Source organism: Ichthyophthirius multifiliis (genome assembly GCF_000220395.1).
Source record: "Ichthyophthirius multifiliis unplaced genomic scaffold scaff_1120509251417, whole genome shotgun sequence".
Classification (NCBI taxonomy): Eukaryota; Ciliophora; class Oligohymenophorea; order Hymenostomatida; genus Ichthyophthirius; species Ichthyophthirius multifiliis.
In genome coordinates, this window is record NW_004085894.1 from 1 (window position 1) to 70,664 (window position 70,664).

Consider the following 70,664-nt stretch of genomic DNA (forward strand, 5'->3'; position numbering starts at 1 on the left):
TTTATATATATTTACATATTTATATGTATATACATTTATATATATATATNTTTTTTTTTTTAAAAAAAAAAATCTTATAGTTTTTTTTTTAATATTTTAATAAAATATAAAAATATTTTGTATTTGCTATTTTTTTTAATCTTTATTAAAACTAGAACAAGAATTGCTATTTTATAAAAAAATAAATAAATATATAATATTCATTATATATATATATATATATATTTATATATATATTAATATTAATTTATTATATTTTATTTTTTCTCATTCATTTTAATTGTAATATTATTTTAAATTCTCTTTAATTTATAAATTATTTTAAATCTTTTATATTTTTTATTTATTTATTAAATATTTCAATTTTAAGAAGAAAACTAACTAACTTTTTTGCATAAAAAACTTATTTTATGGATTTTTAAAAAGTTTATTCAATTTTAATACAGTTAATTATAAAATAAATATTTATATTAAATTTTTTTGATTTTCGTTCTTTATTTATATTATATACAATAATATTTTTTATTTTTTGTTCTTTTTTATTTAATTCCAAATAGATTAAAAATTAAATAGAATTTTTTTTGATGAAATTTTCGTAATCAATTAAAATTTATTATATATTATATTACTTTAGCAAATAATATTAAAAGCTATCATAATTATTTTAGCAATCTAATAATTATTCTATTAAATACATTTTAAAATTTATAACAATAAAGAATTTCTTTTAAATTAAGTTTACAAAATTTAATTTATTTTATGTAAAAACGTAAAAAATAATACTAAATATATTATTAATAAAAAATACTAAAATATGATATTTAAATGCTGAGATATTTAAAGTTATTGTAATAAATTTTAGAAAAATAATTAACCATAAATACGAGAAATAAACAAAATAATTAATTAGCTATATAAATGAAGAATATAAAATAGCTTTAAATTTTAAATATTAAATTAATAACAAATTATTCATTATATAAAAATTAATTAATTTAAATATTTTAAATAAAATACATAATTTATCTTTGTGTTTAATATATCTTCAATAAAATAATATGTTTTGGGTTTTATAATAATTTTTCTTTTGATATTTATATTATATAATAAATTCTAATAATTAATAGATTATCCAATCAAAAAATAGATCTTTTGATAAAATATTAAATTTTTCTTTATTAATTAATAAAATACTAATTTAAATTATAATAAATATATTAATACTTTCTATAAATTATAAAGAAAAAAATTAATTAAATAAAATAAAGAAAAAAAGTAAAGTAATTAACAATGGGAAAATAATAGACATAAAAGACGATAAAGTAAAAATTAATTTAATTTTATTATATTAAAATTAATTTTTTTTATTAATTTTTTATAATCTAAAATAAAATGAAAATAGCCTGCTCCTCCAAAGAGACCTTTATCCAGCTTCTTCCTCTTCAAACAAGATAACTATGAAAAATTTAAGAAATCCAATCCAGATTCAAAGATTACTGTATTAACCTCCATGATTGCTGACTAATGGAGATAAGTTGGTGAAAAAGAAAAATAAAGATATGAAAAGCTCTAAGCTGAAGCTAAATCTAAATACGAAAAGGAAATGTAAGCTTATGAAAAGAAATATGGTAAACCTGAAAAATAAAAGAAGATTAAGAAAAATAAAAAATCTGAATGAGATGCTTAAAGAATGTGCCTTATAAAAAATAATAATTATTTTTTAATTTTTAAACTAAAAAAGGAGGTTTTAAATAAATGTTAGAAAATAAATAAAGATAAATTTTATGTTTAATTTATGTATTTTTTTAAATCCTTTTTTACTTTTTATAATTAATTTCAAAAAAAAAAAAAAAAAATATGCATATAATAAATAGTTTTCTTTTATTTTTAATTCATTAAAGAAATAACTTTTTTTTAATTTCATTTTATTATCATAATAAAAATTTTTATATTTTTATTTTATTTCGTTGAAACTTTTATATTTTTAGTTAAATTTTTTCATTTAAGGCTAAATTATTTAAAAATGTTATTTTTACTTTAAATATTCATTTATAAATCTTTATACAATCTAATTTTTTATATTCTTTTCATACATTTTTACATAATAAACATTCATATTATATACTTTTTAATAAATAGTTTCTCAAGCATTTTTTTTTATAATATAATATATTCAGCTAGAGGTTTAAATAAAACAATTATATAAAAGCTAATATTTATAAATAGATTATAAAAATACGAAAAAGCATATTAAAAGGTGATAAAATTATTCTTTTTTAGTTCAGATTGTGGTGTAAAAAAAAATTATACTCACCTTCTAAACTAAAAGAATATTTAAAAGATTAAGTTTTATTTTATAATCAAAATATGGTATATTTATTATAAATATTGATTTAATAATTTATAAGAACCAAAATAAAAAAAATAATTTAAAAAAATAAAATAAAAGATATTTTACAATATGATTTTTTAAATTTTTTTTTTTTTTTTTAAATTATTGTTTTGAACATCAATGTTTTTAGTTTAATTATATGAAAAAGTTCAATCAATTTATATTTTATTAAATATATATAACTTTTATTAAAAATTTGAAATAATTAAACAATTAAATATTTAGTTAATAGAAATAAATAAATATTAAATAGATATATAAAAAAAAATTATTATATAATAAGTATTTCATATATTAATTAATAAACTATAAATATAATTTAAATATGAAAATATTATATAAAGCATGTAAATATATTAAATGTAAAAACAAATATATATAAAAATTATATATTATATATTATATTAAATAAAAAAAAAAATTAAAATATATAAATAAAAAAATAAACAAGAAAATATTTAATATTAAATATATTAATTTAAGATATAAATATAAATATATAAATATAAATATATATATATATATATATATATACATATATATATTAAATAAATTGTATTTTTTTTTTAATTAACAAAAATCCATATTATGAAATTATATAATATTTTCTTAATTATTTTTAGAAAAAAAAATATATTATTTAAAGATTTTTTTTTTTCAAAAAACTTATAATTTAAAATGTTTAATATATATAATAATTTAGATGAGTTTTATGGATAATTTAATGAATAAGAAAAGTAACTTATTGAAGTATAAACAATACAAAGTAAAATAAAAATAAAGCAATTAATAACAATTATAAACAAACGTAAGCTTGAAAATTTATTTCCAATACGAGTAAAATTAGAGATAATAAAATTTTACTAAAAAAAAATATAAATATAGAAATAATACTTCATTTGTTAATAATAATGTTATAAGGATATAAATAAAATAGAAGAAGATTAAATTTTTTAATTAAAAGAATGTAAATAAAAATGTAAAGTCCCTTATTTAGATTTGATTAACTTTTTAGATAACATAAATTATTTATCTGAAAATAAAATGAGGATGTGTACTAAAAGTTGCAAAAAAACAAACGAAAAAGAAGGTATTGAAATTTTTAAAAGTAGAGGATATAATGAATGTTTATGGGTTTGTTATAACAAATTAGATAGAAGATATAGGGAATATTGGAAAAAATAAAAGGAAGATATAATTTATAGGCATTATCAAATTCAATATAGATGAAAATGAATCAAATTAATGATATTAATTAAAAATGAATTTTTATATTATTTCTTTTAGTAGTTTATTTAATTTTATTTTATTTTTTATTACTAAAATGATTAATAAAAACAAACACATGTAAATATATTTTTTTATTTGTAACTATTTTTTCAGTATTTTCCACATTCTTCAGCTTCTTTATGCGTATAAGGATCTTCATTTGCTTTTTTAACTTATTTTTTATGTAATTTAGTATCTAAATGGCTTTATAAACCCTTATCATCATTAAAATATCTTGCACAATAAATGCAATAATGCTATCCTAAACCTGGTAAATCTTCATCAATTTATTAATTAAACCATTTATCTCTGTTTTCTTCTTTTATATCCTCGTGTATTTAATCGACATCCCTTTTATAATGCTTTGTTTTGAATGTTCTATGATTAACTTTGTTTTTTCCTTTTGTTCCTTTTCTTCTTGAAGGTCCAGTCCATTTTTATTTTCTTTCTTTTTTTAAATTTATTAATTTTTTTTTGATAATTAATATATATAAAAAAAATAAGATTTAATTTATACTTTTTATACTTTTAAAAATAAATTATTTTAATTTTATATACTTAATAATAAAAATAAAATTATATCTTAAAAGCATTTAAATATAATTTTTTATTAAATATTAAAAATGAAAAAACACACAAATAAAATATTTGATAGGTTAAAACTAATAAAAAACAAAGAAAAAAGCATAAATTTTGGTCCTAACAGGCTTAAACCTTTGTATGATTTTTCAGTCGAAAGCATATGTGAAAATATATCAGCAATAAAAAGGAATTATTAGGATATTGCCTATTTAGGTCCATCAGTAAATTCATTTATAGAGCATATTCCTCATAGTATTTTTTTATATATATTAATATATTATATAAAAAAAAGATGTTTAATTAAAAAAAATATTTATATGTGATATTTCTAGTTAATTATTATAAGAGAGTATTTAAGAAATAGAAAATAACAATAAATTAAAAAAAAATTTTCCTGATGTAGAAATATATCCAATAATAATTGAAGAGGAGTTGTTTCCATTTAAATCTGAAAGTTTAGATTTAGTTGTATCCAATTTGAATTTACATTATGTAAATGATTTAGCTGTTGCATTTTCTAGAATTCTTGATTGTTTGAAGCCTGATGGAACGCATGTTGGTATTATTTTATTAAAAAATAAATAAATAAATTAAATAATAGGAGCTATTTTAGGCGAAGAAACACTTCAAGAATTAAGAATCGCATTTACTTTAGCAGAAAGTGAAAGATGTGGAGGCGTTAGTTAACATGTAAGCCCGTTTGTAAGTATAACTGAAGTAGGTAATTTAATTACGAGATTGAAATATAATTTGCCCACTGTTTTTTCTGAAAAAAGAATTCTTTATTTTGATACTTGTTTAGACTTGATGCAATACTTGTATATTTAATTATTAATATTATTTAAAAAATATAATGATTTTAAAAAAGATAAAGGAATGGTGATAATTCTTGTTTGTTAGATTAACGAAACGGCATTTATAAAGACACTTTGTATGCTACCATTGCTATTTATGAAAGTTTATTTAGAGAAAAAGATAAGAATTTATAAGAGTACTAAAATTAAATATTTTCTACTTTTGAAATTATTAATTTCGCAGGGTGGAAATATCATGAAAGTTAACCAAAACCAAAAAAGCGAGGAAGTGCAGAATTTAATTTAAAAGATTTAAGCAAATAAATTTAAGATATTGATCCTGAGTCAGCAAAAATAATGAAAAGTGGAGAAATTGGGGAAGATGATGATGAAAATAAATGAAATTTTTAATTTTACTAATATTGTTCATAAGTATTTATATATGAATTAAATTATATAATATTACTTATTCATTTTTTTATTTTTACTGTAATTTCTTTTTAAAAATTTAACAAAAAAAATAAAAAAAGTTTATTCTTCATTTTATATCTAATTTTAAGATTTAAAATTTTATATTTATAAACAGGTTTATTTTATAGTTTTGTAAATATTTTAATTCTTCGTAAAAATTTAAAAAATATAATTATAATATTAATTTATCAATCATTAAATTTATTAATTTAAATGATTTAAAATGTTTTTTTAAAACAAAAATAATCAATCAGAATCTTGATAATATGCTAAATCTTCCTAAGAAATTTCTTCAACATTATCTTCCTTATTATTTATTAATTTTTTTTGTTTTTTTCTTTTTAATTTATTTTCATGTTTTTTTTTAATATCTCCTGAAGAACTTACATCATCAGAAGAATACAAAAATTTACAATTAGGGTCTTATTCTTCAAGTAATTCTTTTTTTTTTTATTACAGTTCATTATAAACTTTAATCAAATACTTATATCTATTTTGTTCTGATTTATAATTAATAGTCCTTTATTTATAAAATTCCTCAGAATTGTTAAAATATTTATTTGTTTTTGGATCTTTATATTTGAATTAATTTTTCTCTTCGTTATACCTCTTTATTTAAGCTCTTTTTAAATAATTCCCTATTGTTTATGAATAAACATCTCTATTCGGAAATATAATGACGTTTTCATCTTCTTAGTTTTTCTTACAAGAATTTTTATATATTATTTTAGGTCCTTAATCTTGATTTTTCTTGCTTATTTAATATTTTTTTTTTTCTTCTTCTAATTTTAATAAATTTTGTAGATGTAAAATATTCGAAAATTCTGTTTAAACAGCTTCTTTAAAAAGCTCTTCTTAAGAAATAAAATTATGAATATATTTCTTCTTACTTTTTTAACCAATTTATTGATCCTATTCTTTTGCTACACTTTCTTCTTATTTTTGTTCAAGTGATATTTGTTTTTATTCATTATTAATAATAGTTTCATCATTTGTTTTTTATTTATTTTTAATTTTCTCAATTTAAAAACTTTAACAATTTATCGACTTTTCGTTTGTACTTTATCTTAAAGTTCTTTTTTCTTTAAAATCTTCTTAAATTACTTGAGCTTGCTATTATTAATCTTTATATTTTTAAACATTCTATTGCTTACTTTCTTAAATGTTTCTATTTTTTTGTAAATAAAAAGGGATTTTTTTTTTTTTTTTATCTTCTTATTAACTAAAGCTTTCTGCAAAATCATCATCTTCTTCTTCACTTGTATCTATAAAATCACTATCGAAAATATCCTTTACATTTTTATATTCTTTCTCGTCAAATTCTTCATCATCAGAGCTTTCTTTACCCATTATATCTTGTTATAAAACTTCCACATTTCCAAAATATTTATTATAAATTTAAAAATCATCTTAGTTTTCATTCTCTTTTTATTTTTATTAATTGATTAATTTTTTCATTCCCTCTCCTCTTCTTGATCTAAAAGTCATTTATTTTACTGCATTTTAGACTGGTTTTTCTTCTTCTTTTATTTCTTCATCATCATCTTCTTCTTCGTCGCCTTCTTCCGCCTCTTCTTCCTCTTCTTCAACTTCATATTCATTTTCATCTTCTTTTTCTTAAGAGTTTTATGAATTTGATGATTCTTCTTATTCTTATTCTGATTTTTTTAACTACTTTTATTTTGGATACGATTGTGAAATTTCTTCGCCATTTTGAAAATTTTCATCTTCTATTTCTTTATTTTCATCAGATTCTTCTTTTTATTTTTTTTAAGGTTTTTTTTTTTTTTTCATAACTAGATTTTTCTTTTTTTATTATTTAAATTTTGCTTGCATTTTATTGTTGAAGTTTTTCTTTTTGCCTATTTTTTTATTTTACTTTGGTATTTATTCCTATACTTCTGTAATTTTCAATGCTGATCTAGTTTTTCGAACACCTTCATTTGCTTTATATGTTTAAAAAAATGCTAACTATTTTTTTTAAATAGGTGCTTTTTAGTAATTTTTTTTTTTCTTATTTTTTTTTTATGTTTTTTTTTTATTCTTTTTTTTATTCAATTTTTATTGGATTTCTTCTTCTTCTTCCTCATCTTCTTGCTATTATTCATCGTTATCATCTTCTTCTTCATAAAAAACCTTTTCTTTTTTAACCATTTTTTAATTTATTTTTTATTTTTTTATTTTTTAGCTTTTTTAAAGAAATAAAATATTTGAATTACCCACTAAATTAATATATATTTTCTTTTGAAATTCAGAAATAAAAAATATTTTTTTATATATATAAATAAATAGAAGAGTATAATATTTTATTTTTAATAATATAATTTATTATTTATTTTATTAATATATGTATATTTTGATTTTATTTATATATTCTTATAATATTTTATCATTATTAATATTATTGTTATCAAATATAAAATTTAACTATTATTTTTAAAAAATCATATATATCAAATTTAAAGTATTCCGAAATATTATTAATTTTCCTTACTCTATTCTCAAATGTAATAAAAAAAATAAGTACTAAATGAAATTCTAAACAAGTTTATAAGACTTTTGTAATTAGCAAACGCTGCAACAATTAATAGATTTTTATTTTTTTTACAATAAATAAAATTAATTTTTTTTATATATTATTCTGCTAAGATTTAATTTTATAAAGAAAATTCATTAATTGTTCTTAATTTTTATTTATTTTTTTCGCTATTTTTTTTAAAAGCTAAATCAAAAAAATGAAGAGAAAAACAATAGATAATGGCTTTTTTTCTTCATTAAGTTTTAAAAATGTTTATAAACTTTTTTTATTATATACTCAATCAACAAAAAGGCCCTGCCCTGTTAAATTGATTTAGCTTTTAAAAAAAATTAAATAATCATTAAGCAAGATTTATATGTAATATTTATTAAATAATAATTAGTAAATTTGTAATAGCATTTAAAAATTTATTATAAATTATTTACAATTAATTGTAAAATTGAAAAATTTTTAGATATAAAAATAAATAAATACATATATATGTTATATCAATAAATTAATAAAATAGTAATAATTATGAAGCACATATATTAATTTATATAAAGTAAAAAATGAAAAGACTAATTGAAAAATTTAATTTAATTAATAAAATTTATATTTGAAATTAAATAATAAAAGAGTATAGTTAAAAAAAAAGTAATGAATAAAAGTATTTTATAAAATAATATTATATATTTTTAAAAAATATAATAATGATTATATTTATTTATTATATAATTTTATTTCTTAAACTTATAAAATAATTTTAATTTTACATAGATTTAAATTAAAAATAGAAATTTTATTATATAATATCAATAATATACTATATTGAAAAAAACATTGTTAAAATATTCATCAAAATAAAATAAAATAAAAAAAAAAAAAAGCATAAGATAAAATAAAGTAAAATAAAATATGTATATATATATATATATATATATATATATATATATATATTTAGCATCTATTTGAAAAATAAATCATAATTTGCCTTAGATATAATATAATTCCCTAAAAAGCATTTTCTGATTAATTCGGATATGAAAAAAATTATAAGATTTTTTGAATATTTTTGAAAAATTAATTTTAAAAAATTGATGTTAAGTGAAGGAGAAATTAATAAACAATATTATAATAAATTAATTCTTTTCTTTTTAATAAGCCTTCAGTAATTTTTTATATAAAAATTCTATTACTATATATGTTTATTTTATTATAAGAAAGGAGAAGAAAAATTAAAATATAATATGTGTAGTATTTCTTTGTGTTAGAAGATATGATAATATTAATGGAATTTTTTTTAAGAGCAAAGAAATTAAAAAGGAGGAAAATTTTCAATATAAATCAAGTAGTTTAATTTCTTGAAAAAAATATACAGAGAGTTTCGATCTTCTTTGATATAACTCTTGCTGACATTAAATGTATTAGTACATTAATAGGCCGAAGAAATAAATTTTAGAATCATTTTATTCTTACGATATTGTGAGAATCGAATTCTTATAAATATAATTTTTCTCTCTGACGTAAAGATATGCTAATTTATGTATCATATATCTGTTTACCATTAATTTTGAAGCAAAAATATTAATATTCTCGTATATTATTATTCATAAGTTTTTTATTTTATCTATAATTTTTTAAATACTCAATAAAAAAAAGACGATAAAAAATGGATAATCATTTAAGTTTAAAAAAAAAAATCTTTTATTTTTGGGGTTTGAAGTAAAAAATAAATTAAAAAGAATTTTATATAATAATTATTTAGATTATTTATATAATTAAAAAATATAGATATTTAATAAATTTTAAATATAATTAAAGATATTTTATTAATATTAATTATTTTTGATTCAATTTAAATATTATTTTTAATTTTATTGTTTTTAAAATAATTAGATAGAATTATTATTGAGAAATAATAAGTACTATATATAGAAATTTTTAAAAATATGAATATATAATAATACGACAAAAAACATCTTTGGTTATCAGCATATTTAAATAATAATTATTAAATTTCACATAATTTTATAAAATTACTAAAAAAGATATAGATAAATTGCAATTTATAAGAATGAAATTTAAAATAAACCTAAGTAGCGAAAATTCAATTTAAAATAATATAAATAAAATTTTAGTAACAATCGAAATATAATTATATGGATTAGTCAAAAGCGAATATTTTAAAATAAGAGAATAACTTGGGATAAAAAAATGTTGATAGCTTTGATATTATAAATAAATAAGTCTATAATTTATATAGTTATATTAAAATAATAATAAAAAAAATATTATTATATATTAATTGTTCATATCATTATTTTATTTTTTCTATATTTTTTTAAAAAACTTAGTTATTATTACAAAATACAATTATCTTGATTTAAAAAAAAATTGCTAAAAAAATAAAAAAAAGAATATAATAAATAATATTTATATATATTTATAAAAAAGAATTGTTTTTATAAAAAATGCTTTTTTATGAAGTATATTATAAAAAATAATAATTTTTTTTTATATATATTATAAAATCTCCAAAAAATTTTTTCTATTAATAACTGAGTATTATTGAGTAAAAATTATATAAATATTATTATTAATTAATTATATTTTTTTTATTTTATATATAATATTTTAATTATACCTTTTACTTTTATAATAATAAATAAATTATTAATTTTTACCATAAATAAAAAAATGATATTTACAAATGAAAATGATGATTCTTCAAACTATAACAATTAAACATTTTAATCTGAATTTAATAAAAGGAATTAAATTGGAAGATAGAAACTTTTTTATGGTAAAAAATAAAAATAAAAATAAAAAAATAATTATTTTTTTTAGAACATAGCTAATATTCTACACCTAAAAAAAGCTCAAAATTTGAAAAAGAATTTCAGTATTTATTTAGAGCTCCTAAGAAAAACTATAAAAACTGTGAATAACATAAAAAAATGACGAAAAATACTAATATAAGTAACTTTGATTTTATATAACTATAAAAAGATTTCGAAAATAAAATTAAGAATGCTCAACTAACTTTGTATTAAAAATATTTTATTAGTTTTCAATTATTTATATTTTAAAAAATAATAATAGATATTTTTAACAATCATAATAATAAAACTCATGATTTTTATTGAATTATTATTGATTTCTATTATATATTTGGAATTATAAAAAAAGAAAATTGTTTATATATATTTATATTTTAGTTAAAAAAAGCAAGCATATATACATATATTATGAAAATGACATGACCAAAGCATATACCTTTCTACTTTATTATTTTATAAATTTTTGTTTTGTTTGTTTATAAAATGAAAATATTACTTATTATTTTTTTTTGTTTTGAAAAAAATATTAAATAAATAATAATTACAAATTTATTTATATTAATCATATAAAAATTTAATCAAATTCTTGACATTCTTTTGTAAAAACTATCTGTCACATTTTGTTTTTTCCTCATAGTTTTATCATATAATTAGAATTATTTATATATAAAAAATAAAGAAATTAAAAGCTAAACAATACTAGTAGAAATGCAAGTAATTTTTTTCAAATAAACCAAATCAATTTCTTTTTTTAATGAATCGTAGCAAATTTCATTAATAGGAGGTCCTCTTAAGACACTTGTAAATTAATAAAATTGGTATTAATATTTTGTACATATACCTTAACAATTATAATATTATTCTAATTTTACCATTTTATTTAAGAAAGAGTTATTTTAATCTATTTAATTTAAACATCCTTATGAATTTACAGGTTTACCTGTATCAATCGATGTTACTTTAAATTTTGTTAAATCTGGATAAAGTTTTTGAATATCTATTTAAATATAACACTCACACGTGACACATAATTATGCTTACTGATATCTTTTTGAAATCTTTTCATATATTTAAAAAGTTTCAGATATATTGCAATCTTGTAAACCTTCTCTTTTGTGAATTAGTAAGAGTATTAATATTGAAATTGATGATAAAAACAATATTATATTTCCAACTGTATAAATAAATAAAAAATTGAATTTTTTGTGAATAACCCCATTTACTCCACATATTCCTACAATTATCATTAATATCCCATATACTAAAATTGATATTTTTATATCCCTTAAAAAATAATCATATTAATTTTTTTCTTTTTGTTTTTTTATTTTTTTTATATTATTGTTTATCTTTTGTTTATCTTTTTTTTTTACTAAAAAAATCATATATCCAACTCTCATTTTAGTTAATTAATAATCGATTCAAACCAAGAAATATACATATTAAACCTATAACACTTTAAAAAAAACCTCCTATTGCTACATAACCTCGAATTATATCTTATGATAGTCTAAAGGTCATTATTTTAAATAAAGGTTTTAAATAATAACTTTAAAGAAAATATTTATTATAAAAATAAACCAAATTAATATTAATTAATCACTTTAAGAATAAAAAAAATTAATTTATTTGTATTTTAATATATATATGATGTTTTTTAACCTGAATTTTTTTAATTCAAGTCGAATTTAAATTTTTAAAATTCCTAATCAAATAAGTCTTTTATTTTATTTTATCGAAATAAAAGAAATATTTTTTAATTTTAATTCAAGATTTTTTTCGAATTAAAAAAAAATATTATTAATAATTAAAAAATATATTTTATAAAGTATTACTGAAATTCATTTTATTTTTATTTATATTAAAAGTTTAATTGATATTTTAAGGAAATAATTTATTACTAATTTTTAAAAATATAAAAAGAGATTTAATAAATTATTTATTTACTTTAAAATAGATTTAAAAAATTTGAATAGGAATAAATAAACTATTTTTTTTTGTTAAAATTTAAGCTAAAATTTCACAGTTAATTTTGAATATAATATTTGATTATATTATCAAAAGAATAAATGAAAATTAAATTTTATATGTTGGTTAAATATTATATTGCTTAAATAATTAAAATTTATTAATAAAATAAAATTTTAATTATTAAATATATTCATCATAATTTTTATATATTTTTAATATTAACGATTTAATTGTAAAACCATTTTTATTAAATAAATTAATCTAACTGATACTTGCATTAAAAAATAACTTTAAAAAAAGTAGAATAATAAAAAAAAAAGGCAAATAAAAATAAAATATATTATAAAAAAAAAATTATGAGAGGTAATCCTGTTAAATAAAAGATATGAATATTTAAAATATATTTTTAAATCATTACATAAAATATAATAATTTTTATCTATATTTATAAAAAACAAAAAGAATTATAAAATATTTACATTAAATATAAGCTAAAATATTGAAAAATACTAATTTAAATGAAAATTTTTTATATATATAAGTAAAAAAAAAATTGTTTATATAATAAAAATATTTAAATTGTAAATCTATCATATATATATTATATTAAAAATAGTTAAAAAAATATTATATATATAAATATAAATATAAATATAAATATAAATATAAATATAAATATAAAAAAATAAATACAAATATAAATATGAATAGCCAGTTTCTAATTGTTCTTTAATTTCCACGTTAGAACGTCTGGATAAGAGGTAAGTTTAAGGAATCTAGGGATTAGTCAGCTTTTGCAGAATCAAATCGCCAGAAAATATAAAATAAGTTTTATGTTTTTTTTCTAAAAAGTTAATAAGAAATGTTTCTAGACCCTTAAATTTTTTACATTCACCACGATATAAGGTGCAGCAGATATTAAGGACAAATAATTGAAAAAATTAGCAAGTGATTTAAATGTACATGAGTTCAAAAGAGGAAGAGAGAGATTTAGTGAATTGATTTTATAAGTTTCTGAAGGAGAAGTGTTTAAATATTCCAATGCAAATTCCTCCTCCTAATCTTCCATTAGGAGATTAAGAAGAGAGATCAGGGTTTTATCTAAGAAGACAAACAATATTATAGGACGTGGTACTATTGACTACTCTCCGAGTTTTTTGCAAGCAGAAAACATGTGGTTGGAGGTAGCGAATTTGGTCCCAAATTTATATACCTTTATAGGATCTTTTATTCCATAGCATAAATCGGATTATTTAAGACAGAGGATTAGAAGAGGAGTTAGAAAAAGTTTAATTTATTTTTGATTGGGTAAAAAAAAAAATTTAAAATGGGGTTATTATAATTAATATTATTATATGTTTGTAAATAAGTTGGATGTGAGTTAGGATTTTTTTCATCATTTCTATCTCCCATTAAGAAATATTAGCTTTTCTCCTTTATAACTATGGAAAGAGCCTTCAGGAACTTAGGACTTTTGATACTGGGTAGGTGAGCTTTAAAGGAGATATAGTTTTTAAATGGTCTTCTATGTCGAGAATCTCCACAGAAGTACTAAAATTCCTAAGGGTAACAGTCGAAATCCATTTTTACTTTGGTTTTTTTAATCTTAAGGCCTTAACTATTCATAGAAAAAAGAAGAAATTTCATCCTTAATTTTTTGACTTTGCCTGTAGATAAGGGAGAAAGTTTCTCTATTTTATAATAGCTTGTCTTCGGGGAACGCAATAGAGTCAAGGGGAATTATTTTTCATAATGGAGATCACAGAGGGAGCGAAAGATTTCTTTCACTATAAAAAGTTAGAGCTCTTATTCAAAGATAATTCTTAATTATTTATAGAGAATAATTTAGAGTTAATATCAAAGGAAATTTTCTTACCCTAGTAGAGGAAAAGATAGGTAATGTTTTAAGGTTTTAGAATATTATAATCATTGAAATTCTGTAAGACTTTCTATAGGGCAGAAATGAGTTTCAGAAAGAAAGAGTAATAGGTCTAATGAGAATTCTGAAAAACTATTTAAGAGGGCTAAAAGGGATTTGCAGAAACTATGTTAGTCTTAGTTGCTATTTAGGAAGGTTTGGTAGAGAGTATATAATTTGAAGATTTAGCACCAAAAGATTTTTTCACGCCATTTAAAAGGCATCTTTTCTGAATTTAATCAGAGGGTAAAAAAATATCTGTTAAAGGGTTAGTGTGGTTTATAGAGGAGAATTCAAAAAGAACACTATCTAAAGAGGCGGTTTAAGAATTACCTAAAATATTCTTAGAGGATTTATTATAATCTAATTACTATTCTATACAAATAGATTTTTTTTTTTGATAATTTCTTTTTTTTTACTTTTTAAAAAGAAACTAGAGTGGTTAGAAATAAAAAAATATTCCTTTTCAAACATTTTTTGAAGAGAGAAAATAAGGTAATTTTTACATTAAATAAAATAAGATGATATATCTTTTAAAATAATAATACATGATTATTAAAACTAATAAAGTAGAGAAATAAGGGAGGAAAGAGAATCCAGTTAAAAAAATTGTAAAAAATAGTTATTATAATGCGCTAAAAACGCAAAATCATAAAGAGATGATTAAAAAATCCTTTAAATATAGATGGTATAAAAATCAAGTTCATAATAACATATTACATTTAATTTAATGTTTTTAGTAAAATAGTTTTTTTTATAAATTTATATTTATATTTATATTTATATTTATATTTATATTTATATTTATATTTATATTATATTTCTTTATTTATATATATCTTTTACTTTTACTTTTATTTTTTTTATTTTTATTCCTTTATTTTTTTAATATATTTAATTTTTTTTTTAATATTATAAATAATTTTTTTAGTATTAGTTTTATATAATAATTATAATTTTTAATATTTTGTATATTTTATTTTATGTATTACTTAAATATTAATTTTTTATTTTTTTATTATAAATATTATTTTTATTTAATTTTTTTATATAAATATACTTTTTGATAAAATTTTTTTTTATGAGTTATCAAAAAATATTTAACAAGAATATATTTTTTTTTTTACTATTTAATATTATTTTTTTTTTTAAATTTAAAAATATATTTTTATTATCTTTTTATAAAGATAATAATTTTTGTTTTTTTACACAATATAATAATTTATTTTATTTAAATATTGACTTCTATTTTTTTTATTTTTGGAATAATAAATATGTAATATTATTTTATTTATTAATAACTTAATAATATGAGTTTAATTAAATAATAAAATAAAATGAAAATCAAATAAATATCTTTATATATAAAACATAAAAATAAATTCATTTTATATAAAAATTAATTTATTCCATTTCATTTTCTTTTTAAATAAGACTTTGATTTTCGAAATTTTAATCACAAAAATATTTATTAAATAACACTTTATTATAGATAAGATTACCTAAACAAATAATTAAGAATGCGAAAAATTATCCTGAAACATATACTACCTAAAGGTTTTCCCATAAAAAGTCTTAATTACTTTATCCTAAAGTAATACTTAAAATAATCCCAATAATCCACACACATATAGTTCTTAAAACATCAGCAACAGTTCTTGTCAAAGCAGAAGCATTTTTAGTAATACTAATACCAGTTACATTAAGACAAGCTGTAGCAATAATTCCAGCAAAAATAATTATTTTTAAATTCTACGAATGATATATTTAATCTATATAAAGTTGTGGTTATTCCATATATAAATTTTGACATATAGTATGGTCGAAATTACAATTTATAGAACTTAATATTGGCAAAAAAATACTACAAATCGTTATCCCAGAAATACCTTCAATACCTACCATTTCAAGAGGATTAAATGCGTATTTCTAAAGTGTTTTTTCTTATATTATATATTATGCTGAATTTGTTATTAAAGATATAAACATTAATATTATTGCAAATAACTCATATGATTGCTTTTCTGTTTTTTTATGTATATTATTCGAAAACATTAATGACAATATACTTGTAAATAATATTCCAGATATTGTCAAAAAGCACCCTATAATATGTTATTTTTAAAGTTTTTTGTTCAAAAAATATACACTAAATACTGCTGTTATTACTATCGTTCCTGCCCTTAATATTTAATATATCGATGGACTTATGAATATAAGCGCATATTATTACAATAAGCATGTCGTGAAATCACAAAAAGAAGAAATTATTAAAAAAAATAAGGTTTATTACATTTCTGTTTTTATTAAGAATTTTTTTATTTATAATTATGAATACAAAAAAACAAAATAATTCTGCTATAAACATTTAAAATACTTACATAAAAGGATGATAAAAATATGCATCATTAATTTTGGTTGAGTTTTGTAATTTAAATAATATTGTACTGATTGATCCTGAAAATACCATTACTAGTAATAAAATATGCATTTGTAAATATTTAAAAATTCTTTTATATTTTTTATTTATTATATAAATTTTTATTTATTTTATATTTTAATATTATTGCTATTTAATATATTTATAGTAAAATAAAACTAAAATAAAAATAAAAATAATAAAAAAATGTAAGAACTAAAAAATAAAGACTGTTTTTAAATATAATAAGTTTTTAATAATATTAGAGATTTAAATAATAGTAAATATATAAATGATGCCTTAATGCGCATAGAAACAGTTCCAAACCGTTTATAATTATTATAAAAAATATTAAAAAGAAAAAATTAAATAATGCATGCAAAAGAACTTTAACAAATAAAAAATTTAGCTCCTCTTTTTAACATAATTAAAGATAAATTACTAGGTAAACTAATTAGAAAAAATTAAAATTTAGAAATTTAATCTATATCTGAGCATCTAGATAAAAAAGGAAATGATTTAACAATAGAAGATAGCCCTTTATTAATCGATTAGTCAACCTTAATTAAAGGAGCTACTAATGTTTTCGCTTCTCATGATACAGGAGATAGTATTAATGATGAAAAAACTGATTTAAATAATATAAAAAATATAAAAAGAAGTGGCTAGTTAAGTTATTTGTAAATAGATTATACGATAAAAAAATAATTTGCATTTTAAAAACTAATCTCTACTTTTGAATAAAAAGAAATAAAAAATAATTTAAGTAAAAAGAAACACTATTTAGTAATATAGTTACTATTAAATGTAAAAAACTTAATAATAATTTCATTATTGGAAAACCTAAAATTTTAAAAAATTAATAAAGCAAATCTGCCTTATTTTAATATATTGAAGAATGTGAAAATAAAAGAAATAATATTTTTTAGAAATAATAAAATACTTAAAAATGAAATAAATTATTAATTTTTTATAAAAAAAAATTAAAATAAATATTTTATATTTATTAAAAATTTTGTATTTTTATTTAAAATATATTTTTAATATTTTATTTAATAATGTATTATTATTTTATATTTAATATTAAGTTTATTTTTAGCTATTCATTTTTCAATTTCTTCAGGAAGTTATATAGGAATGATTAATTTTTTTTAATCAATAAATTATAAAAAATTATTATTTTATAGGATATTTTTACGTTTATTATCTTTAAATAACGTATTATTAAAATTTAATATTTGAGCCAAATGTTTTTAGTAATAAATAGAAGTTTTTTCAATTTTTTCAATAATTTCTTTGTTTTATTGATTATAATTTTAAATTACATTTTCTTATTCTATAATTTATGAATATAAAAAAATTTTATATTATATAAACTAATATTACTTTCTGATTTTTTATCTTCGAAATATTCTTAAATTGTATTATATTATTTTTATTTAGATAAGATTGTTGGGCGAATACATTTTTCAATTATATTATAAACGAAATTTTTCTATTAATAATTTAATTTTTGATATTGTTTACTTTATGAAAGGATTCTGTTCCATTATAAGTTTGCATTTGTTTATTAAGAGATTATTTATTAATTTTTTATATCATCAAATATAATAAAATAACTTTGTTTATGAGCTATTCTTAATATTTTTTGGATTTGATTCTTTTAATTATAGCAAAGTACAAAATTATTATTTTTATAAAAATAATTAAATTATATTTTACTTGATTTTATTAATAATTTGCTTCATAAAACATATTTAAAACACTTCTTCCTAATGTAAGTTCTTCAAAAAATTAGTATTCTTTATTCACAGTTCTTTTTATTCTAAATTGTTATGAAAATAGGGATAAATAAAATTAATTTGTGTATTCATCATTAAATAATTTTGCTTATTTTATTAATTCTCTATATAATATAATTACAATTTATTTTCTATATTATTTATGGTAAGGAATAAAATATAAATCCATTTTTGTATTTTTTAACCTTTTATTTTTATTAAGCAATTAATAATTAATTATATTATAACATAAAAACTATATAATATAGTCTTAAAAATAATTTAAAGTATATTAAATATAATATACATAAAAAAAAATTATATTATTTATTATATTATATTATTTTATTTAATTTAATTAATTTTTTAATGAATTGTTATTTATTTAAATTCCTTAAATAACTATATCATCAAATTATTTGCTTGTTAAAAATATGTAAAATTTTAACGATTCTATTGAAAAAATAAATAATAAGATATAAAATTGAAAAACTTTTTAAATAATTCTAAAATTATCAATTTATTTATTATCAGTAACTTAATATATAATTATCAAAATTTAATTATTATAAGAAATATTGTTTTTGGATGAATTATAAATTATTTAAGCCTTTTTATACATAAATTTTCAAAAATATCAGAAATTTTTTAAATTGAAAATAGTATATTATATTCCTACTAATATGATAAAAATTAAGGAAATATAAATATAATAAATTTAAAATTTAAACAAATATACAGAATAATTAAGAAGTAAAATTATATTAAAAATATAGATATTATCATATATAGATATTAATTATTATTTGTATTATTCACTTATTTTATAATAAATTATCTCTTGTTAAGTCAAATAATAATGCTACTTGTTCATTTTTATTTATCCATTATTATAATTCTGATTAACTTATAAATATATCCTTGAAAATTTCTTAAGAATTATTTTACAAATTTACGTAATTTTTTTTTATTAAAGTTTGTGTTTTAAATATTTTTCATCACAATTATCTATTAGTTCTCGTCTAAACTAAAATAAATTTTTGTGGACTTTGTAAGTTGCTTATTTACTAAACATTGTATATCCACCTAAAATAAAAATAGAATCAAGTATTATTCTTTTTGCAGACATTTCACCAAATTAAATAGGTAGTTATTTTCGTAAACTTAAAGATAATGTGAATCCTAATATGCAACCAAATACACTAGAGTTAAATAACATATCTATTTTTTTAATAAAAAATTATTAAATTTTTATTATATCACTAATATTTATAAAAATATTTTTTGATAAATAACTAGATTATTATCGCAATAGTTATTATTATTCTAGATTTTAAGAGTTATAAAAAAATAATAGATATTTAACATCATCAGATATTAATTAATATTTTTCATTTACTAAAATTTTTTCTAATTTTAAAAAATATTCCATTTAAAAAAAATAAAAACAAAAATATATATTTTTAAATTAATTATAATAATAATAAATTATTATAAATAAATTTATAATAAATTATTTGTATTATTAAATAAATTAAAAAATAAAATCAATTTAAGAAAATAAAAAAAAAATAAAAAAAAAATAATGAAATAATAAAAATAATAATAAAAAAATATAAATGATAATAAAATATAAAATATATTAAAAATAAAAATAAAAAGCTAAAAAATAAAAATTGTTCAAATTTTTTTAAAAATGACAAAAAAATTTAATAATAAATATTTATTTTCAAATATTAAAGAAAAATAAAAAGATATAATTATTAATAATATAATACAAAATAAAATAATAAATAATTAAATAAATATATATTTTATTTATTTTAATTTATTTTATATAATTTTATTTTGTTTGATATATTTTATTTTAATTTAATTCAATTAATAAAAATTATAAATACTAATATTTATAGCAAAATTTATTTTTTATTTTTTTATAATATAGGTCTAAATTTATAAACATATAAAATATATTTTAGATAATAAAAGAAGAAAAAAATAAAAAAAACATATATAATAAATAATAAATATAATATATATAAAAAAAATGGGAGCTTACAAATATTTAGAAGAATTATGGAGAAAGAAGCAATCTGATCTTATGTCATTTATTTTACGTTTAAGAACTTGGGAATACAGATAATTACCTGTAATTCACAGAGTAAGCTAATCTTCAAGACCTAGCAAAGCCAAATAATTAGGATATAAAAGCAAATAAGGATATTGTATTTGGAGAGTTAGAGTAAGAAGAGGAGGAAGAAAAAGACCTGTATCAAAAGGTATTGTATACGGAAAACCTTCAAGTATCGGTGTTACTTAATTAAAATATGCAAGAAATCTCAGATCTTGTGCTGAAGAAAGAGTAGGAAAAAGAGTGCCTGAACTAAGAGTTTTGAATTCTTATTGGGTTGGTTAAGATGGTACTTATAAATATTACGAAGTTATTTTGGCTGATCCATCTCATAATGCAATCAAAAACGATCCTAGAATTAATTGGATTTGCAATGCTACCCATAAACACAGAGAATTAAGAGGGTTAACTTCTGCTGGTAAAAAAGGAAGAGGTTTAAGAGTTAAAGGAAATAAAGCTAAGAGCATTAGACCTTCCAAGAAGGGAAATTGGAGATAAAGATAAATGCTTAAATTTAGAAGATACAGATGAAGCTCTTATTTTATTTAATAATATACAAATATAAAAATAATTTGTTTTTAATATTATATAATTTACAAAAAAAAATTATTTTTACAAAAAAAATTATTTAAACATTAATAGTTCTAAGTTATTTTTTACTTTTTTTAATCTATTATTCTTTATATGTATTTATATTATTTATAAATATTAATTAAATAAAAGTAAAAACAATATTATCTAAATAAAGAGAAAATGCCCAACTTTCATTTTTAAAAAAGAAAGTACTTAAAATATAAATATTATATTCAGGTCTTACTTCATTTAATAAAGTATATAATATAAAAATTAAAAATATATATATATTTATTTATATTCTTAAAAGTATTAATTTAAAAATAAAAAAGCACGGTGACAAATTAAAATAATAATAATTCGCCTTTTTTATATTATTATATAAACCTATTTAATATCCAGAATAAATATTATGTCACGTAAATTTATATTGAATAAAATCAAAAAGATTATTTGATATTGCCAAATATAAATAGTGAATATACAATCATATAAGATGAATAATTATATCAATAAAATTAAGGACAAATAGTTTAATTAAATGGAGAGTATTCTGTATATAAATTCAAAGTTTTTAAAAAAGCAATCATAAAATTTTAAGGTTCAAATTAGTTTAATCAAATAGATATTTATATTACCGGAAGTAAAATATTTAAGTAAGATTTCTCAATAAAAGGATAATTAGGGTTAGGTAGAAAGCAACAAGCAAAAAAAATAAAAAATAAAAATAATCTTTCTAATTTAAATTTATAAGATAATTATTCAATATTAGATGACATATCTATAAAATATAAAATAGATTCTAATTTTTTTTCAATATATTTAACTTAAGAAACTTTTGAAACTCGGCCTTTCATAATAATTGGGGGATATAATATAAATCTAATTTATTTAAGGAAATTTAATTATGCTCATTCAACAAGTCATTAAATTTGGAGTATAAAAGTATAGAATTTACAGATAAATCAAAATATGTATGCCATTCAAAAAGAAGTAATTTTTTCTACAATAAATAATTATATAGGAATAAATTAAGAAGAGTATAAAATTTTTAGTTAACATTTAAAATACTTAAAATCATATTTAAATAAAGAAAATTATGTAATTCTAAAATAAAATTTAAACAAAAATAAAGATTTTGAAATATTACCAGAATTAATATTTTAATAAAATGAAAATTTTTAAATCATTTTATAATCAAAAATGTATGCAAATCAATGCTATCTAATAACTTAAAAAAAAATGTTATAATGTAAAACAAATCTAATGGTTATTAAAGGAAAAAAAATTATTTTAGGTATACCTTTCCTAGAATATTATTATAGTTTTTATAATAATAAAAGCGAAATTATTGGGATAGGTGCCACATTAAAAGACTATAATCAATATTATTAAATAAATTATTAAAACTATATATTTATATTATTAGTTTTTTTTATTTGTATTGTATTAATTGCTATAGGAGTTTTTTATAGAGATTCAATACAAGAAATAATGTTTGTAATAAAAAATTTAATAAAATATATTATATGTAGAGATAGAGTAGCTAGAAACAACTTAATAGAATTTTTATATTATGAATGAAATTAAAATTAATTAAATGATATATATGATTAAAATATTTATATTTAAAAATTAAAATATATCTATTTATATTATTGAAAATTATAAAACTTATTTAATATAAATATGTACAAAAAAATAAAAAAGAAATATATAAAAAAAAAATAATAAAAAAAGAAATATTAGTTTTCTGAAAAATCAAATAAAAAAATAATAATATTAATTTATGACATAATTTATTTATTTATTTATTTATTTATTAATTTATTTATTTATTTATTTATTTATTTATTTATTTATTTATTTATTTATTTATTTAATAATTTTTTTTCTTAGTTATTCATTATTTTTTTATTATTTTTTTTAATTTACATAAATTATACTATAAAATTTTATTGCTCAAATTGACTTCTTTTTTTTCAATATTTTATTATAAAATTTATTTATATTTTTTAATTTACTTTTTAATAAATTATTTTATTTACATATATTTTAATAATTATTTATTTTTTTATTTTTTTTATTTTTATTTTTATATATATATATATATATATTTATATTTTTTTTTTTTTGGATTTTCCTTTTTTTTTAATATTAAATTTTTTATTTATTAATACTTTTAATTTTCAAGATAATATAATTTTTTTTTTATTTTATTTTTTATTTTAATTTTTAATCTAATAAATTATCTTATTTTTTTGTTATTTATTATGTTTTGATAACTATACTTTGTAATTAAGTATAAAAACATTTATGATTCTTCTTATTTCCTTTTTTTATTATTTATTTTTTAACTTGATTTTTTATTTTATTAATCGACCTAAATACTAATTTTGATGCTATAAAAAAATCCTAATCATAAGTTTAAATAAAAATATTTTTTTAATTAAGTCAATAAAATTTTTTCTGAAAATTTGTATCAGAAAAGAATAATAAGATTTTAGTAAATCAAAATAAATCTAAGACTAAAGATAGATTTGCCTTTATTATTGTTATTGTATTTTTATAAATTTTTTTTAAAAAAATACTAATTTTTTTTTGCATTTTAGTATATATATTTAAATATTTTATATTAATTACTTATTTAAAATCTATTTTTTTAGAGGTTAATAAAAACGCAAATATACAAATATAATCATTTAAGTGTTTAACAATTTTAAATATTTGATAAAATCGAATTAAATTATCATAATTTTCATTTATTAAAATACTAAACATTAAGAAGATCGTTCTTAATATTAAAAATAAGACTTTCATTATTTATTATAAATAAATACCTCTAATAAACCCAAAATAATTATAATAAGAAATAAAAGCTATATCTTCTTTATTTATATATTGATTTATATATTTTCATAATTCTAAAATTAATTATTTTATGTTTATTATAATTATTATAAGTCTTCAAAATTTCAAAATATATTTATGAATTTTTAGAATCTTATTCCTAACGTTTCCATTCTAATTATATTCTTATTATGAACATAATGACGATAAAGTTTATAATGAACTTTCTTCGTTTTAGTTTTTAATTTCATCCTTTTTTACTGATTTATTTATATGAAATCTTGTTTTATTTTATTATTATATATTTATTTTTATTTCTTTTTTATTGTTTTTCTTCGTTTTTTACTTTTTTATTATTTAATCTTTAATTTATATGTATTTTTTGTTAGTTTATTTTAATAAAACTTTTAAATGTAATTTTTTATATGTTAATCATATTACTTTTTCTATTATAATATTGATTTTTAATTATAATGTTATGATATATGTAAAACATATGCAATAATAAATTTATTTAGTATAATAATAAAATATTTATAGTATTTATTTATTTAATAAAAATTATTTTTAGTCTTTAATAATTAGAATTTTAAAAATTTATATTTTATCTTTTATTTATATTACAATTTTTAATATTGATAATATATATATAAACTCAGTATATAAATTATCATTTTAATAAATATATATTTTTTAAATAAAATATTTTTTGAATTTTTAATTAAACAAAGAAAAAAAGTAAAATGATTGAAGGTAAATATTATAAATCTCCTTTTAAAAAAGAACTTTAAAACAAAATCGAGTAAAAATTAATACAAATCCGCCGAGAAAAACGTGAATAAATCCTTAGTAAAAAAAGAAAGCAATTTAATATTTAATATTAAATTTAAATGAGCTTAAATTCTAACTTCTACTAAACAATCAAAACTTTAAAATCAGATCCCTAAATATAAATTTTATATTCTTATGAATATTCAATTGATAATTTATATAATCTGATTGAATGTTTAAAATCTTCCTAAAGTCCTCACTAAAATCTTAATGGTTGTATTGGAATTAGAAAGTTATTATCTTGTAAAAACTCTAGATTAAAAATCTAAACTTTAATCGATTTTTGTACAATACCTTATTTTCTTTCCTATATGTAATAATAAGAAAATCCTTTATTATAACTAGAAGCTTCTTGGTGTATAACAAATTTCACTTCAGGGACAACTCATCAAATTTAATTTTTGATTGAAAAAAATATCCTTTCTTTATTCAAAATACTAATTAAATCTTAATTCTAAGAAATTGTTGAATAAGCTATTTGGGCTTTAGGAAATATATCTGGAGATTGCGTTGCTTACAGAGACTTGGCATTTAAATTAAACTTTTTTTAAGATCTTACTTAAATTCTTTTGAATAATTCTGATTTGTAAATTATCAAAGTAGCAACGTGGACAATATGTAATTTATGTAGAGGAAGACCTTTTCCAGACTTTGAAATCACATAATGTGCTATAGAGCCATTAACTTTAATTTTAATATAATAAATTTAAGATTGCGAAATAATATCAGATGTATTATGGGCTTTATCCTATATAAGTTATGGGGATAGTAAAATTTCATAAAGAATATTAAACACAAATGTGTTACCTTATATAATAAATTATACTTAAGAGGAAGCATTAAGTATATCGATCCCATCATTAAGGATAATAGGGAATATATCTACAGGGACAAGTTAATAAATTGATTAACTTATAAGCTAAGGGGTACTTATGAGCCTGTTTGAATTAGTAATGCATGATAAAAAATATTTCCGTCGAGATTCATTATGTATTATAAGCAATTTAGTATCAGTAAGAGGTATAGAAATATTTAAAGTAGCATAAAATGAGAATTACATGAATATAGTATATGCAAAATTAATATAGGATTAATTAGAAATATAAAGAGAAGCATCTTACCTTTTATCGAACCTCACATAAAATTGTAGTCCAAATGATATTTAAATTCTTGTAAATTAAGGATTACTTATAGTTCTATCTAGTTAAATAAAACTTTCCAAAGATTAAATTTGTTTAGAATTAGCTTTGAAATGTATTAATAATGTACTTAAATGTGGGTAAAATTTTCTTTTTCTAAATGAAGATAATTTGTTTGCCATTCAACTTGAAAAATTAGGAGCTCTTGATGCTATTGAAGACTTATAATTACATCCCAGTTAAATCGTTTATAGAAAATCTTCTAAAATATTGGAAAAATATTTTGAATTAATGTGTGATATTGAAGATAATTGAAAATAGTTTTATTAATAATTATTTTATTTTAATTTTTAATAAAAAAGTATTAGAAATATATAAATAAAAAATATTTGTATATTTTATTAATATAAGTATTTTATTATTTTTAAATAAAAAATATCTTATAATTAAAAAAAAATATATAAAATTAAGGCATATTTTTTTTTTTCTTCATTCTTTAAATATTTTATTAAATGAAAAATCCATATTTTATTCTATGGCTTAATTTTTACAAGGCTTTAATATTTTTTATTGTAATAAAAAAAATTATAATTTTAATATATAAAATTATACTTATATTTGTCTTTTAGATTGAAAGCTTTCTAAAATTCTATTATTATTATAACATTAAATTTTTAATTCAATTTTAGATTTCTATAATATATTTATTTAATATTTTTTATTATTAAAAACAAATTTACATTTTCATGTTTAATTTTTTTTCTTATTTCTCCTATAAGTACTTTATATGTATATATATATTCTTTTTCCTGGTTTAATTATTTTTTAATTTCAACTATATTTTATAATATATTTTATTTTTTTTATTCATTTTCTATGACACTATTTTTCAAATTTCGAATAAGTTTTTTCATTTGACAACAATCTAATTAAAAAGTCTTATTAATTTAAATTTATAAAAATAGAATTTTAAGTTTATTTATAATTTTTACATTTTAATTTTTATTTATGGTAATTAATTAATTTTATAGAATTTTAATATGTTAAGAACATTCCAATTCCCATTTTTTTTCTAATTCTATATTTAATTTTAATTATATAATTGCATCTTGAATACTTTTTTTATTTTATAAGACATATTTTATATCCTTTTTTTTAATAATACAATTGGTATAAATAATTTTGAAAAAAAATAATAATAATATACATTTTCTAAAATCTAATATTTAATAACAGCCTAATTAGTAAAATTTTAATTTATGTTTAATTTGTTCACACTTTTTTGCTTATTTAAGTACTCACTTTTACTATGAGAAAAAGTAAAAGTTCTATTTTTTCTCACAACTTCCTAATTTTTTGTTGTATTATTTTTATTTATATTTTTAAAATTTTAGTTATTATATAATTTATATCTATTTTTTTTATAATCAGAAAGTCTTTATTTACTTAAATTATTACTTTTACTATTGTTGCATTTACAATTATTAATTTTATTGCTTATATTGTTAATATAGGAAGATAATGATTTTTAATTACTTTAAGGAGAAAACGTATAAAAGTTTTCTATAGATGCAATTTTCGGATTCGCATTTTCATAATTTTATACAATTGAAGAATACGAAGTGTTTTCTTTGATTTATTATTGAGCTTGTTTTTTTCGAAACAGTAATTATTATTATTAAATTTGTTTTTCTAAATTTTCTACATTTTATTAAGAAAATTCTTCTATTTTCTAGATAAACAAATCTTCGAAAATTATTGATTTCTCTTATTTTTCATTAAAAGATACATTTTTTTTAATTTATTCTTCTGTTTGATTTAATATTAATTTTGTTTTTAAAAATGCAAGAAATTGATTTTTTAAATTATCTATTATTATTTTAAATTTATATCTTAAAAATTTTTAAATCAAAATAAAACTTATTAGATTAAATATATAAAATAATGTAAAATATAACTAAGAATACTTAATAACCTGGAATTTACAGTTGATATTGTTTATTTACTAAAATATCAATTAATTAATTAATTAACGATAATTCTTCTTCTTAGATATTTAAATTAACTTGATCTTATTCTGAAGAATTACTAATTATCAATAAAAAATTTAATTAGTTGTTTATTTATTATATATACTATTGCTATTTTTTTTAAAAAAAATATTAGCTATTTTCAAGATCTCCAAAAGAAATATTTTTATCGTATATCATTTTTAATTATTAATTAAAAACTTAACTTTTTTTTTAAAAAAAAAATACTGTTAAAATTTAATTTAATTAATAAAAGATATAATTAATAAAAATATTTTAAAAAAATATTATAAACTTTATTAATTATTATTATTGTAAAAGTATATTAGTTAAAATTTCTAAGCTTTTTAATATTATATTATGCATAAGAAAATAAATATTTTAACATTGTAAATAAAAAAAAACACTTTATCAAAAAATTATATAAAATTGTTTTAATTAAATATAAATAATTTTAAATATATTTTAAATTATATTTTTTTTTTTAATAAAAAAGATTCTTTTTTAAAAATTAAAATTATGTACATACAAAAAATTATTTCAATATTTTTTTAATTTCTTTATATGATAAAACAAATAATTAATTTATGAATATAACACTAGTTATTAATTTATGCTTTTTACTTATTAAATAAGTAATAAAGAAAATAAAGAAATGTAAATAATCTAATTTTTTAAAATTAAATTTTCTAATTTTTAAGAAAAAATAATTAAAAAAGTAATTATTTATACTATTTTTATTTCTATGTAAATCTTAATGATATTAAAATAATTTCAAAATTATAAATAAGATAATATTTTTATTTACAAAATTTAAACTAAATAAAATTTTAATTTAATTTAAATATTTAAATAAGTTCATAACTCTTATTAACATTTACATGCATTTTTTATATCGTATCCAAGTAATTATTATTATTCTAATTCATTTTCTTCTTGAAAAATTTTCACTACTTATTCCCATTTTTATTACTTTTTTGAAAATTTAAAATAAAATGTGTTAAGTATATTTTTATTTACTTCTTATTAAAACTATTAAATCACTTTATCAAAAGTTTACCTTCCTATTAGATATAATTATGTATATTCTAAACAAAGAAAACAAACTTTAGTTCTAGTTTAATTTAAAAACTAATTCATTCCAATCCATCTTCCACTCTATTTTAAAAATTATATTTATAATTAAAAAATGTACTTACACTAAGGATATTAAAATTACAATTGTATTAACATTAAACATGATGTTTAACTTAAAATTTACCTTAATTAATATAATAAATATAATCCTAATCCATCTCTTCCTTAAAATAAAAAATAAAAAATAAAAAAAGCTAGGATAATATATAAAAACATTAAAAATTAATTCATCTTTAACATAAATTTATTCCTTCATTTCAGAGCAAAGAAATCTAAATACATCATCGCTAACAAATTGTAAAAAATGAGAATAAATGAATGGAATTAAAATTAAATATTTTTAATAAATTTCCAAATAGTGTTCTTATTACAATTTTTAGGGTAAAAAGGCAATAAGTTCTTATTCAGTTTATAAATTTCTTTATTTTTGATTGAAATATTAATATTCTACATATTATTTTATTTTTTATTATAACTCTTCATCTATATTTTTATCTTTCATAAATCTGCATATTGCATTCATTCGAATTTCGAATTCTATTTAATCACAATACAAATTTTGATAAATATCCGACACTTAATTTACTGTATATCCAAATATAATAGTAGCTCCGACCATAATAAACATTGAATAAAAAACTTCAGAAGGCTAAGTTGGCAATATTTATCCACCTACAGTAATAATAGAGCTCAAACTCCAATAAAAAGAGTACAAAAAAACGATTTAAGTGGAACTTTAAAATTCATTTATTGTTTTTTCCTTTACTATACCCATTGAAGTCATCCAACTTTTAAAAAAATTGGGTTAATCCTAGAGGTTTATCTTATAATAAACACAGGCTCCTATATCTGCAAAAAAAATAACAAATGAAGCTAAACGAAAAAATTAAAAAATAGCGAGGGACTTGCGATTTAATTAAAGTGCTTTTTAAATAAAGGTATCAAAATTAATAAAGGAAACTATTTTGAGAAAAAATAAAAAACATAATATTAGATTAAATTATAAAATAGATAATATTAGTAAAGATATTAAAGATATTATATCATATATAAATTCTCCATTATAATATTTTTTTATGTAATTTTGGATTATTTTAAGTCGTGATTTGCGAGCTTTCCCTCTTTCGTAAAAAAAAGTGTTTAGTTTTAAGACTATATCTATTCCGTATAAAATTATGGATAATAAAAACATATATAAAGGAATTATTTAGTCTCTAAAGGAGATTTATATTGGAAATAATAAAAAGTAAATGTAAGTTTGCATTTATATTAAAATTTAAAATGCTATATAATATTTATTTTGCTTATCCAATAAAGGGATTTTTTCAATTTTATCTGTTATTCGTCTTTTTTTTATGTATTTTTTTTTTTTATTTTACTTAAACATTTATTCTTTTTTTTTCGCAAAATCTCTTTTTTTATAACTAATTTCTTTGTTATTATTTATTTTTTTAAAAAAAAATTACTTAAATATTTAATAATATGTTAATATTATAAAAATATTTACAATTAAATAAATATAAAAAAATAACTTAAAAAAAGTATATAAAAATGCCTCCAAAGCCAAAACCTAAAAAACTTTCAAGAAAAGAACTTGTAAAAAAAATAAAATGAAATTTTATACAAAAAACAATATAATTTATAATTATAAAATAATTTAAAATATATATTGTTAAACAAAATAAAAAAAAGAGAGCTCTTTAAGAAGAGCAACGTCGTAAAGATGAAGAAGCTAGAAAAAAACGTGAGGAAGAAGAAGAAATATAACGTTAAATATTTGAAGAAAAACGCCGCAAAGAAGAAGAACGTTTGTCCATAGAAGAAAAAGCCCGCTTAGCTGAAGAAGTCTAAGAATTATAGCCATGGAGAAATTAAATATCAGCAATAAAGTAAAAAAAAAGATATTGTATTTTATAAATTAATATAAAATATAGAGATAAATAATTAAGATCATTAAAAGGAGAAATCGATTGGCAAAAGTACATAAATTGTAATTCAAAACCTGATGCAAACCGAGAGAATTAACTAACAACGTTTTTAACATAATACAAAGAATCCCCCAGTGTTTCGGATTTAAAAATTGACGAGGCTTTGTAATAAATCTAATATGCGGAAAATATTGTTTAAGATATAATACAGTTAGAACAAAGAGTATTAGCGGAAGGAAAAATAGAAGAAAGTTTAAAATATTAAGAGTTTATTGGAGAAATAAGAAATATAAGTGAACGAAAAATATAAGAAATAACTTCTCATTTGTGTATTAATGCTGAATATTTATACGAATAAAAATTAGAAGAGTTTTCAAGAAAAATACAAAGCGAAAGTCCTTCTAAAAATATAAAACCGCCAGGAGATGATAAACAGAAAATGGAAATTCATAAATTATACACTCCTTAATATGATATTAAATATGGAATGTGGATTAATCCTAATACAAAAACAAATTATAGACATCTTCCTATTGACTTTGGACATTTAGGTATGCATTGCGAAGTTCCGAGAAATTTTATGTCTATTTAATTAATTATGAAAGCTGTTTGGTGTTCGTTTGATAATTTGACCACTCCTGAATATCGACTTAATAGTAGAGATTTGGTAATAGGAGGAGTAGTCGATATAGAATGCTTAGAATATCTTCCAGGCAAATAAAAAATGCCTAATTATACATTAAAATTCCACTATGATGTCCAAGAAGCTATAAAAAAACTTCCTTATCCAAGTACAGAAGGAAACTAATAAAAAAATCCTGTTAAAGTAATATTTTAACTCCCTCCATATTTATTAATTTATTCAAATGACCAATTTAGAGTACATTCTTTTGATTTTCAAACTAAAAAATGGAGTCCTGATTGTATTGATGAAATTAAATATGATTATGACAAAAGATATGACCCTGAAAAAAAATATTTGCAATTTTCAACTACAAAATTAGCTCCATTTGCCTATATTCAAGACAAATGCACAGATTTCCCTTATGTTTCTTGGAAAATGAGATGCGTTAAACCTGATGTGGCGTATATAGATATTAGAGGAAAAAGAGACACATTCAAATTCGAAATTGGAAAAGACTATGCTATGCTTAGAAATAGAAAAGAACCTGAATTAGAGCATTTAAATAATAAGCGTATGCCTTTGAATAGACTTTTACCTCTCCTTAGCAAAAGTGGAATTCATCTCTTACCTAAAGAAAACGACGTATAACCTGAAGAAGGGATTGTGTAAAAAAGCATTGAAGCAGAAACTACAGCTATTTAAGATATTATATTCGCTATAAGGTGCTTTTATATTTAATCTTCCAGATTTTCTGGATAACTCCGAAGCGATAAAATATTGGTGAGAGTAAGAGAAAACTTAGAATTCGATGAGGAATTCTTGGAAGACCAAGAAAAAGATTGGAAATCGATATGCTTCTAACCTTTTAAATGCTCAATTATTAAAAGTAAAGATTCTTAACCTAATTGTAATGAAAATCTTTTGGATGATACTGTTACGCATTCCACTTTGGAGTTACTTTTAAGAAAACATGAACTTACATCGTAAAATGTACTTGAGAAAATGAGGAACCTTGAAAGTGTTTAGTTTATGAATAATATTGAAATGTTCCTTAAAATGACTAAAATTTTAACTTTTACAAGTGGAATTTTGCCTGAAAATTTACCAAAGAAAGTTTATGATAAGAAAAATAATGTTGAATAATAAAATGTTTCTAAAGAATAATAAGTATAATAAAATCTAAGTTAAACTAATATTAATACAGAGGATAAAAAAGAGGAAGGATAATAGTAAGAAAGTAAGGAAGAGAATAAAGATAACGATAAGACAGAAGAAAAAAAGAAGAAAAAAAAGAAGAAAAAAATGAAGAGAAAAAAGAAGAAAAGAAAGAAGAAAAAAAAGAAGAAAAAAAAGAAGAAAAAAAAGAAGAAGAAGAAATTAAATGAAGAAAAATATTTTATTAATTTTTTTATTTTTTATTATTAAAAAATATTATTATACTTAATATTATTAAATATAAATTTTATAAAAAATTGTTTTCATTTATACATTTTATAAAGAAAAAGTTAAATAAATTTCATAAACAATAAAAGAGAAAATTAAAAAGCCGAAAAAAATTAAAATCGAGAAGTAATAAGTTATAATTAAAAGTCAAAGTTAAACTTCTAAATAAAAGTAAGACAACAAACACAAGATTAATTGAGAAATTCAATATAAATAGCGAATAATAATTAAAATAATACTCGAAAAAAAAAAATATAACGAAATATATAGAACAAAGCCAAATACACACGTGATTTTCATGTGCAAAAGAATGTTATTCTTTTCTAAATTTTTAATTTGCTTTTTATAATTAAAAATAATAATATATAATACTATAATATTTTAAAATTATAGTATTTTTTTTTTAATATTATTAATATTTTTTAATTAATTAATTATTTTTTATTACTATTCATTATATAAAACAAATATATATTCAAATATTAAAAATATTCAAAAAAAAAAAAAATACATAATTTTAATGAAATTACAAAAAATATTATTTAAGTATAAAGATAATTTAAATTAATTAATTAATTAATATAATAAAATTATTAAAGGATGATCGTTAAATTTCATAAATTTAGTATTAATAAAATAATTAATAGTATATAAATAATTATCAAATATATAATAAAAATAAATATAAAAAATATTATATAATATATAAAATAAAAATTTAATAATTTAAATACGTGATAAATAAAAAAAAATATAAAATAGTGAGAATTATAAAAATAATAATAATTAAAAAAAATAAAAAAATTAAATAAAATAATAAAAATAAGAAAATAAAAAATTATATACTATAAAAAATTAAATAAATAATATATGTAATCTAAAATAATTATTATTAAAAAAAATGCTGTAAAAATAATAAAAAAAAAATACAATATATAATAAAAAAAATATAAAAAAAATAAAAAAAAAATGATAAAAATTAATAAATATTAAAAAAAAATAATAATATTTTATAAAATATAAATAAATAATAATAAAATAATTTAAAAAAATTCAAAATAAATAATAATAAAAGATAAATTAATAAAATAATAAGATATAATATAAAAAATAAAAATATAAAAAAAATAATAATAATATAAATAAACTAAAAAATCAAAATATTATTTAAATAATTTAATAAATATAAAAATAAAAAAAATATAATATATATAATTAAAATAAAAATAAAATAAAATAAAAAAAATATAAAAAAAAAATAAAAAATAAATATAATAATAAATTATAAATCAAAATAAATAATAATAAAAGATAAATTAAAAAATAAATAAAAAATAAGATATAAATAGTATAAAAATAAAAAAAATAAGAAATAAAAAATAAAAAAAATATAATTAATATAAAAATGAAAATAAAAATAAAAAAAATAAAAATATTAATAATTAAAAAATTATAAATATATAAAATAAAAAAAATTTATATAAAATGAATTAAAAAATAGATATAATAAAAATAATAAAATTAAAGAAAATATAATAAAGATAAATAAATAAAAAATTAATATAATACATATATATATATATATATTAATATATTATATATTTTATATAATAATTTTTTTTTTTTTATATATATATTATTTATTAATATTTAAATTTTAATATATTTTTTTATTTATATACAATATAATTATTATAAAAATATTATTTAATTTTATAACTAGTAGTTTTTTTTAAATTAAAAATTATTTTTTTTATATTAATTAATAATTTAAATCTTTTCTTTTATTATACATAAAATATTTAAAATTTGTTTTTTGTTTTTTTTATTTATATATAGTTTTATAATTTATTTTATTAAAGATAATATTTATATTTTATTTATTATCATCTATCAATATCTATTTTCTTATAGCCTTTATCAAATAAACCTAGTTACATCAAGCATAATTTAAATAATTTAAGATTTGATTCAAAAGAAGGCTTTTCTAACCTATATCAATAAAAATTGCATTTATAAATATTTTTTTTATATATGGTACATTCGCTAATCATGTCTTCATAATCTTAAATTAATTTTTATTTGCATATTAAAAGTATAAAATATTTTTTATAGCTTAATAAAAGTTAGTATAAATATTTATTTTATATTATAATTTAAGTTTAAATATATAATATATTTTCTAAAATATTAAATATTAAACATATAATATATATTTTAAAAGTTTTATTTTATTAAAAAATAATATATACATATAATGTATTTTATTAATTATATTTTATATTTATACTTAGCTAATCAATATATATTTACTATAAATACTTTTAGTTTAAAATAAATATTGTATTGTAATAATTCTGTTATAATTTCATATTTATACATAAGTATATTAAAAATAATTAAATAAATACTAAAAAAACATTAATTACAATTGTTTATATTTAAAATCTTAATAATAGTTCGACTAAAATATAAAAAAATAAAAACTAAAATATATTTATAAAAAAATTATATTTTTAAAGTTAATTCTTGTGTAGCAAATATATAAAATCGAAATATTATAATTAAGTCTTAAATTGAAACTAACAATTCGGCATAAATTTGCACTAATTGTATTTTTTTAAATATTGATTAAACTAAACATAAAAGTTGTTATCTTAAATAACAACAAAATAATTAAATAAATAATTAAATATAATTATGTATAAAATTAAAAATACTATAAATATTTATAATAAAACATATTTTAATTCAATAAAAAATATTAATATAAAATAAATTCTTAAGATAAATGATCAAAATATTATAATATACTCTAAATTATAATAATTTTTTTTTTAAATTTTGCTAATATACTACTTAAAAAGAACATTATAAATTTTAAGCTGACACAAATAGACTTTTAGAAATTTTTAAATAAAATGTATATACAGATAAAGATATTTTCATTAAAGAACTATTGTAAAATGCAACAGAAGCAATCGAAAAATACACCAAATATTATCCAGAATGTAAAATAGAAGAATAAAAAATAAACATATCTATAAATCCTTCTAGTAAGTAAATCATAATCTAAGATACAGGAATTGGTTTTACAAGAAATTAATTGCAAAATTTTTTAGGATATATATGTAAAATGGATGAAAAATAAGAAAATAGCAAAAAATCAACAGGATTAGGATTTTTTTCATCTTTTGTAGCGGCATATAGAGTTGAAGTACAAAAGAAACAAATAATATTTATTAATTAAATATTAATGATTTTATTATAAAGGTAATAAGTAAAAAAGATGGTGAAGAATTTTCACACGGATGGAAAAGTAATGGAGAAGGCGAATTCGAATTATATACAATTAAGGACATTAGATAAAAAAGAGGAACAAAAATTATTTTAAATATAAAAAATGAATTCCAAGAATATTTAAAAAGCGAATATTTATAAAATGTAGTTATAAAATATTCTAATTTATTGAATTATCCTATATTTATAAATGGAAACTCATTGGAATTATAAAATAATATTTTTATGAAAGATTTTAAAGAAATAAATGATTTTTAATACTTAAAAACTTTCCAATATTTAACTGGTTTAAAATTATCTTATTAACATAAAATTTTATACGAAAATAAATAATTAAAATTTGCATTTTTTATTCCTTCTACACATTCAGAATTCCAAGAATTCTATAAAGAATAAGCAAAAGTAATATTATATAATAACAGAGCACTTATTACTGAAAATATGATAGATTTCTTACCTAATTATATGAGGTTTATAAAAGGTTTAGTTGATATTTATCCTGTTGAAGTAAATGTTTCGAGAAATAATTTCCTTTCACATACTTAAAAGTATGTTTAAGAAGCTTAATAAATAGTTAAAGAGAAAATTATATAAGGGCTTTTGGAATATTCAGAAAAAGAAAGTGATAAATATTTGACATGGTATAAATAATTTTAGCATTTTTTGAAAGAAGGTATTTTAATATATTAATTTATTTTTATAAAAATAAAAAAAGGATTAATTTATGATTAATAAAATCAAGAAAAAATAGCTGATTTATTAAGATTTGATGTAAATTATAAAGAAAAAATGATTTCGATAAAAAATTATTTAGAAAAATCTTAAAAAAATTTAATTTATTATGGAATATTTTAAGATTATAATGATGCAATATAATCTATATTTGTACAAGAGTTAGAAGAAAAAGGTATTCCTATAATATTTTTATATGACAATCAAGAACAATCAATATTATAATAACTTTCTTTAATAAAGAAATTAAATGCAGTCAACATAATAACAGAGTTCGATAAAGTTTTGATTTTAGAAAGCTTTGATGATATTAATTCATTATAAAATTTAATTCCTTAAGGAGATGTTGATAAATTTTTAAAATGGATTAAAATATAGCTTTAACCAACAATTAGAAAAGTTGAAGAATATACTTTATTTGAAGATTAACCTGCTATTATGATAAAAAAAAAAGTAAATAATTTATATGATATAATTTTCATTTTTTTTAACTATTTTAGTAAGTATGTACTTTAAGAGTTAATTTGAAAAATGAACTAATTGAAAAAATATACACAATGTAAAAAAAAAATTAAAATAAAATAGCTAAAAATATGATTAAAATACTTTGTGATATTTGCATGTATAATGCTGGGTTTTAAACTAATTTTGCTTTATAAAATGAAAGAATCGAATAACTTTCAGAAAGTATCTTGGATGATTATATATTTAATAATAAATAAAAAACATATAATAATATTAATGCATATAGATAATTAGAAAATGATGAAGATGAAGAAATTAATATAAAACCTGGATAAGTATATATAGACAAAGATGGAAATCCCTAAATAAAATGAAATAATTAAATAATAAATATTATAATTCATTAACTTAATATATATTAATATAATTATTATATTAATTTTTTTTAAAAACCAAAACTTAATTAAAAAATTAAATTTATATCCAAATATAATTTAATTAATTAAAAAAAAAAATCATAAAATGAATACAAATAAAAATAAACTAATTCCAAAAACAAAATATTAAATAAATCCGAAACAAAAAACAACAACTTCAACTGCTCTTCCATTTAAAGGCTAAGTTTTTCTATTATTACCATCTATTGTTTTATAAACATTATCTCCAGTAACTGAGAACCACAAGTCTTTGAACTTTTTATAACTACTATGATGAATTTTTTATGCTTCTCTTAAAACATACCAATTAACCACTTCATCGCATCCAGGGGTAGTCAAAGAACCTTCATATCTGTAGGCAATAGCCCCATCATATAAAAAGCTAGAAAATATTTATTAAAAATTTAATTCGTATTCACTGGTTTCTGTTGGTTTAAGATGATTTTAATCTACTTAAGCAGGCCATTAAAATTCTTTAAATAATTAAGATTCATCTTCTTTATAAAGAGTTTTTTGAAATAAGACGCCTATTACAGTAATTGGTTTTGAACTATCTCCTTCCACTTTTTTATTTACTAAATGTAATTCTAAATCAGCGTATACTCCATCTAATGTATGCTCAGAAGGCTCATGTACATGGAATTAAGCTGTTTAATATTATGCTGTTTTATCATAAATGTCAGATATTTACATCTTCATAAAATGTCCTTCAATTTCAACTGAGTGCAGATTGTTTATTGTTTTTACTTACTATGCATCGCCATCATATTTGAATTTGTAAGTCAAACATTTAGCATTTTCTATATCTAAAGATGAAACATTTATATCTATTGGAGACTATTTCTAACCTGTAGCACATTTACCACCCCAGTTTTCACCGTGTTAAGTATAATCAAATATTTAAAGATGTATAAAAGACATTTATATAAAGATAAGGAGAAGTAATTTTTCCATTTTTAAAATATAAAATAAAAAATATATAATATAAAATATAAAATATAAAATAATAAATTATAAAATATAAAAAATAAAATATAAAAAATAAAATATAAAATATGATTATTATTATTATTATATATTTTATTTTTTAAATGTTAATAAATATATTTTTTCATATTTCTGTAATTTTTTTTTATAATAAAACATTATTATTTTTATTATAACTCAATTATTTAAAATTAAAATATATTTTTAATATAACTTTTATATATTTAAATATATTTGACAATTAATTTATATTTTAATAGATTTTTATAATATATATTAGTATAAATTTATATTACTTTAATTTTATATATATTTTTTTTTTATTAAAACATAAAACCTTTTTTAAATTTAAGTTATATTAGTAAATTATTTAAAAGAAAATATTTTATTTTTTTAATAATATTTACAAAATTTAATAAAATTTATTTTTATTATATTATAAAAAATGATTAATATAAAAATTCATTTAAATACTTTTATAAATCATTTAAATATTTCTAAAATTTCTGATTTTTTTTTTTTAAATAAATAGTAAATTATATTTTATTCAATAATCAATAATTTATATATTTAAAAAATATAAAATAATTAAAAACAAATTTATATTTATTTTTATTTATATATAATAATTTTTAATAATTAAATGATTTTATTTTATATTGTTATTTTTCTAAATATTATTTATTGTGAAATTGGTCTTCTTATTAAATAAACAATCGAAAATATAGGCAAAGAATTAAATTATTTTTAATTCCCAAACATTTCTTAAGTAATGGATTTATCAATATTATCATATAAAGTTACAAATATAATAATTTTTGATTTACAAAATCAAGTTGATTATAAAATTACAAAAGAGGAATATATATTTCTTATTTAATTTCCAAAAGTAACTGCTACACTGGAAATTAATAATGGTGACTATCAGCCGCAAGTAAATATATTAGATTTAAAACTTTAAGTTAATATTTCTAAAAATTTTTAAAAATGCACTCATTTGAATTTTATTTACTAAAAAATTGACTTAGATGTAGGTTTAATAGGCAAATTTATTCCTAATTATTTAATTAATAATAATTATATAGTTAAATTTCTAAAAAGACTAGAACCTTAGCTTAAAGAATAATTAAATAATAAATTAAATTCAATGAATGGATTAGTTAAGTTTTCAATCGAAGAAGGTTATATAGATATTAATTTAAAAAAAAAATCAAATTAAAGAGAAGAGCTATGATATATTAACTTTAAATCCATATAATTTTTAAATTTCAAAATTATAATATATATTTTATAAGCTTTTTAAATTTTAATATATAAATAAATATCTTTTAATTTTACTATTACAAATTTATTTTTAAAATATAAAAATAAAAAATTAATATTTAAAAAGAAATTTTTTCAGATAAATTTTTTAAAAATAAATTAACTTATTAATTAATTATATATGAAATTATTTTATTTAACTTGTATTTATTTAATATGTAATTATATGTATTAATAATTTTTGGCTATTCTATTTTTCAAAAAACATCATATATAATAAAAGCTCCAATTAAACAAACTGCTATATCTGCACCTAAATGAGCCAAAGAACTTGCAATATATCCAAACCTAGTATTTAATTATAAAAAGATAGATCCAGCAATAAAAATAATAATTAATGTTAAAAATCCGAAAAGAACAGAATTATTTAATAAATGAAATACGACTAAAAAATGATAACTGGAATAAAAAAAAGTACAAAAAAACTAAATAATATTAATTTTAAAATCCGCTTACTTAATATCTTCATATAATAATAATTATGAATAATAATTTTAGTTATCTTATATATTAAAATATTAGTTTAAATCTATATTTTTATATAAATTAATTTTAAATTAAAAAAAAAGTACCAAAAATAAAAAAAAAAGCCTAAGGAATAAAATTTCTCCAAAAAAATTCTTCCAAAAAAGGGTTTATCATACCTAAAAAAGTTAATAATATTAAAAAATTTATTGGATTTTTATTAAAATCTCTTATATTTATTTAATCTAATAAGCCTCTTTAAAATTTCAATATAATGAAATAATTTATTACTGCTATTACAAATATTAGTAAACCTACTAATAAGCCAATATATATTTATTGTTTTATGTTTTATAATTTATAATCAATATAATTTTTGTTTTTTCTATTTGTAAGTTTAGAAAACACTAAAGGTAAAAAAGCTAAAACTAAAATATTATATATTATAATCGTTAATGTATATTAATGATAAAATACTAAAAATATTAAAACTATTAATATTGGCAATATCATTAGTATTATTAAAAATATTAATTATTTTATATAATCTTTTTTCATTTATATATATTTTTTAATTTTGATTATGCTTTCCTTAAATATTATTATTTAAAAAAATATAATTTTTGTTAATTAAAATTTTTAGTTTATTTTATAATAATATATTATTTTCTTGTCATAAAATTAATAAAGTATTAATAGTTTTTTTAAAAAAAATGTTTTTTATTAATTAACAATACAATTATAAAAAAAGTAATCATTTTAATTTCTTTTAAATATTATTTTAATTTCTTTTTAATATTATTTTAATTTCTTTTTAATATTATTTTTGTATTTAATTTAAAAAATTAAAAATTATTTATTCATTTATTCAATTCATTAAATTTATTTTATAAAAAAAGTATTTATTTGTTTATATTATTCTATTAAAAAAAAATCTCAAATTATTTAAGGGAAATATGAAAATATTTAATAATTTTAAATATAAAATCTTTTCTACATAAACTATTTTATAAAATATATATATTAAAAAAAATATTTAATTTTATTTATAAACTATTTAGTTTTTTCGAAACAAATATATTGTTATTATTTTTATTAAAGAAATTTTTCTTTTTATTATTCACCTAAAATTAGTTTTTACTGATCTAATCGTATTATGATTTACAACAGACACTGTTCCAAAAGCCATTTAATATATTACAATTCCTCCTAATCCTGTAAATCTTCCTCCTTGTTATTTACTAAATAGGGAGAGATTGGCTGTGATTAATGATTATATTATTATGGAGGCCTTTGAGTAGTTGTAGTACTTCTATGAGTTGAAGATGATTATCTTCTATTTCCGAATCCAGCTTAATTAAAATAAATTTTTATATATACAATTAAAAATAAGATTTTTTTACATGGAGCTATTATTTTATTTTTATAATAAATATGTATATTTTTAATAAAAATATAATATTAGTATTTTTTTAATATTTAAAATAAAATATATTGTTTATTTTTATTCAATTATCATTAAGAATGTTATTATCTAAATCATATGATTATAACTTTAGTAATTTCTGAATTTTTTTATTTGTTAATTTATAATTTTATTGTTAGTTTTATATTATTTAATTTTTGCTTGCATATTTATTCTTATTTTTTTCTTGTTTATTTTAAGCCTATTATAAAGTGCTTTATTCAATAAAGTTTAACGAAAACATGCTTTCTTTTTTATTTTCTCTTTTAGAAGAAATATTATTTGTGCTTTAACTCATTGATTAGTAGTTTTAAAGGAATGATTTTCTAATAAAAAAAAAATTGAATTTAATAATATGAAAAAACTTACTGTTTTTATACTGTTTTAATCACACTTTTATCATCTATTGAGTCATAATAATCCATAGGTTTATATAATCTTTGAATTTTTTAATTCCTTTGTTTTATTGAATTATCTAATTGATCTATTTAATTATTAATAAACTTGTTTTGATTAATATTTTTTAAATTCATTAAATAATTTTGTTATAAAACATTACTTTCTTTGATATCTCTTTCATTTCTTACATATCTATTTCCTATTTGAATTTTATATTTTGAATAATTTTATTCTTTTCTTAATTTTATTGAATTTATTTTCTTGATTTAATATATTTTCTTTATTATTCATTTTTTTATTTTTGTTATGTAACCAAATTTTTAACTATCATTTCATTTTAAATTTCTTTTATTTTTTAGTTTTTTTTTATGAATTTTTGTTAAAAAAAACCTTTTTTATGATTTTAAATTTCATTTAAACGTAATTATGCATATAAACAATACTCTTCATTCTATATATTTATTTAAATTTAAATTTAATATTTTTACTTAAATATCCTAATGAAATTAATTAATTAATAGTATTTTATTTTCTTCTTTAACTTGATTATTTTATATTGAATAAAACTTAGATTTATTTCTTGAAAGTTTCAGTAATTTCTTTGCATTATCAATTTTTTTTTTATCAAAATCTTCATCCTTTATTATATTTTATATTCCTTATTAAATACTTTTTTTTTTATTATATTATTTTGGTTAAAAAAAGTAAAAATAAACTTATTATATTTTTATTTCTCGCAATCTATTAATTTTATGTCAATCCATTTTTAGACAATCTTATCAAGATTTTATTCATTTATACTATTTTTATTATTTTAAAAAGGAACATTTTGTTTTTGTTTCTTTTGTAAATTTTTAACATCGCTATATTCATGCATTCCATTTTCAGTAAAATCTAATAATAAAATAATATAAAGTAAGACAAAGTTAAAAATACATTTATCAGTTGTCAAAACTCTCGAACTAAAATTAGTTTTTATTTGATTGTTCTTATTTGTATAATAATTATTTGCAGCAGGCGTTAGTGGGTAAACCGTACTATATAAATTCGAAATAATGCTATTTGTTTAATTATCTCTAGAACTATAAAATCCTGCTACACTGTTCCTATGTATTTATTAAAGTTTTTAATATTTTTTTCCACTATTTAGATTATTAGGACTGTTGTAACAATTAGTAGTTTCTACAAAATAGTTTTTTAAACTACTATTTATCATATTAATTTAACTTTGGGTATTCTAATTTATAATACTTTTTGCTTTTTAGTTATTAGAACGAACTTTTTGATATTATACAACAAATTATGTTTCATTTAATAATTTATTATTCATTTTATTATAAAATATATTATTATAAAAAGCAAAGTTGTCATCTAATTGTTATTATTTGGTGGATACTTTTTTATTTTTATAATCAAAAATACCAAAAACTTTTTATAAAATAAAATTTATTTCTCTTTCTTCTTTTAGTTAATAACTATACTATATATAAAATTTTAAAAATATGAATATTTTTTGTTATTAATAGTAAATAAATTACTTTTTGTTAAAAAATATTATATTACTAAGATATCAAATTAGATAGTTCACAAAATTATTAATCAAAGAAACTTTTACAAAACCAATTAGCTAGAGATATTGACTGTAATGAATTCGCATAGTTTTCTTATAATTCTTCACTTAAACTTAAGATAAAAAGGGAGATTATAATAAATATTATCTTTTTTATATATTATATTAATTAATATTTTAAGTATTTTTAAGAATTATTTGAATTGTTTATTATTTTTAAATTATTTTTTTACGAAAAATTACATTCGTTTAAACTTTTTATTGATTTTTATATTTTATTTTAATTTTTTGTTTTAATAAATTTCTCTAAGCTTTAAAATTGCATCTTAAATTTAATTCCTTTTATAATAATTATAGAGCTATTTCATAGTTTTTTTAACATTCTTTCATTTAACTTTATTCAAAATAAACTTTTCCTATTTCCATATAACTTTAAGCAATAATACTTAAAAATTCTTAATTCTTTTTTGATATTAAAAATTTTTTAATAAAATATTATTTTTTTTTAAATAAATTACAGTATGTTATTTTAATTTATTTTACCATTATATTTAATTATATAGCATTTTTTAATATATATCGAATTTATTTTTTCTTTTAGATAATTGAGCCCATACATAATTTAAGAATAAATTATATTTAATAAATTATTTGATATGAAATTCAACTTAATAAATATATATATTTATTATTTACTATATAATAATATTTACTTTTATTTAAAACATTTTATTAATCTTCTTTATTTTTAAAGTTAAAAAGATTTTAATTTTATGTTTATATTTCTTATTCTAAAGTCTCATAAAATTCATTAATTTTATTTAAAGAATCTTTAATACTATTTTATTTTAAATTGTTTTTTGTAGAACATAACTTTTTAAAATTATAATCTTTAATTACAATAATAAATAATGCTTCTTATTTCTATAAAATAAAAGTACATATAAAACATATTTTTTCCATGTTAATTATCTATGTTTTTGATAATTCTTATTCTGAAAAATACTTTGTTGTTAATTTTTCAAGGCAAATAAAATAACGTCTACTTATTTTCAAAAAATTTTAACAATTCAATATAATACTATTTTATTCTAAATTTGATAGTAACTTATATATTCGCACAATAACTCTACGATATTTTCCCTTTATATTATTTTTTATTTTTCATATTTTATAAATTAAGTAAATTTTATATTTATAAACCTTTTATATTAATATATCAATGTCTTATATTATTTAAATTAAATCTTTAGGCTAGAAGACATGATTAAGAAGTATTTTCTTTTAATCAGAGCTATATAAAGGACCTTGAATATTAAGTTTTTACATATAAAAATATAGAATTTATAATAATTAAATATGAAAGAATAATTAATTATAATTTAATAAAAAACATATAATAAAATATATAAATAAAAAATATATATTATATTTTATATACAAACAAATTCATATTTATAGTTAAAATATATTTAACATTTATTCAACTAAAAAATGTAAAAAATTTAATCGATGTAGCCCATTAGTCTAATGGTAGGACAAGGGATTCCGGCTCTCTAGGTCGGGGTTCGATTCCCCGGTGGGTTGCTTTTTTTTTGATACTATAAAAATATTTGTAATAAAGGAAAATAAAACCTAATTATAAATATTTGTTTATATATATTTATATTTTTAATTTTCTGTTTGAAGAAAAACATATATATGCAATATTTAAATATTAATATATTTTAGATGAATTTCATATGAAAATGCATTTTTTTATTTATTAATTTAAATTATTTTATATTTTATAATTAAGTTTTTTATTTCTATCAAAAATATTTAAATTATTTCGTTTAATTGATATTTTATATATATTATTTGTTTCAAATATATACCAAACTATATAAAAAAACTTAAAATTAATCTTGTTTATAAGATTGTGTTTTATTTATATTTAATTATTATTATATTTTATTTTATCCTATGTTTAATTGAAAAAATAAAAAATCTCTAATAAATATAAATTGTTAGAATGTTTTTTTTATTTTTATTTTGTAACTTTAAATAAAGTTCATAATTAATTTTTTTCGCCTTTATTCTTATCAGTTGTGTTTTTAAAAAAAACTACAGAATAAATAAACGAATTATATTATTAAAAAGTAATAATTTTAAATAAAAAAATAATCTTATCAATTTAGTGTAAAACTAACATTTTTTTTATAAATTTAAATAAATTGTAAAATATAAATATATTGATATTTATTTATAATAATTAATGAATATAAATATAATTAATTTAAAATAATTATAAGTTTTTATTATTTTATATTTATATACCAAACTAAACAAAATGTATTGTTTTTTTTAATATTTATGTAAAATTAATTTTTAGTTTTAAATAATTATTGCTTTAATTAAATTATTAAAATTTTTACAAAAAATGTCATTAATATAATATTTTTATAATTAAACAATAAAAAAACATGAAAATTAATATGAACTTATGTATACCAGTTTTTGCTTTAAATAAAGATTATTATTATATATAAATTATTTGAAAAATTATGGTTTTTTGAAATTTAAAATATTTTTTATAATTTTTTAGACTATTAAAATCAAATATAATTAATTCAATTATTTATTGATGATTTTGCTTATTTTTTGATTAAAATAAATTTACTAACATTTATTTTGTTTCGTTATTATTTAATAAGCCAGACAAAATATAAAAGCAATTAAAAATTCTAGTGAGAATTTTAAATTAATTAGATTTCTAAAAATTATCAATATTAATATTTGTATTTTTTTCTGTTATATTAGGATAATTAAATCAAGGCGTAACAAAAAAAATATAGTTTTTCAAATATCAAAAGTAAAAAGGAAACCTAAACTTTTTTAAAAATATAGTTATTTAAAATATAAAACGGTAAATGTTATATAGGGAATGATATTTCTAATAATTAATAAGAGAAAACAAAAAATAATTAAATAAAATTATAATAAAAAACAAATGAAAAAATATAATCTAAACTTTATAAAAAAAAATAGTTTAATTATCTTAAGATATTTTTATAATTCTTATTATGTGTCTCATAATGTAAGCGTATGTTTAAGTATTTTATATACTCCCTATTTATGAAGATTTTAAATTAAAATAAACTTATTTACTAATTTAAATTTCTTAATACATAAATTTATTGATAATAATAAGATGATTAGTTGGAATGGAATTATGGAAATGATACTTCCTAAACTAACTAAACATAATACTTATAAAAGGAAAAATTTAAATAAAGAAGCTAAACTTCGGGAGTTAAACATCAAAAATATAAATTAAACAGAGAAGCCAAATTTAAACGGTGAAGATTATTAAATAGCGAACTTCACGATAATATAGCTAATCTCATGATAAATAAGAATTTTAAAAAATATACCGCGAACTTTAATCTCCCAACCTCCAAACACCTTATTAGCTTTCATGTACAAAATTATCTTTTATAAATTTTTGTTTTGATTTATTTTTTGTATTTATAATTATAAATTTTTTATAAGAGTAATATATTTTTCATTTATGTCTTGATATTTATAAAAAAATAAATAATTTTCATTTAAAAACTATTTTAATTTCATATATTAAAAATATATTATCAAAATTTTATTTTTTTAAAATAAAATTAGGAAGAACTTTTTTACAAAATTCTGAAATTAAGTTTCATAAAATATATATATATATGCCATTTTATTTAATAGATATTATATAAAAATTGCTCTAATAGGGTTATTATATTTTCAGTATCTTTTTTTATAAAAAAATATTAAAAAAAAAATGTAATAAAAATAAATAATAACATTGATTTGTATATTGATTGGTTTTTTAAAAATAAATTAATGAAAAAATGAGAAAATATATATATATATATATATATATATATATATATATATATATATATTTTATTATTTAAATTATTTTTTTATATATTTTACATCTTCATATATCTTTAAAAATAGATAATAAATGAATTAATTTTATATTTTACTATATAAAAATTTTATTTATTCATATTGATAGTTTTTAAAATTTAATTTAAAAAATATGATATTTTATTAAGATCATCTAATTAATATTTACATATTTTCTTTAAAAAAAAAAAAAATTATTTAAGTTTATATGATAAATATAAAGATTTATTTTTAACAATTAAATATTATGTTAATATATATATATATATATATATATATTAAAAAATTATCTTTAACTATTAAAAAATTAATTTCAAAAGAAAATGCAACAACAAGATTTTTAATAATAATAATAATAATCATAATCGAATGAAAAATTAAACTAAGAACAAGAAGATTTAAATCTCATAAAAAGCGTTATTTATGGAAACTAAGTAAAAAATTCATATGGATGCTTTCGTGCTTTTTGCAGTGCTATATCAAATGTAGGTGAGAAATCATATGTATATTCAAAATAATATATTTTTCTAAATATATAAATATAAATAGATCAAATAGAAAAGATCTTAAATTACCTTAAAGAAAAAATAACTTTTAAAAATATAATAAAATTGTTTATTCTTATAGATTATAGTCTAACCCCGGAACTTTTGTTACTTAAGATAACATGATTAGAATTGAAGTTATATTTTTATTTTAACATTAAAATAAAAAATCATAAAAAAGCCAAAATTCATAGAAGGATATTAAGATGATAGTACTATAGAAGGTTGTGGAGAAAAGCTAATGCATTTATTACAAAAATTTAGTAAACGAAACATATATATAAAAAAATACAAATAAAAATATATTTATTTGAAAAAAAGATGTTGAGAATGTATTAATTGCTGTTGGTATTGAGTAAAATAATTAATTGAGTATATTCGATACTTCAAATTTTAGAATAATTGTAGAAAGAGCGAAAGTAATATTTATTTAATAATAATAAATTTTAGATTAAAAAAAAGGATTTATTGAATAACCTTTACTAAAAAGTTGTTCAGTCTTAATCTGAAATTAAAAGTATTGAAAATAATAAATTTACTCTAAATTAAAAAAAACTTTAAAATAAAAACTTTAGAATAAAAAAATAAATTTATCAACTTGCATATATTTAAAATGAGCCTAAAGTTATTGATAAAAAAAATAATAGACCTAATCATATATTTTACAAATAAAAACCTACTTTTTTAGATAAAATTAGTTAAAATTTAGAAAGTGAAAGTTCTTAAAGAAAAAGAAAAATTTAAAATTTAAGTAAATTTAATTTTTATTAAGATATAATTATTTATTTATTAAGACGAAAAATTAAAAATTCAAGCTTATTAATTAGAAAAAATTCTAACAGCATTAGATTAAAGAGATTATTTACAATTAAAATTTGCTATTTAATATGACTAAAATAAATTAGTAAAAAAAATTAAAAAGAAAAAAAAAATATTAATTTTAATAAAAGACTGAAAAGTTATTATTAATATTTTTAATAATATGTGATATTCCCACAAGGTAAAATAATAACTTAAAAAAATTAAATAAAAATAAATAAATAGAGAATAACTTGCATACGAGTACGATTTGAAATAAGTTTTAGAAAGCATAACAGTAAATAATTTAAATGATAAAAAAATAAAATAGATATATGAAATGGTAAGAGGAGATAAGAGATTAACAATAAAAACTATGAATTAAATTAATGAATCATTCGGACCATTATTTGGATTTATTTAAATATTAATAAGAAGTTATGAAAACTGTTAAAAATAAAAAAACTTTTAGAAGAAGAAAAAAATTATTAATACAACGAAAATAATAAGAATTAAGATTAATATAATAATAGCTTGCCAAAAAACAAAAAAGTAAAAAATTATTAATTTCTAATAACTATAAAAATAAAAAAAGATATTTTTTATTTTTTATAAAATATATAATTATTTTATTTATTATTAAGACAATTAAGATAAAAACAATAAATAAAAGAATTTAGAAATAGTATCATAGAAAATGAAAATAAAATGCTTTTTAAAAATTAAAAATTGAAAAATATAAATAAAATTAAAAAAAAAAAAAATTATAATATATATTTATTTATTAATTTTATAATAATTATAAATTAAATATAAAATAAATTATAATTTAATATAATATTTTATATATAAAATTTTTATTGTTTATATAAAAATATTTTTTTATTAACTAAGATATTTTATTAATAAAATATATCTATATAAAAAAAAATTATATAAATATATAAATATATAAATATATATATATATATAAATATATAAATATATATATTTAATTATATTTTAATTATTTAATTGAAAAATAAATATATTATATTATTTTTTTATAATTAATTTTTATTTTAAAAATTAAATTTTAAAATTTGAAAAATATATATTACATTATACAAACCAAAAACACAATAAATAAAAGAAAAAACAAAATAATATAAAAAAAACAAAATTATCGAATATAAAAAAAATCACATAAAAAAAAATAAAAATAAAATGCAAGAAGATATTTATAAAGAATTGTAAAAGATTAATCAATTATTTAATTTTTCTTAATATACTATTGAATAAGCTTTGATTTTATTTCAAGATTATTAAAAAAAAACAAAAAACTATGTAATATAAATTAATATTTATACTAAATTAATTTTACATTATACAAAAAAATAAAAAAGATTACAACTGATTTATTAAGTTCTGTATTAAAAGCTATTTTATTCATATGCTCAAAACAATAGAAAATCTAAATAAGTATAAATACAATAATAAAAGATAAACCAGAAAAATTAGATGAAATTATATTGATATTTAAAGAATTAATTAAATTCAGTGTTTTAAATTAAGAAACCCGTGAAGAAATAAAAAATCTCACTGATCAATTTTCCTTTTTATTAACAATTTATAGTAAATTTGAGAAGATATTTGTATTTTTAGATTTTAAAGAACAAACATTCACATAAAAATCTTTTAATAAATAAATACAAAATTTAGCTTGGCTTTTATTTATAATTACTAAACGTAAAAATATAAATATAAAAAAATATTGATTTAATAAAAAAATAATTATTTAAATAAAAAAAGCTTAAAATACCAAATAATAATAAATTATTGAAACAACTTTTTTATTAATAAGCATTTTTGATTATTTATTAAGTAATTTAGAAAAAAGTCATTGCAATTTTTTAGAAGAAAATAAATAAAAATATTAGGAAATTCTTTTATAACATTTTTAAGTTTTTGATACAGATACATATAATAATATATAAAAGATTTTTTTGAACAATAAAGTAAAGCATTTATTTTATTATTTTCATTAATAAAAAAAAAAATAGATTTTTGAAAGCAATATATTAAATCTAGTTGAAAATGATGGAATATTTAATATAAAAGTTATTGAATAGAATATTTAGATATTATAGAGTTATTATTATAAAAATATTATGAAAGAATTTGATGAATAGTTTTTTATTTCTTTTAAAAAACAATCATGTAATCCTAATAATTTCACACCTTTTAGTCGATAAGGAAACTATAATAAACGTGTTGCATAATTCCCTATTGAAAAATTTAACAAAATATATTAAAATGAGAATATAAATCCTAACGAAAGTAAGTAGATATTCAAAAACAATAACAGTAAGCTTTCTTCTTAGAGGTTTTTGAATTATGAAATGTGCTAAAACAATAATACTAATATTAAATAATCGATTTCAGATTATAAATTTCCTTTGTAAAATTAAAATAATAATATTACTTCACCTTATGTCATTAAATAATTAGCTAAGCCAAATGCTACTCCTGTTACTAATGCAATCTCGTATAACTTCGTATAATGGTTAAATTAGAAAAAATAATAAAACTAATAAGTAAATATATATATATATATATATTATTAAAAAAAAATATTAGGAAATAGAATTAAATAAAAAAATTGAAAATTTAAGCAATTGGCTAAATGAGAATTTATAAAAAGTTGTAGATTGCGAAAAATAAGAAATAAATGTTTTAGAAATCAAATCTTAAGAATAAAGAAAACAATAAATACAAACATTATTTTATAGGTAAAACAATAATATATATATATATATTTTTATTTTTAAATTAAAAAAGAATTCTAAATGAATACTATTAAGAAGAAAAAAGTATAGATATAAATATTTAGAAAGGAATTTTAGTATGTGCTTGTGAATCTGTTTATTTTATATTGAATATAAAAGGAATGTTTTTTGAAAAGATTGTTAACTTAATATAAATTTAAATGTTTGAGTTATGGAAAATAATGGATTTTTATATGAGATTAGATAACTCTATGCCTCTTCTTTTAAAAGCACATATATTAGATATAGAAGTAAAGTAGTTTCGTATTATGTATGGAGATAAAATTCTTAATTAATATAATTTGTAAAATCATACATAAATAATACTGAATTCGCCAAACAATTAATTAATGATAAATAAGAAGGACAAAATATAGAAGTAAAATATTTATTTATATAAATAAAATATATAACAAATAATTTATTTAAAATAATAGAAATTCTTTAGAAGATTGTTACATTAATGTGCTTATATAATAAATTAAATATGTTCATAATTAAAGTTAAATGAAAAAATAAGCGAAGCAGTATGGATTACAATGAAGCACATATTAGGAAATTAATCTGAATTGTTAATAAATAGACATATTGATTAATTAATATTATGTTGCATTTATTCTTATTGTAAAATCTGCAAAATAAATATTTTATTTAAATCTATTATTTAAGTTTATGAAGTAATTATTGTTTATTTTATTTATTTAATTAAAAAATATTATTTTATATAAAAACAGAATCTTAATTAACATAATAGTAATATGATAAGAGAACTTATTTATGATATGCCTTTAGGAGAAAACAATAAAACAGGTGACATAGTGACTTTATACAATAATATATTTATTTAATCTGTGAAAAATTATATTCTTAATACAGCTAAAAATATTAATTCTACAAATGAAATTATTAATAATACAAATCAAATCAAAAATCCTGCAATTACAACTCCTATATTCACTTCTCCATTAAAATCTATGCTTCCTTCAGATGTTAGAAAGTCCCTTTAGAAAATGCCAAATCATGTAACTCCTTAAACATAAATGCTTTATGCATATAATGAATCTCCCATTTTGAGAACTAATGCTTTTGCGAAATTTTAATCAAAAAAAATGATAAATTTTGATGATATTAATTAAAAAAAAAATAATAAATAATTAGATGCTATTATTGAATCTTATTAAGAAAACGAAGCTTCTAATTTTATTAAAAATAAATGTAAAATATATATATTTTATAAATTTATAATTTTTTTTTTTTTTTAGTTATGAAATATACTTAAATTAATGAAAATAATAATAACGATAATAATTAATTTTGTGCTACTTATATTAGTAATAATAGTAACCTTAATACTTCTTGTTCTTCTACTCCTATTATTAAATAAATTAATAATGTTTCACATTGCAAAACTTAATAGAATGCAAAATTATCACCTGGGATTCTCAATAATATTAGTAATTAAAATATTTAATAATAATTGTGTAAATCTCCTAATGTTCAAATTAATAATAATGACAATAAATAAACTTTTTAAAAGAATCTTTTAAATAAATTTAAGTGAATTTAAAATTAATTAAAGAATTTTGTGTGAATTTTTATGTTTTTATATTTCAAAAAAAAAAAAAAAAAAATATAATTATATTTTTTTAATTTATATTATTATAAAATTTTTTTTTTCAATTAACAAATAAAAATTTAAAAATAAATATTTATTTTAAAATATAAAGACAAATATATTTTATAATTTTAACTTTTTAATATATATATATATATTTATATTTAAATAATTATTTTTTAATATATTATTTTGAATTTTATTAAAATCAAATTATATATATATATATAAAATTATTAATAATATTTTTGTTAATAATATATTTTTTTAGAAATTTAATTAAATTAAAAAAAATTAAGTCATATAAAATTATAATTATTTTTTTTTTTTATCAAAGTAATTGAAAGATAATTAATTATTATACAATATTTTATATTAATTTGATTAATAAAAATGAATAAAACATTAATTCAATTAAATTAAAGATAATTTTTTGTTATTTTACTTGATTAATATATTTATAATTTAAATATAAAATTTAAATTTTAACGGAATTTAAATCTGTTAAATAAAAAAATTCAAAAAAATAAAAAATATAAACATAAAATTTTGAAAATTAAAATCAAATTTTAAAACTAATATTTATGTGGGAAAAATAAACAAAAATAAAAAATAAATAAAAAATAAATATAAAATAAACTAATAAAAAAAAAATACAAATAAAAATATGAAATAAAGTCTTATAAAAGAATCATCCACATCTTAATTAAAATAATAAAATACATCTTTATTAATAATGTAATAATAAAACCTAAATAACTTCAAATAAAAACCATTATAAAGTCCAATTATCACTAAATAATTCCAAGACTAAGTATAAAACTTGAAAACGACATAAATTCTTTAAATAATAGCCGCAGCTTAAAAAAAAGAAAACCAAAAAGTTGAATTATCTGAAAATAAATAAACAATAATATCAAATTAGCGATCTCCAAATATACAAAAATCTAAATTATTTACCTAATAAACACCTACTTCTCACAAAAATTCTTAATCATAAAGTAATAGTAAATTAGTACTGACTGGATAATTAAAAACTGAATCTTAACATTATAAGAAACAATCTTTATTTTAAAATATTGAAAATATATAAAAACCAAAAATTGGATCTTTTTTAAAAGAGTAAAAAGTAGTGAAATAATTTGTTTCACCTTAAAATAAGGAAATCAAGTAAGATTTGGTGAATAAAAAATTGAATTAAAAAGATCTACTTTCTTCTGAAAATAATGAATCTTTTTCATCAGAAAGCAATTTTTCATAAATATTGGGGTTTTCAAATAATAATAATAATACTAAGACATTTTATTGTATTAATCATTCTAATAAAAAGGTATTTTTTTATTTTATTTTTTTAATAAATTTTAATTTAAATAAAAAAATAAGGCTAAATATAAATCACAAACGAATTTTTTTTGTACAAAATGCGCAATAAAATAGGCTTAATAATAAACAAAAATAATATAAATTTCTGAAAAATTTCCTTAAAATTCTTGTAAAGAAAATTTCTAATATAAAGACTTGGAAGGAAATGAGGCTTTAAAATTATAAAAAATTGATGATTTTTTGGAAAAAATAACATATAAAGGTCCTTTATGGGAAGAATTAAATCATTCTTTAATAAAAAAGAAAAAATAAGTGAATGATTTTTATGAAAAAGAAAAAAAAAAATCGAAAATACTTATGAATAAATTCTTGAAATTTTTAAAAAATCAAAAAATGAAGTTTTAGAATAAATTAATTAAAGTAAAGAAAAATAAATTAGCGAATATTAGAAATGGGAAAAACAAAGTAAAGAAAAGCTTACAGACTATTTAAATATAAAAGCTGATATTTAAATGAATAAAGATAATATTATAAACTCAATAGAAATGGAAAATTTTGTAGAAATCATGTAAAACTATTCAGACAAATTAGAAAAAAACTCCCTTTTTTATTAAAATATGTAAAATTAGGGTCTTAATTTGGTTAAATTTGATTAAAATAAATGTTTTTTTTTCTTCTAACTTATTAATTAGGCTTTCTGTTTAGATAACTTTGCGTGTAGTCTAGTTTAAAGGGAAGATTTTTCAGTTTAAAATTCACCAGAAAACAAAAAAAGTAATTTTTTTTAAATAATGAGGATGCTCTTAGAAAAGATATTCAATATGTTAGTTTTGGAACATTAAGTAATAATAATAATAATGGAATGTTTTTATAAAAAAACAGTCTTCTTTTTAATTAAGAAAACATTACTAACCTTTAATAAATATAAGAAAAAAATGAAGAAAAAAGCCAAACTAATACACCAACAACAAATGAAGAAGAATAAAATTCACATAAAAATATAAAAATGCCTTTCAGAAATCTTTTCGAAAGCGAGAATTTAACAAGTTCTTCTTTTGGAAAAAATACTAATTCTTTTAATAAAATTTCACTTTGGAATATATCAAAATCTCCAAGATATACTTGTTTTGAGGAAGATATGATAATTGATGATTTTCTTTAAAATAATGAAATTATTAATACTTATGGAAATTAATAATTATAAAGTAATTAACATAATAGTAATATTATTGGTGATGATTAAAAATTTCATCTTTTTGATTAAAATTTTGATAATTAAAATGTTATTGTTATTCATGATGATGATTGTGAGGTACTAACTGATAATAATTGATTATTATTATTTTTTTTAATGTTTATATTTTTATTTTTTGTACAATATTTATTTATGTTTATAATTTTTTGTTATTTTTGTTATTTTTTTTAAGATTAAAAATATGAAAAAAATATTAACTTTTTTGACTTTTATTCATTAAAATATAAAAATAAATACTAAGTTTAGGCTTTAATACAATTTTAGTTTAAAGATAAGTAAAATAATTAATCTAAATTTAATTAAGAGTTTGTTGAATAAGCAATTGTTTCTTCTTTAAAGTGCATTTTTATTATATAAAAAATTCATTAAAAATAAAATAAAAAAAGAAACATGTATGGAAATTTAGATTCAATTTAATATTAAATAAAACTGCTTAATTGTGATATTGAATAAATGAAAGCAGAAATCGAAATAAATGGCGAGTATAATTTTATATATTTATTTTTTTATATTAATTAATAATAGATTATTTATTTAATTTTGGAGTGCTTTTACATTAAATAAACAATAAAATAATATAGCTTATAAAGCAATTTTGAACAGAATTTAAATAGAAGATATTTTAGAATGAGAATATATATATATATATATATATATATATAAAAAAACAGTTTTATAATATTAAATAAATATATACAAAGAAAAAGAAAAAATATTTATATCTATAATTCTTTAAAAAAAAAAAAAGTAATTTATATATTTATGTATATAAATCATAAATTAATATTCTCAGCAATAAATTCAAGCAATTAAATAAAAAATCCTTTTAGTTAACTAATTGAAAAAGTAAGAATACTATAGAAATCCTCACAGTCATAATAAGTTTAATCAATGACTTTTTTATTTTGAATAATAATAGGGTTATATTCCACATCATCTGTATTATCAATTTAGTATAAATAAAATTCAAATCTAACGTTATTTTTTTTTTTTAAATAACAAAATAAAATCCATCTACCATTTAATCATTATTATCTTACACTTTTTAAAATTTAAATTTAATATCGAAAATTTTTTAAATGTTTTAAAATTAATCTAATATTTCATTTATTAATTATTAGTTAAAAATATTTTCTGGCTCTTATTATTAAATTTTTATTGACTTTTCACTTTTTCGTTTTTGAAAATTATCAATTCTATTTTCTTAATTATCGCTTTCTCGTCTATTTTTATCTATATGTTTTTTTATTTCGTTAATATCTAATACTTATACTTCCTAAATGGGCTTATTTTATATTAGATTTAATGATTATTATATTGAATTTAACAAATTTTAATTACTTTTTTCGTACTCTTGTATTTATTTTTTCAAATGATTTAGCCTTTATTATTAATTAACTTCGAACTAACTTATTATATTCGTCAATTCTTCATTTATATTATTATTTGCATTTGAATTTAATCGATTTTAGTTTATGTTTTAGAATTCATTTGTAAATATGTTTATTTCACTTGTTGGTTACATTTATTCTTTTTACAAATTTAAATTTTCAGCGATTTATTATTATTAAATGGGTCTTTTTTTATTTTCTTTCATATTTTTTTAGTTTCAAATTTAAATTTTTATTTTGTAGTAAAAAAAAAAAATTAACAATACATATAATTTTTTATTTTTTTTTAAATAGAAATATATAACATGTTTATAAATGTTTTAATTTTTTTTTAAAAAAAACAAAAACCGGGAACAATTAGTGGAGATTGACCTTTTTAAATTAATTTAATTTAAAAAAAATAAAAAAATCTCTAAACAAGTAATATATATGTATTTTAGTAAAATATTAATGTTTTTATTTATTAAGAAAGCCAAAATTTTGATTTATGTTCACTTACTATAGTATTTTATAATTGTTATTAATAGTAAAAGTACATATATTGTTATTATAATCATCATATGTATTTAAAATAATAGAATAGTTTGATGAAAATGAAAATTAAGAAATATTATTAGAATTTTTTTATATACATTTAATTTTTTTTTAAAATAAAATAAAATAATAATTTGTTTTGTTTATAATTTTAAATAAAAATATATTTTTTGTATTGTTTTCTTTAATAATTTAATTATTTTTCTTAATCTTCAATATTTTTAACAAAAAGTGTATATTAAAAATATATATTTTATGAATATTATTTTTTAGTATTTATATTTTAAATAACTATATTAAACACAGTAAAAAGACCATTAATCTTTTTTTTTTTATAGATTGAATTTTTAAAAAAAGAATAATAGAAAAAATTTAAAAAAATAATAGGAAATGTAAATATCTGTATTCGCTTTTTTTTGATAAATATTATTTCGCTCTTTATATTTGCCTTTATAATATCAAATTTTTCAATATAGTCATTCGAGCTGAAAAAACAGCACTTTTTGATAAATTATGTTCAGGAAATTACCTTTTTACTCCTAAATTATTAAACAATAGAAGAGAAAGGAAATAATTATCAAATTAAATTATTTAATATAAGACTATGTTATGAACAAAAAAGCTAAAATAGTATGTTTAGCCTAATTTTGTTTCCCCTTTTTCGTCTATTAATATATTATAAGGTCTCAAATCTGTATGATAATCTCCTTTTTTGTTCCAAAAAAAAAGAAATGATTAAAGGTTTTCAGTTAAATATAAAATTACGTCTTTTATATAAAATAATTGCTTTACTTTTCTATAATTATTCCAGATTTTAAGTTATTTTTAAAATGCTTTATATACAATTGAATAATTTATATATTTACATAATTAAAATAAAGAATACTACTTCTTTTTAATAATAAATTTTTTAAATATTTAGATATTCTATTTTACTTCAAATTTCTATATATTTATTGGAATGTCTTCAGAAAACATTTACATTTATGGTTTTTGGGTTCTGTATATAGTTATATTTAGCCATATCTTTCTATATTTGTCTATGGTTATTTTATTAATTGTATTTAGAGGTTCTAATTATTGGTTAAATTGTATATCCCATTTTTTTATTATTTTTATTTTTTTATATAATATAATATAATGTTTTGTTAATTTATTTTTAGAAAAGGAAAATATTTTAGATATTTTTTGTTGTGTTTTTTTATTTTATTTCATAAATTAAAATTTTTAGAAATATTTAATTATTAAATAATTATTTAATGAAATATCCAAAAATAATAATAAAAAAAATATAAATATACGAATTTAATAAATAAATTAATTTTTTTTATAAAAAGATTAATTTTATAGAATTTCAATACAAAAAATACAATAAAATTAAATATAAATAATATATATAATAATTATTTATAATAAAATTTAAATTAATATAAATATAAAATTATATTTAAATTTTTATGTAAAAAAATATATATTATCATTTTAATAATATTATAAAGAACAGAAAAAATTAAAATTATTATATATATTATAAAAAATTTCGTTAATAAAATATATAATATAATTAATAATTTTCTAAAAAAAAATAAACAGAATATAATAAAAAACATATTTTTTTCCACATAAAAATAAATAAATAAAATGATACTAACATTTATAGTAAAGTAAAAAATAAATGTATATATATTCTATAAAATATAATCTAGTTTAGCTGGATTTATAACATTATTTACAAACACTTGTAAAAAAATATTTAATAATAATATAAAATAAGAATTACATGAACGATAATTAATGAAATGGTAATATAAATTTTATAATTTATATTTTTTTATTAATAAAAAAAGGATTGTATATATATTTTTTTTTATTTTGATCAATTATTTATTGCATTTGCAAATATAATTCCCTTTGGATTTTATGTTTATTCATATTTTAAATTTACAATATTTTTTAGTAAAACCGATGTAAAACAATAATTAAAAAAATAAATTATATTAATATTAGTTTCATATAAGAATGTTAAAAAAGATTCTACAAAAAGCTGATCCAGAACTTTTAAATACATTTATATAAGCTTTAATTGCACGTATTATAATTAGAATAATGCATAAAGTAAATATTATTTATAATACAAAAAATGCATATTATTATTATTTTTTATAATAGACTTTTATTGCTTTAAAATATTTAAATTTACCAATTTCAGAAAATGATTATTAAATCACATAAGAAATAAGTGAATATTTTTAATAATATGACCCGAAAATAATAGGAAATTCAGCTCTTAATAATACTACTTTTATAGGAGAAAGTAGTTGTTTAGTAGATGATACTATGAGTAAGGAATTACTTGAAATTAACAAAGAAAAAAATTTATAAATAGAAATTGAAAAACATAAAAAATAAAAACATATAATTGTTAATAATGATTAAAAAGATGATTTAGAACTTATTAAGTAATTAGATTAAGGAAAAAATAAAACCAAAAAGTTTAAAAAGAAATTTCAAGTATTATTAAAAATAGTAATAAAAATATTAATTCTGGCTAAGCTTATGAAATTTATAAGCAAAAGCATATAAAATTTGAAAAAAATAAATGAGAATAAAAAATAACTGCTTTTTAAAATAATTTTTTGTTTTTTAATTAAAAATTATATATTTTATTTATAGTAAATTAATATATATAAAGATCTTTAATTTTTAAAAGTAAATTAATAAATATATTATCTTAGTTTATAAGTATATTATTTTTTGTTTTTCTCAAATATATTATTTTATTTATATTAAATCAATCTTAATAATTATTTAGAAATATAAAATACTAATTCTAATTATCTATTTATTTAAAAAGTTACTTAAAAATATTATATTTATTGAATAATATATTGAAATATTATATGTATCACAATTAAATATTTTTATATTTAAATAAAATAACATATCTTATTTTTATTTTTCGAAAAAAGAAAAAAAAAACAAACATAAAAAATGAAAAATTTATCAAAAATTATTCTGCCAAAATACCATGCATAAGTAAATTAATAAATGCCAAAATAATATTCAAATTATGAAGATTATGAAATCTAATGGGGGTAAACATATATATAATTATTTTAATAAGAGAATTTATTAACAAATAATTATAGATAGCAAGATGATTATGAAGTATTAAAAAATATTGGTAAAGGTAAATATTCCGAAGTATTTGAAGGAATAAATGTAATAAATAAGTAAAAAGTTGTAATCAAGATATTAAAACCTGTAAGAATAAATAAAATAAAAAGGGAAATAAAAATACTTTAAATGTTAAAAGGAGGTCCAAATATAATAGAATTATTAGATGTAGTTCGTGATAATTCATCATAAACTCCATCTTTAGTAACAAAAAAAATCAAAGCAATTAAATCAAAACAAAAATAAGATATTTGAATATATCGAAAATACTGATTTTAAATCTATGTTCCCTAAATTAACTGATTTTGATATTAGACATTATTTATATGAAATATTAAAATCTCTTGAATTTTGCCACAGTAAAGGCATTATGCATAGAGATATTAAACCCTAAAATGTTATTGTTAATCCTAAATTATAAATACTTAAAGTTATTGATTGGGGTTTAGCAGAGTTTTATCATCCTTATTAAGATTATAATGTCAGAGTATCTCATTAATTTTATAATTTTTTTATTTTTTATTAAAAAAGGTTGCTTCTAGATATTTTAAAGGGCCTGAATTACTTACTGATAATATTTATTATGACTATTCTTTAGACATTTGGAGCACAGGATGCTTATTTGGAGCTATGGTTTTATATATATAATTAAATACAATTTTATGTTTTTTTAATAATTGTTAGATTTTTATGAAAGAGCCACTTTTCTAAGGACAGGATAATCGTGATTAATTAGTTAAAATTGCGAAAATATTGGGGACCGAAGATTTATTTTAATATGTTTAAAAATACGATTTAAAATTAGACCCTTATTATAAAGCTTTGGGAAAGTAAATATAATTATATATTTATTAAATTATTTTAATAATTCGCTTTTTTTTTTTTAGTTAACCTAAAAAATAATGGAGTAATTTTATCAATTAAGAAAATAAATAAAATTGTAATGAATTAGCACTTGATTTGTTATCATAAATGCTAATTTATGATCATGTATATTATTTTTTATTATTTTCTTTTTTTAGTTTTAATTAAAAGGCTTTAAGAATAACACCTAAAGATGCTATGTAACATCCTTATTTTGATTTAATTCGAAAATAATAAAATTAATGAGATATAAAACAACTATCTGCTGTATAATATAATATTATTTTTATAACTTGTAAAATTAAAAAATGAAGATTAAAAACTTATAAATAAACAAAGAAGAATATTTATATAAGACTCTTTATAAAAATTTTAAATAAACTTTTTTGTCTAACAAATTGAAAATTAAAAAATTTGATATTATTTTTCATTTTTTTTTTGTTATAAAAATAAAAAGATTTTAAACTAAAAATACATTTTTTTTAAAAAAAAGCAAATTTAAAGGTAATTCTTGTAAGATGAAAAATTAAAAATCAAACTTTTTATTTTTCATTTAAATACTCTTTTGAAATTTATGAAGCTTTTTATTTAATTTAGTTAAGTATTTCCTACTTTTATAGAATAATATTATTATCAATATTAATTTCTTTTAGTTTATCTTATAAAACAATTTCAAAATAATTATCATTTTCATTATTATTTTCCAGAAATTCCAAAAACTAATTAAAATACACAAATATAGGTTATAACTATGCCATATCTGATAATTAATTTCTAATAAAGATATCACCTTAATATAGATTACTATAAATAATAAAAATAGGTGTATTAACTAATTTTAGATCAAAAATAAGATTTTAGAAAATAGCATTTTTTTTAACAAATTCAGAATACTTCAAACTAAAATACATTTTATGTAATAAAAAAAGTTATTTGTCTTTTTCGATACACTCATATTCGAAAGTATCAATAATATTAATGTATTAATAGGAGATAAGATTTTCAATAAGAATAGTATTTTCTTACATATTTTTTTGAATATGGAAATTAAGCTATATTATTTTATAAATACTTTCTATTTATAAACTAATTTTTATTTTAGTATAAAGTATAATATTTTTAATCATTTCATTTAATAAATTAACAAATTCCTTAGTCATTTATTTATCCATTTCTAAATTAAATTTCAAAGAATTAACAAAATAAGACCAAAAAACATCAATAAAAAGTTAAAATTAATAGATATAAACAGTATATATTTTATTTAACTTCTCAATATTATTTTAATAGGTGGAAATTTAGGTTTTTAAATGGAAAACTTTATAAAAGTTTTTTATTAAATTATTTCTTATTTTTACCTCACATAATTTATGATGAGATTTTTAAATTAAAAACTTTTTTGTCAAAAATTAATAGACAATATGGAATTAGAAATAGTTAGATTAAGGAATAAATTATTCGAAATGTAATAAAAAAATTTCTTGGAAAGGCTCGAAATTCACTTTTGAATTACTTTAGAAAAAAATGATAAAATTCTACAAAAAAAATATTTATTTGGTACTTTTTAGAATATTAAGTCCGACATTGGCGACTTCATTTAAAAATGCTTCATTTTTGTAATATTACAAATTAGATTTATGAGGAAAGTTTTAATATTAAATATTTTAAATATCTTAATTATCTAATTCATAATAAACAAGAGAATTATTTTTTATATTTTTTAAAATATCACTGAAGTATCTAATAAATGATATATCTTTTTACTATGCCATTTCGTAAACTCTTTAAAAAATAAATTTCGCTAATTATTTCTTAAAAGGAATTTTTTTACTTATAAAAGCCACAAAAAAATCCAATTACTATTTAGGTCTGTAATTAGGGGTTTCATTTATAAACCTATTTTATAATTTTATCATTACTTATTGAAGTTAGTTAATAATCATATTTTCATAACGAAATAACTTTACTAATGTATATATATCAACACTTGTAAACAAATCTACTTCTTTATTCATTAACACTTCTACCATTTATTATTAAAGTTTGTAATTTATTATAGTTTTTTTAAAATTTCCATATTAAGACAATATATAAAACATATTTATATGATTTTTTATATTTAAACTTAACATTTCTTGCTAATATCTTTCTATTACTATCTCATACATTTCTTCAGGTAACTCATTATCAAATTATACTAAGGTTTAAAATAAACTTAAGACACTTGTTATATTTTTGCTTTTCTTTTTTAAAAATTACATATTTATAATTAATATATAAATTTATTTGTTTTACAAATTTGTATATTAAAAAATTAATTAAAAATTTATAACTTTAGTGTTATTTTATTTATTATTTTGTAAGAAATAAGGGAGGATGTATGTTTATATTTGGATTTTGTTATTTGAATACCTCAAACTTTTTAATTTCCAAAATTTTATAGTTTTCTTCATTTTTGAAATTCAATTACATTTTTTTTATTAAAGAATAAATTTAAAGAAACGTAAAATGCCTTTTTTAATAAAAATTATTTTTTATATAATTAAAAATAAAAATTAATTATAGTTACTTTTAATATTTCATAAAGAAGTTCAATAATTTATTATTTACATTAATAGTTTATATTATCTAATCTACATCCCTTGTGCTTTCGGGTATTTTTTTCATTTCAAGTGTTTTTTCCTCATCATCCAATTATAATGTATTTTAAGATTAATTTTATTCATCAATTGGTTCTTCAATAATTGATTGAAGTTTTTCTTCGCTTAACTTTATTTCATCTTCTGTAACTTAAATATTTGTATCATCAAACATAATTTATTCTGTATCATCGTAAATATCTTGAATTTAATGCTATTTATCTAGATTTTCAAAGTCATCGAAATCTTAAAATTATTATTGTTAAGTTACAGTTTATTCAGATCCATTAGTTGATTATACAATTGAGATGTTTTTTGTAAATTTAGTTAATTTCAATTTAGAAAATTAAGATAACATTAAAAAGGGTTTTAGTTTAAATTTAAACATTTTTCTTAATTTTTTTATTTAATTATATAAATAAATACATAATTAAATAATATCATAAGAATATTTTTATTTTTCTTATATAAATAAATAAAATAATTATTATGTATATTATTTATAAAAAAATAATATTAACATATTATTATTTCTTTTTAATTTTATAAACTTTTAATTTATTTATTTTATCTATACTTTTTATTTAACAATAAATTTAAATTTATATATTTATATTAATGTAAATTATTATATTTATGATACTTAAAAATATTAAATCAAAACTAATAAAATAAGTTAATTTATAATTTTATTGTTGTTAATTAAAGAATTGAAATAAAGTTAAAAAATAAGTATTTATATTATTATAAAATATATTTTATATTTTAAATAAATATTATTAATACTATATAATTTCTTCTTATTAATTTCTTTTAATATTTTAAAAATTAAATAATAATCTTCTTTATTTAAATATTTTTAATAATTAAATAAAAATTTAATACATTAAAAAGAAATATTTTAACTTTTAAAATAAAAGCTAATCATATATTTTTTTTCATATAGACAAAGATAATATAAATATTTGCTTTTTCATAATCTCTTATAGTTTATAGAAGCATATAAAAATATTTCATATAGTCATTATAATTATAAATTAGATTAATTTAATCTTATAATATATATTACATTTAATAATGATGATTATTTATTTTTATTAAAAACATAATCGAAAATAAAAATGCAATAATCCTTTATTTTTTTGCATTTAATTTTATTTTATTTTTTGAAAAAAAATTACATAAAATATATAAATAATTTTAAAAATTAATATATATCTAGTAAAATTAATTAGTTTTTTGATATTCATTAAACTAAAATTATTCCCATTTAATTTTTCAAAAGAAAAGAACTCGAAACAAATTAAAATACTATGAAATATTAATACAATTATAAGAAAAATTAATTTTGACAATTTAATTTTTTTTAAGTATTATTAAATTCGTTTTTGATTCAATTAAATTTTAAAGTAAATAAAATAATAAATCTTAATATGAAAATAATTTAAAGTTTATTATTATTACAAAAAATATATTTCTTTTTTTTAAAAATGTTTTTAACTTTATTTTATTTCACTTATTAATATTAAGATTGAAAAAATACAAAAATATATATGTTTTATGTTAGAATCTAATATATAATTTCTCTCTTTTACTTCTAAATTAAAAAAACATATTTATTACATAATTTTAATAATAATCTTATTAAAAATTAATTAAAATACAAAAATTTAAATTTTATAAAATAAATAATAATTTACAAGTTATTTAATCTAAAAATACATTTATTAATATTTTTTTATTATTTTTTGAAAACAAATCAAATTATATAAATAAAGCATTAAAAATTTTATTTATATAGAATTATTAATACATTAAAATAAATATAAATATAATTAATTAAAATTTAAATTAATTAATAAATATTAAATATAATTTATAAAAAATAATGGGAAAGATAATTACCTTATTAAAATAATGTGATTTATTTAATCGGCCTATTGGTTTGCATATGAATAATTCATTTTTTTATAGAACTTCTTTTGGAGGAATTATATCAATTTTATTTGTTATATTTATGATACTGTTTTCATACTCAAGTAGCTATAAAAAAAATAAAAAATAAAATAAAAAAAAATAGAATTCATATAATTTGTGAATAAAGATTAGGTGTTTGTAAAATTGGATAAAATATATGATAATAATCCTTTAGTATCTAATATAAGCTCAAATAGATTTATGTTTGCTTTAAGAATAGTTTAGAAAAATAATGATTTTCATAAAAGACCATATTTTAATATATCAGTTGAGCAAGGGTAAAATATTTTCTAAAAAAAAAATAAAAAAAGATTTTTTTTTTTTTTTTTTAAATAAAAAAGACATTTTTTATAAACAACTGGAGAAAAAAAATATCGATAAATAATTATGGAAGAATGTAAAGATTATCATTGGAAATAATTAAATACGAAATCAGATTTAACTTCATAATTTTAATAACTAGGAGGAGATTTTATATGTCCAAATTTAAATCAAGAAATGGAAATAGAAGGAATGTTTGGAAGTCCTTCTTTTAAATTTTTGAGAATAAGAGTAGTTCCTTGTTAAAATTCTACAAACGAAAATAATTAAAAATGGAATCCTGTATGTGCACCGAAAGAACTTGTATTAAAAAAATTAAATAAATATAAATTTCTTTGTATTTTATAAGATTGAAAAAGAAGTTGAAAATAATGGTATTATAGGTATGAATATATTTCATAATAATAATGTATTGAATTAAGATTAATCAGAAAAATATTATACAGAGTTCATTAATACATAAATGTATTTTACTTTTGTCCCTTATAAAATGTCAAAAAAGGCAGATATTTTTATTTAAGATGTTTTAATTAAAACAGATTAATCTCTTTCTCCTTTTAATGATTTTTAAGATGAATGGAAATTGGTATAAAACTAAAATGATATTGTATAAACTATAGAATTGGAAAGAAAAGATGCTACATTTGTCGAAATTACTATAAGAAAAAGTCCTTATTAAGTAATTATTAATAGAGAATATAAGAAAATTTCATAACTTTTAAGTGAAATTGGAGGATTTATTAATATAATATTATAGATTATTACTGTAATTATGTATAAATATAGTGATTTTTATTTTATATTTGATTTAGCAAATAAGCTTTATAGATTTGATATAAAAAATTAAAAAATATAAAATTAAAAAATTGATAATAATATGCGGTAAAGAATAAGTACAGCAATTAAATAATCGGCTTCGAATTTAATATAAAATCCAAAATTCGTAAAATTAAAAAGAGTTGTAGAAAAAATAATAAAAAAAGATGAAGACTTTATAAATTATATAAAAAAATAAAAAAACAATGGTTTTTATTTAAAAAATATAATAAATGATATTCTTAATACAAATAAAAAATTAAAAATGAATTTTTCATATTTTTTATCGGTTCTAACTTGCAATAAGTTTTTCTTTAATTAAAATAATGCCTTTATTGAAAAAGCTGTTAAAATGATGCATAATGATTTAGATATTTATAATATTTTAGCAAAATTATAGTAAATTGATAAAATTAAATAAATTATTTTTAATTATGATTAGTTATAAATATTCAATTTTACTCCTAAACCACTAATTACATTAGCTAATAAAAGAACTAAATCTTTAAAAAGTTTATCTATTTTTGTGGGAAATATTTAATAAGCAACTCGAATCTTTAAATATAATAGTAAAATTAAAAAAAAAGAGAAAAGAAATTCGGGATTTATAGAAGAAAATTTATTTAAACCTGATAATGTCAAAGATTATTAAGTATTTTTTAATATATGCATTTATTTATTTTTAATTAATAAAATCAAAAGAAATTGTATGAAAGTTATTTAAATTTATTGTAAAGTGATAATTAAAATTAGTAATACTTTTATATAGGTTTATTTTTTATATTTATTTATTTTTTTTAAAAAAAAAAGAATAAGTAAAAACCTTATAAAATAATTAGATTTAAATATTGTGAAAATATTCTAATAATACTTTTAAAACTCTTAATAATAAATTTAGATTCATAAGCTTTTCATTACTAATAATAATAATAATTATTTCTAAAATCTTTAATAAGAAAAAACGAATATATTAAATTATAAAAATATTAATAGTAATGACACTAAACAATTTATGTCTTACTAATTTGAATAAGTTTAAAAAACAGAAACAATTAATAATGAATAACTATCTAATTAGAAGAAAACATATTCATTGAATATTTATAAATGATATAATCTTTTGAATTTATTAAATAGATAAAATTATAATCATTTCTATATTAATTTTAAAATATTTATAATTTATTTAATTTTTTTTTGACTTTAAGATTATTTGTATTAAACTTATAATTTATAAAATAGTTAATAAAACCTAATATATTTAAAATCTTATTTTCTAACTTTTAAAAATTATAAAAATAAAACGACTTAAACCTGATATCTTATAAATTATTTTAAGTACACATTTTAAAATTTTATATTATAAAAATAACAAAAAAAATAGAACATAACAATAAAATATATATATTCTTTTATTTTATTAATTCTTAATTCTTTAAATATTTATTATTAAAAAAAAATAAGAAAATAACTTTATATTTAAATCTTTTGTTTTACTATTAAAATTTTATAATACAAAAAATTTATTACCATATCATGTTTTCAATCTTCTTGAAAAAGAAATTGATATTATAATAACAAATAAACAGGAACATTAGTGTGCGTTAGTAAAAGTAATTTTTTTTTTTTCAATTACTGTTGGTAACTCAATCATTTCAACATTAATGGCTCTTTATGATTTATAATTAGATATTTAATTATTAAATAAATGAAAAAATAAAAATTTATTTATTGGGAAAAAAAAATTAAATAAAATTCTAAAAGTTAATATAATTTATTTTTATTCATATTTTTTAAAATAATTAAATAAAAATAGGTTTTTGCATTTCTGAATATATATAAAACCTCCTAATTTTAATTTATATCTTTTAA

The 70,664-nt window shown here is 16.1% G+C and overlaps 13 protein-coding genes and 1 non-coding gene across 14 annotated transcripts, besides 117 other annotated features; 11 read left to right on the plus strand and 3 right to left on the minus strand. All coding sequences in view use genetic code 6, as the record gives it.

Annotated features, from left to right (window-relative positions):
- Positions 1-48: a microsatellite.
- Positions 49-204: 156 nt separating this feature from the next.
- Positions 205-237: a microsatellite.
- A 681-nt stretch (positions 238-918) lies between these two features.
- On the plus strand, positions 919-1,624 carry IMG5_199190 (hypothetical protein; the record flags this gene model as incomplete). Its single annotated transcript, XM_004024075.1, has 2 exons — positions 919-1,322; positions 1,403-1,624. The coding sequence occupies 2 exons, from the start codon at positions 919-921 to the stop codon at positions 1,512-1,514; spliced, it is 516 nt and encodes a 171-aa protein (XP_004024124.1). The 3' UTR covers positions 1,515-1,624.
- Positions 1,625-2,465: 841 nt separating this feature from the next.
- Positions 2,466-2,504: a microsatellite.
- A 293-nt stretch (positions 2,505-2,797) lies between these two features.
- Positions 2,798-2,850: a microsatellite.
- Positions 2,817-2,943: a microsatellite.
- Positions 2,853-2,943: a microsatellite.
- Positions 2,882-2,934: a microsatellite.
- A 1,341-nt stretch (positions 2,944-4,284) lies between the features above and the next one.
- Positions 4,285-5,447, plus strand: IMG5_199200 (hypothetical protein; the record flags this gene model as incomplete). The annotated part of the gene is made up of 4 exons (XM_004024076.1): positions 4,285-4,495; positions 4,536-4,802; positions 4,845-5,061; positions 5,112-5,447. The coding sequence occupies 4 exons, from the start codon at positions 4,285-4,287 to the stop codon at positions 5,437-5,439; spliced, it is 1,023 nt and encodes a 340-aa protein (XP_004024125.1). The 3' UTR covers positions 5,440-5,447.
- A 537-nt stretch (positions 5,448-5,984) lies between these two features.
- On the minus strand, positions 5,985-7,662 carry IMG5_199210 (hypothetical protein; the record flags this gene model as incomplete). Its single annotated transcript, XM_004024077.1, has 2 exons — positions 5,985-6,676; positions 6,732-7,662. 2 exons carry the CDS (start codon positions 7,660-7,662, stop codon positions 5,985-5,987), a joined length of 1,623 nt encoding a protein of 540 aa, XP_004024126.1.
- Positions 7,501-7,559: a microsatellite.
- Positions 7,511-7,560: a microsatellite.
- Positions 7,512-7,562: a microsatellite.
- Positions 7,513-7,563: a microsatellite.
- Positions 7,663-7,812: 150 nt separating the features above from the next.
- Positions 7,813-7,881: a microsatellite.
- A 1,005-nt stretch (positions 7,882-8,886) lies between these two features.
- Positions 8,887-8,945: a microsatellite.
- Positions 8,943-8,986: a microsatellite.
- A 1,656-nt stretch (positions 8,987-10,642) lies between these two features.
- Positions 10,643-10,703: a microsatellite.
- Positions 10,704-11,109: 406 nt separating this feature from the next.
- Positions 11,110-11,152: a microsatellite.
- Positions 11,153-13,468: 2,316 nt separating this feature from the next.
- Positions 13,469-13,550: a microsatellite.
- A 1,074-nt stretch (positions 13,551-14,624) lies between these two features.
- On the minus strand, positions 14,625-16,555 carry IMG5_199220 (nucleotide-sugar transporter, putative; the record flags this gene model as incomplete). Its single annotated transcript, XM_004024078.1, has 2 exons — positions 14,625-15,133; positions 16,261-16,555. The coding sequence occupies 2 exons, from the start codon at positions 16,553-16,555 to the stop codon at positions 14,625-14,627; spliced, it is 804 nt and encodes a 267-aa protein (XP_004024127.1).
- Positions 15,519-15,581: a microsatellite.
- Positions 15,638-15,694: a microsatellite.
- Positions 15,733-15,797: a microsatellite.
- Positions 15,752-15,816: a microsatellite.
- Positions 15,752-15,841: a microsatellite.
- Positions 15,867-15,916: a microsatellite.
- Positions 15,867-15,928: a microsatellite.
- Positions 15,870-15,928: a microsatellite.
- Positions 16,556-17,269: 714 nt separating the features above from the next.
- Positions 17,270-17,317: a microsatellite.
- A 30-nt stretch (positions 17,318-17,347) lies between these two features.
- Positions 17,348-17,386: a microsatellite.
- A 784-nt stretch (positions 17,387-18,170) lies between these two features.
- Positions 18,171-18,260: a microsatellite.
- A 2,178-nt stretch (positions 18,261-20,438) lies between these two features.
- Positions 20,439-20,476: a microsatellite.
- A 9-nt stretch (positions 20,477-20,485) lies between these two features.
- Positions 20,486-20,617: a microsatellite.
- Positions 20,516-20,619: a microsatellite.
- Positions 20,516-20,635: a microsatellite.
- Positions 20,518-20,578: a microsatellite.
- Positions 20,518-20,614: a microsatellite.
- Positions 20,521-20,634: a microsatellite.
- Positions 20,529-20,632: a microsatellite.
- A 128-nt stretch (positions 20,636-20,763) lies between the features above and the next one.
- Positions 20,764-20,824: a microsatellite.
- Positions 20,769-20,833: a microsatellite.
- A 122-nt stretch (positions 20,834-20,955) lies between these two features.
- Positions 20,956-21,006: a microsatellite.
- Positions 21,006-21,735, plus strand: IMG5_199230 (ribosomal protein, putative; the record flags this gene model as incomplete). The annotated part of the gene is made up of 1 exon (XM_004024079.1): positions 21,006-21,735. One exon carries the CDS (start codon positions 21,006-21,008, stop codon positions 21,618-21,620), a length of 615 nt encoding a protein of 204 aa, XP_004024128.1. The 3' UTR covers positions 21,621-21,735.
- Positions 21,682-21,719: a microsatellite.
- A 1,622-nt stretch (positions 21,736-23,357) lies between the features above and the next one.
- Positions 23,358-23,401: a microsatellite.
- Positions 23,364-23,408: a microsatellite.
- Positions 23,409-23,459: 51 nt separating this feature from the next.
- Positions 23,460-23,544: a microsatellite.
- Positions 23,465-23,591: a microsatellite.
- Positions 23,592-23,864: 273 nt separating this feature from the next.
- Positions 23,865-23,900: a microsatellite.
- Positions 23,901-24,820: 920 nt separating this feature from the next.
- Positions 24,821-24,867: a microsatellite.
- Positions 24,868-25,185: 318 nt separating this feature from the next.
- Positions 25,186-25,223: a microsatellite.
- Positions 25,224-26,855: 1,632 nt separating this feature from the next.
- Positions 26,856-26,927: a microsatellite.
- Positions 26,907-26,952: a microsatellite.
- A 1,803-nt stretch (positions 26,953-28,755) lies between these two features.
- Positions 28,756-28,800: a microsatellite.
- Positions 28,801-28,957: 157 nt separating this feature from the next.
- Positions 28,958-28,991: a microsatellite.
- A 174-nt stretch (positions 28,992-29,165) lies between these two features.
- Positions 29,166-29,210: a microsatellite.
- A 71-nt stretch (positions 29,211-29,281) lies between these two features.
- Positions 29,282-29,350: a microsatellite.
- Positions 29,351-29,816: 466 nt separating this feature from the next.
- Positions 29,817-29,841: a microsatellite.
- Positions 29,842-31,200: 1,359 nt separating this feature from the next.
- On the plus strand, positions 31,201-33,844 carry IMG5_199240 (hypothetical protein; the record flags this gene model as incomplete). Its single annotated transcript, XM_004024080.1, has 5 exons — positions 31,201-31,245; positions 31,342-31,538; positions 31,584-31,742; positions 32,100-33,369; positions 33,818-33,844. The coding sequence occupies 5 exons, from the start codon at positions 31,201-31,203 to the stop codon at positions 33,842-33,844; spliced, it is 1,698 nt and encodes a 565-aa protein (XP_004024129.1).
- Positions 33,471-33,572: a microsatellite.
- A 180-nt stretch (positions 33,845-34,024) lies between the features above and the next one.
- Positions 34,025-34,069: a microsatellite.
- Positions 34,045-34,089: a microsatellite.
- Positions 34,053-34,092: a microsatellite.
- Positions 34,093-34,279: 187 nt separating this feature from the next.
- Positions 34,280-34,355: a microsatellite.
- Positions 34,293-34,358: a microsatellite.
- Positions 34,296-34,371: a microsatellite.
- Positions 34,309-34,362: a microsatellite.
- Positions 34,372-34,411: 40 nt separating the features above from the next.
- Positions 34,412-34,483: a microsatellite.
- Positions 34,416-35,213: a microsatellite.
- Positions 34,418-34,483: a microsatellite.
- Positions 34,435-34,483: a microsatellite.
- Positions 34,441-34,516: a microsatellite.
- Positions 34,553-35,118: a microsatellite.
- Positions 34,553-35,121: a microsatellite.
- Positions 34,554-35,213: a microsatellite.
- Positions 34,607-34,717: a microsatellite.
- Positions 34,659-34,967: a microsatellite.
- Positions 34,703-35,193: a microsatellite.
- Positions 34,731-35,117: a microsatellite.
- Positions 34,744-34,944: a microsatellite.
- Positions 34,823-35,039: a microsatellite.
- Positions 34,824-35,152: a microsatellite.
- Positions 34,825-35,080: a microsatellite.
- Positions 34,827-35,205: a microsatellite.
- Positions 34,863-35,077: a microsatellite.
- Positions 34,864-35,078: a microsatellite.
- Positions 35,058-35,205: a microsatellite.
- Positions 35,066-35,144: a microsatellite.
- Positions 35,214-35,221: 8 nt separating the features above from the next.
- Positions 35,222-35,342: a microsatellite.
- Positions 35,343-36,315: 973 nt separating this feature from the next.
- Positions 36,316-36,340: a microsatellite.
- A 96-nt stretch (positions 36,341-36,436) lies between these two features.
- On the plus strand, positions 36,437-38,205 carry IMG5_199250 (TNF receptor-associated protein 1, putative; the record flags this gene model as incomplete). The annotated part of the gene is made up of 2 exons (XM_004024081.1): positions 36,437-36,862; positions 36,919-38,205. 2 exons carry the CDS (start codon positions 36,437-36,439, stop codon positions 38,203-38,205), a joined length of 1,713 nt encoding a protein of 570 aa, XP_004024130.1.
- A 452-nt stretch (positions 38,206-38,657) lies between these two features.
- IMG5_199260 (hypothetical protein) lies at positions 38,658-39,500 on the minus strand (the record flags this gene model as incomplete). Its single annotated transcript, XM_004024082.1, has 1 exon — positions 38,658-39,500. The coding sequence occupies one exon, from the start codon at positions 39,498-39,500 to the stop codon at positions 38,658-38,660; it is 843 nt and encodes a 280-aa protein (XP_004024131.1).
- A 36-nt stretch (positions 39,501-39,536) lies between these two features.
- Positions 39,537-39,636: a microsatellite.
- Positions 39,637-40,947: 1,311 nt separating this feature from the next.
- Positions 40,948-40,990: a microsatellite.
- Positions 40,991-41,892: 902 nt separating this feature from the next.
- Positions 41,893-41,932: a microsatellite.
- Positions 41,933-42,110: 178 nt separating this feature from the next.
- Positions 42,111-42,181: a microsatellite.
- Positions 42,112-42,173: a microsatellite.
- A 600-nt stretch (positions 42,182-42,781) lies between the features above and the next one.
- Positions 42,782-42,832: a microsatellite.
- Positions 42,833-46,172: 3,340 nt separating this feature from the next.
- Positions 46,173-46,212: a microsatellite.
- An 88-nt stretch (positions 46,213-46,300) lies between these two features.
- On the plus strand, positions 46,301-50,806 carry IMG5_199270 (hypothetical protein; the record flags this gene model as incomplete). Its single annotated transcript, XM_004024083.1, has 7 exons — positions 46,301-46,371; positions 49,358-49,412; positions 49,457-49,538; positions 49,597-49,694; positions 49,738-50,026; positions 50,070-50,233; positions 50,276-50,806. The coding sequence occupies 6 exons, from the start codon at positions 46,301-46,303 to the stop codon at positions 50,228-50,230; spliced, it is 756 nt and encodes a 251-aa protein (XP_004024132.1). The 3' UTR covers positions 50,231-50,233; positions 50,276-50,806.
- IMG5_199280 lies at positions 46,305-46,375 on the plus strand. Its single transcript has one exon. It is a non-coding gene; the product is annotated as a tRNA-Arg (tRNA).
- Positions 48,675-48,720: a microsatellite.
- Positions 48,984-49,009: a microsatellite.
- Positions 49,821-49,858: a microsatellite.
- Positions 49,826-49,858: a microsatellite.
- A 50-nt stretch (positions 50,807-50,856) lies between the features above and the next one.
- Positions 50,857-50,911: a microsatellite.
- Positions 50,912-50,974: 63 nt separating this feature from the next.
- Positions 50,975-51,074: a microsatellite.
- Positions 50,982-51,074: a microsatellite.
- Positions 51,002-51,063: a microsatellite.
- Positions 51,006-51,061: a microsatellite.
- Positions 51,075-51,185: 111 nt separating the features above from the next.
- Positions 51,186-51,230: a microsatellite.
- Positions 51,186-51,236: a microsatellite.
- Positions 51,237-51,815: 579 nt separating this feature from the next.
- Positions 51,816-51,863: a microsatellite.
- Positions 51,864-53,218: 1,355 nt separating this feature from the next.
- Positions 53,219-54,148, plus strand: IMG5_199290 (hypothetical protein; the record flags this gene model as incomplete). The annotated part of the gene is made up of 4 exons (XM_004024084.1): positions 53,219-53,259; positions 53,318-53,557; positions 53,615-53,902; positions 54,143-54,148. The coding sequence occupies exons 2-4, from the start codon at positions 53,420-53,422 to the stop codon at positions 54,146-54,148; spliced, it is 432 nt and encodes a 143-aa protein (XP_004024133.1). The 5' UTR covers positions 53,219-53,259; positions 53,318-53,419.
- Positions 54,149-54,647: 499 nt separating this feature from the next.
- Positions 54,648-54,689: a microsatellite.
- A 42-nt stretch (positions 54,690-54,731) lies between these two features.
- Positions 54,732-54,761: a microsatellite.
- A 264-nt stretch (positions 54,762-55,025) lies between these two features.
- Positions 55,026-55,070: a microsatellite.
- A 16-nt stretch (positions 55,071-55,086) lies between these two features.
- Positions 55,087-55,160: a microsatellite.
- Positions 55,087-55,172: a microsatellite.
- Positions 55,089-55,172: a microsatellite.
- Positions 55,097-55,163: a microsatellite.
- Positions 55,173-57,706: 2,534 nt separating the features above from the next.
- Positions 57,707-57,735: a microsatellite.
- A 3,062-nt stretch (positions 57,736-60,797) lies between these two features.
- IMG5_199300 (hypothetical protein) lies at positions 60,798-61,878 on the plus strand (the record flags this gene model as incomplete). Its single annotated transcript, XM_004024085.1, has 4 exons — positions 60,798-60,800; positions 61,006-61,113; positions 61,168-61,339; positions 61,853-61,878. 4 exons carry the CDS (start codon positions 60,798-60,800, stop codon positions 61,876-61,878), a joined length of 309 nt encoding a protein of 102 aa, XP_004024134.1.
- Positions 61,717-61,790: a microsatellite.
- Positions 61,879-62,046: 168 nt separating the features above from the next.
- Positions 62,047-63,444, plus strand: IMG5_199310 (hypothetical protein; the record flags this gene model as incomplete). The annotated part of the gene is made up of 4 exons (XM_004024086.1): positions 62,047-62,093; positions 62,148-62,379; positions 62,423-62,662; positions 62,707-63,444. The coding sequence occupies 4 exons, from the start codon at positions 62,047-62,049 to the stop codon at positions 63,283-63,285; spliced, it is 1,098 nt and encodes a 365-aa protein (XP_004024135.1). The 3' UTR covers positions 63,286-63,444.
- A 2,955-nt stretch (positions 63,445-66,399) lies between these two features.
- Positions 66,400-66,455: a microsatellite.
- Positions 66,456-67,496: 1,041 nt separating this feature from the next.
- Positions 67,497-67,561: a microsatellite.
- A 5-nt stretch (positions 67,562-67,566) lies between these two features.
- Positions 67,567-68,765, plus strand: IMG5_199320 (hypothetical protein; the record flags this gene model as incomplete). The annotated part of the gene is made up of 6 exons (XM_004024087.1): positions 67,567-67,717; positions 67,759-67,933; positions 67,997-68,279; positions 68,326-68,359; positions 68,597-68,655; positions 68,763-68,765. The coding sequence occupies 6 exons, from the start codon at positions 67,567-67,569 to the stop codon at positions 68,763-68,765; spliced, it is 705 nt and encodes a 234-aa protein (XP_004024136.1).
- Positions 67,724-67,757: a microsatellite.
- Positions 67,726-67,755: a microsatellite.
- Positions 68,766-70,664: the final 1,899 nt, after the last annotated feature.